The sequence below is a fragment of the Pan troglodytes genome, chromosome 10, assembly GCF_028858775.2.
Source record: "Pan troglodytes isolate AG18354 chromosome 10, NHGRI_mPanTro3-v2.0_pri, whole genome shotgun sequence".
NCBI lineage: Eukaryota > Metazoa > Chordata > Mammalia > Primates > Hominidae > Pan > Pan troglodytes.
The window spans coordinates 135597511-135668725 of NC_072408.2; the positions used below are offsets into that span (position 1 = coordinate 135597511).

At 47.4% G+C, this 71215-nt stretch overlaps 3 protein-coding genes and 1 long non-coding RNA gene across 11 annotated transcripts in view; 1 reads left to right on the forward strand and 3 right to left on the reverse strand.

Moving 5' to 3' along the window:
• Positions 1 to 3718: 3718 nt before the first annotated feature.
• Positions 3719 to 34502, reverse strand: SLC15A4 (solute carrier family 15 member 4). Of its 2 annotated transcripts, XR_010148182.1 has the most exons (9): positions 33886 to 34502; positions 25234 to 25529; positions 20445 to 20613; positions 19907 to 19984; positions 19299 to 19467; positions 11380 to 11535; positions 9785 to 9943; positions 9341 to 9560; positions 3719 to 4887 (listed from the first exon to the last, which is right to left on the reverse strand). XR_010148182.1 is itself a non-coding variant. In XM_016924620.4 (8 exons), exons 1-8 carry the CDS (start codon positions 34432 to 34434, stop codon positions 4727 to 4729), a joined length of 1737 nt encoding a protein of 578 aa, XP_016780109.4. In that variant the 5' UTR covers positions 34435 to 34498; the 3' UTR covers positions 3719 to 4726. The 2 variants fall into 2 exon arrangements, 1 of the variants encoding a protein (XP_016780109.4); XM_016924620.4 differs by lacking the exon at positions 9341 to 9560 and having other exon boundaries at positions 33886 to 34498.
• Positions 34503 to 54381: 19879 nt separating this feature from the next.
• LOC112205022 (uncharacterized) lies at positions 54382 to 58446 on the reverse strand. Its single transcript, XM_024348147.3, is given in 3 exon segments — positions 54382 to 54612; positions 54615 to 56099; positions 58348 to 58446. Coding segments are annotated over 3 exon segments (1803 nt in total). The 3' UTR covers positions 54382 to 54393.
• Positions 58447 to 58481: 35 nt separating this feature from the next.
• On the reverse strand, positions 58482 to 62558 carry LOC129136696 (uncharacterized). Its single transcript, XR_008538605.2, has 3 exons — positions 62395 to 62558; positions 61484 to 61643; positions 58482 to 58752 (listed from the first exon to the last, which is right to left on the reverse strand). It is a non-coding gene; the product is annotated as an uncharacterized LOC129136696 (long non-coding RNA).
• Positions 62559 to 62752: 194 nt separating this feature from the next.
• Positions 62753 to 71215, forward strand: part of GLT1D1 (glycosyltransferase 1 domain containing 1) — a 131088-nt gene continuing 122625 nt past the window's right edge. For 4 of the 7 annotated variants that reach the window (XM_016924622.4, XM_016924623.4, XM_054664712.2 and 1 more), the window contains exon 1: positions 62753 to 62925. In XM_016924622.4, the coding sequence (XP_016780111.1) occupies positions 62858 to 62925 (68 nt within the window). In that variant the 5' untranslated portion in view covers positions 62753 to 62857. The remainder of the gene's footprint in view (positions 62926 to 71215) is intronic. The other 3 variants (XM_054664715.2, XR_008538604.2, XM_016924624.4) reach the window with 3 other exon arrangements.

Below are 71215 nucleotides of genomic sequence, written 5' to 3' on the forward strand. Positions count from 1 at the left end.
GGCAACCTCCCTTGCCCTGCATTCCTCTTTTCTGTGAGTCCCTTGAGGGCGTCTCCTCTCTCCTCCAGCTGTCTGCAACCTGTCAGGACCCCACACAGAGCTCAGCTTGCCGGCAGGAGGCTGTGACACGTGGACCACCCCATCCTCTGGAAACACTCCCTTCACTTGGCTTCCAAGACACCTCCTTAGCCTGGGAACCTCAGGTCCCGACTCCATCAACATCCAGGCCCTCACCGAGCACCCGCAGGTGACTCCAAATGCATCCTTCCCAACCCCAATCACTGCAATCAGACGTGCAGAGCCGCTTTTGGACAGCTGTCTGGAGAAGCCCTTTAGGCTTGAAAGAAGGGATTCGTGATTGACTTGAGAGTTCCAGAAAAGGATTAATATACCAATACAGTTATTTATTTATTTATTTATTTATTTTGAGGCGGAGTCTCCCTCTGTCACCTAGGTTGGAGTGCAGTGGCGCGATCTGGGTTCACTGCAATCTCCGCCTCGCAGGTTCAAGCAATTTTCCTGCCTCAGCCTCCTGAGTAGCTGGGGTTACAGGCATGCACCACCACGCCCGGCTAATTTTTTGTATTTTTAATAGAGACAGGGTTTCACCATGTTGGCCAGGCTGGTCCCAAACTCCTGACCTCAAGCAATCTGCCCTGACAGCAGCTCTGATTAAGCAACAGGGAGATGCTAGGGACGGGTAAGGGGAGTTATGCAATGGACCTGCCCAACTTCAACTCCCACCATCAAAGCCCTAGAGGTTTCAAGGGGCTCATCCTGCGTTTCTGGGAAATGCCGTGCTACCTGTCGGCCTCCTCAACTCCCTACGCGTTCTGTGGCTGAATTTTGATGTCACTAGAGACACAGCCCGGCACAGAGACCAGAACACAGGTTTCTGTGCCGTCCTCACCACTGGGAGGCTGTGACCAGGCCTAGTCCCTGAACGTCTGGGGGTGTCTGCTCATCTCGTCTCGAGACACGTCTCTCACGATGCATTGGTTTGGGATTCAGTCAAACAGAGAAAAAACAAGGTCCCTGGCACTGGGCTGGCTTCCTCTCCAAGCAGCCCTATGACAACCTGAGCATGCTTAGCTCATTTGGAAACCAGCAAATGCTGAGTTTTCTTGTTACTATCCAGCTTTCCATCATTCGGCTGCTTTTTCTTTCACCCTTTACATTCTGTACTTTTCATTTGCTTAATAGATTCTAGTCCAACAAATCACTTTGTAGGCATTATCTCCTTTAAAAGGCCCTATATCCAAAAGAACAACATGTGAGAATGAACATTTAAAAATAGTTACTCAAGTGACTTGTTTGAGAATCCCCATTAACATATGTGGCCCGTGTTAATAACCGTGTGTATCACTCTGTGGCACACAGCAGTTTCACATTATTGCAGCATTCCGCTCCTGCTTAATGTGCTTTTTTTTCCAGGTGATGGGATTTTGCACCAAGTGAAATATTTGGTAATATTGAGGATCGTCCATTTTTTATTACCTAGAATTCAGAAGTGATCAGGACGGGCCTGGTGTGACTCTGAGATGCTGGGCTGTTGGGAAGTGTGATGTGATGTGGTATTGTGCGCTCTCCAATCCTCCGGGAAGCAGCATCTCGGCCCCTGGGGGTGGGGGGCACGAGGCCGGCCCCAGGGACCCTGTACTTATACAGCCCGTCCGCAAATTCAGGCAGGACATGCGGTCGCAGTCTCACCCTGGGATCACTGAGCACAGGCCCAGTGGGTCCCTGTCAGTCTTAAGAACTTTTTCTCCCCATCTGCCCATGACACTGTGGAGAAATGAAAAGCTCTGTCCTGCCCAGCTTCCCCGAAAAGAAAGTCTGGCTGAGCATCTTCACATGGAGTGAGAAGACATTTGCTTCATGAGGCCAAGAAAAGCCAGTTACACACACACCGACGTCTTCAGGGCAGGCACATGTTTCATGCTTATTTATTCAATCACCGCTTCATGCTGTAGGGTGAACCTGATCAACTATCTAAATTCAGAAGAAAATGTAAAAAGTTGTCTGATAAAAAAACAGTCTTTACTCTCACAGAACACTTCTGATGCAGGATGGGAAAGCGGCTCTCCTTCCCCACGTCACACGATGCTCCAGCAGACACTGAGCATCCTATAATATCCTGGCATATGCCCTGCCACCACCCACCTGGAGGCAGCATCAGGATCCCAGGGCTGAGGGCTCAGGCCCACGAGGCTGCCCGCCCCGGCAGATGCCAGGCGCAAGTAGTGGGCTGTCACCTAAGCTTCTGACCAACTACAAAGCAGGAACTCCCTCTCCAGGTTCAGCTGATTTGCCAGAGCGGCTCTGAGCTCGGGAAACGCTTTACTCACACGTGCCCGTTTATTATCAAGGCTGTGACAAGGGCACAGAGGAACAGCAGATGGAGGTGTGCAGGGTGAGGTGTGTGGGAAGGGGACCGGGAAGCTCCCATGCCCGCCGGGTGTGCCACCCTCGGGGAACCCCCATGAGTTCAGCAACCAGGAAGTTCTCAGAACCCCAGGCCTCTGGGGTTTTATGGAGGCTTCATTACGTAGTCATGACTGATGACACACCACTGGCCACTGGTGATCGACTCCACTGGTGATCGACTCCACCTTCTACCCCCACCCCCCCCAACTTCCTGGAGGTGGGGGAGGGGGAGGGCTGAAAGTCCCCCCACTCCAATCACCAGGCTGGCTCCCCGAGCAAGCACCCCCTCTCCTGAGGCTGTCCAGGAGCCACCACAGATGGCCTCATTAGAACAAAAGATGCTCCCATCACCCAGGAAATTACAAAGACCTTAGCAGCTCTAGGCCAGGAGCTGGGGTCAAGGGGTCAAAGAGCAAATATGAAAATGTGGGCTTCTCCTAGTGCCCTATCTACAGGGGTTGCAGGAGTTCTGTCCCAGGGATTTAGGGCCCAGACCAAATCTGTTTCTTATCTCATCACAATATCACAGGCTGGTACCCTGATGACTCTGTCAACCCTCCAACTGACTTTCTGGAGAGAATTTCCCTCGTAACATCGAGGGTGCACCTAGCTAGGAGCAGGGGCTGGCGGGACAGACGGAGCGGACAGATGTGGTTACTCACTCGCCGTTCACACAGCCCGGGGCATCAAGGGCACAACGCACAGGAGGAAGGATCCGAGAGCTCTCCCGATGCCACCTGCCTTTCCCCTTTTGTGCAAAGGCCTTATGAAGAAAATCTGTTTGACACCATGGGTTATTTTTACATGTGATATATCCTGAAGACATGAGTTCTGTCTCCGGAAAGCGGTATCCTTCGTAGCACAAGGCTTTTCGAAACCTGCCCCATGTTTTTTTTAACCTGGGCTCACACCTCCGGCCCCTCTGAGATCCAGTGATACCATGAGTGTCATCTGTATTCACTCTATCCTACTTCCACTGGTTGAAATTTCTTGTATTTTTCTATAGTTTTTCTATACTTTCTATTACACAATGAACAACAACGAACAACAACGTGAGGGTTTTTTGGTTTGTTTTTTGTCTTTCTCCAAATGCTGAAACTACCCTTCCACGCAGAGGAGGCTGCAGAATCAGGAGACGCGCCAGAGCATCCCAGGGCTGTGCAGGAACGCACTTCCCCACCCTCCCCTCAGTTCCCGACTCGGGAAGCTCTGCGCCTTCTACACGACAGGGGAGGAATCCACACGCCACACCAGCAGCGACTGAGGACAAACCACGCAAAGAACCGGCTCATGGATTTCGCATTTGAGATGCTTTTTATAATAAAGTTATGCCAAAAATACAGCAACAAATACAGAAAAAGTATTAACAAACGGAGAAGCCCCAGACACATGTACAGTAACAATACAAAAATGTGACTGGTCAAACAGCTCAAGTTCACATTTAACACTTTCAATTATTTTTAATTACACTATTTCTGTTCAAAAGAATGTTTTCCTTACATACAACCATGATCAGTCTTTAGTCTCAATCGTACCAAAATAAAGCTATATATAAGCACTCTGACTAGGTAAGGTGTGAAGTACCCCGTGAGTTGCTCTGTACTTGAGCAACTTGAGATGGGACACGTGGTCTCAAATGACTCCTATGCATGCCTTGCCTTAAGAAAGAAAAGTAATGTTGATGGTGTAAAAAGTAAGTACTTTTTGAAGCAGCAGATGAAATGTGTTTACTACCAGCCTAAATCAAAGAACATCGCAAGAGCAAGATTGTTCTCAGGAAGGAAACCATAAATACGGCATTTATGTAAAATCCTTGCAGCATCTGACCATGCTTTTATCTTTTAAAAAAAAAAATCCTCACTTTCCTAAATATAAGTAACAGTTTATTAATTTTTTTTTACAATGAGATATGGCTATGGGAAGCAGGTGATACTATTTGTTCAAGAAACTGGGATGCCAACTAACACGTGGAGTTCCCCAAGACTTTGCAATCTCCATTTGTGAGTTTCTGTAAAAAAGGGAACCCAGCTAGAGGATTCACAGAGACCTTGAATGACAAGCAACATACTCGAAATCTGCAGCTCTCCTCCCGGAGGGCCCAGCGTGCCAGGAGACACGCTGCAGTAAGGCACTTACCAAGCTCCTTTGGATAGAGGGAAAGAAGAAATCAATCCAGGCAACATGCAAGTTTCAGTGAAGTCAGACATTTTATGGGAGTTTAAAGTCTTGCCTGTTCTCAGTGCACCCCAGTCAGTTACTGACATGTCAGCCTCAGAAACCGCACATGGCCTCAGGAAGGTCAGGCCCTCCCGCTGGTGGGCACGCCATTGGCTCTTGATCGCTGATGGTCTCGATGATGGTCATATTTCACAGAAATAATGAGGAAAAGCAGGAGGGTAGCTCCTTGAATAGCAGCCAGAAGAAAAAAGTAATAGTTCAAATAGCAGCCGTTAATATTACCTGGAGAAAACAAAAGGAAAGCCGCAGGTAAGCTGCGCTGCTACAGGTATTTTTTCAAGACTTTACTATTTAATCTGGTTCCCACTAAGGTTTAACTGGAGTCATAAAAAAAGTAACAAATGTTGTCTCTGTAGTCCAAAATGCACAAGCATCTTGCTTTCAAAACCACTGGAGAAGCTCCCTGAAGTCAGATACGTCGCCACCGGGGGCTCTGGAGGTGGGCTGTCTGCAGCCCCCCACCTGCCCCTAGCAGCCCATCCCTCTCTTCTGTAAGGTAAAAGGAGGAGGTTCCCTGAGGAAACTAGAAAAGGTAGCTCCCCAGTACTCAGGAAAATCCCTGCGTGGCCTGCAGACACACATGCGGTGGTGAAGGGGACAGTGTCGACGGAGAGTGTGCCTAAGGCCACACGACAAGGCTGCAAATCAGGAGCAAGGGGAAACCTGCCAACCCAGCCTCCTGGGACTGCTAATCCCCCCACACCAGAACAGCTGGGCAAAGTAAAAAATTACCTTCCTGTGTTCTTGCCACCAGAAACGAGTGTTAGCCGGTCTGGTGTTATTTCCTTCCTGCCTTTTCTGAGGCAGTGTTCCTCTCCTCAACTACTTCAGGGGAATTCCTCCATTTATAGTTATGATTGGCCTGGAACTGTATTGTGGAGGAAGGCAGACGCAAAGATAACAGAAGAGCGCCTGACTATCTCTTTATCGAATCCTGAGGTGAGCGTCTTTGTAACTTGGCTATGGAACCTGTGCACTTTTCAGCATCACAGATTGCACTATGACACAGCCTGAACATCGTGAATTCTGGATTCACTGCATGGGTCACTGACGGGAAACAACACACCCAACACACCAGGGCCGACAGCTGGGCAATGTATCAAAGGAAGCGATGAGCTGGTTTCTGAATGTGTCTTAAACATGTTCAGGTTTTAGCATCCTCAAACCGACACAAGCAGATACCTCTGCATACTTTAATACAAAGAGTTAGCATACACTGAATACCCAACCGAGTCCCGGGCACTATGGAGGCACTTTACATGCAACGTCTGCATCCCAAGCAGGCTGGACAGCGCAGAGGCTAAGGTCATGGGCCATGCAGCTCAAGCTATAAGGCTTGAATCCGGCCTCTGAGACCTCTGTGCTCAGTTTCCTCATCTGTAAAATGGGGAAAGCGCCGAGGAGCAGCATTTCAGAAAGGCACTCAAGAGGGAGCCTGGACGCGGTGAGGGTGTTAGCACCACGTGCCACGGTCATGATCCCCCTTTCACAGAGGTCTGGAACTGTCCACTCTGCAAACTGGCAGTCTCTCCGCCAGAGAACAGAGTTCAGCCAGCACCGGCTAACATCACCACTCAATGTGCAGACGTGGGAACGACGTGTGAGCAGAAAACGGCAGGACTTTTAGCTCGTCATGACTGGTCATCCAGGCCAAGCCGAGTGTCGCCCTGTGCTCTCCACCACGGCTGCTCCTGCCACCATGGCGTCCCTCTGTCTCCGTACCATGTACATCACCTGCCACCAGCTGGAAAGCACTGCTGCACGTTTCTGCACGAGCTCGCAGGTGCGTGTGGCCGGCAACATCACGAGGGCAGCGAGTGCTCTGGAATCAAGTTGCTCCATTTTCTGCTCCTCTTCAAAAACACTTTCTCATTTGTTTATTTTAAAAAGTGAGACTTCCTTTCTTCTGAAGACCTTTTTAAAGCTGGGTTATTCTGGCACTTCCTTTTTCTATCTGAACATATATTGCATGTTCAACAGTGCATTTATCAAATAAATATAATACACGTCTGGGCCAGGCACAGTGGCTTATGACTATAATCCCAGCACTTTGGGAGGCCAAGGTGGGTGGATCAACTGAGGTCAGGAATTCAAAACCAGCCTGGCCAACATGATGAAACCCTGTCTCTACTAAAAATACAAAAAATTAGCCAGGCGTGGTGGCTGGCGCCTGTAATCTCAGCTGCTCGGGAGGCTGAGGCCAGAGAATTGTCGCTTGAACCCGGGAGGTGAAAGGCTGCAGTGAGCCAAGATGGTACCACTGCACTCCAGCCCGGGCAACAAACGTGAAACTCCATCTCAAAAAAAAAAAAAAAAAAAAAACCCACACATCTGTATGGTGAGATCTCACACATTTTTAAAGAGTGCTCATTCACACCAATTAAAGGAGATCATTTCCTGTGTCTACTGATTTAGAAAGACAGCTGCTAATACCCTGAATTCTACCAGACTAAAGCTTTATTTTTTCAACAGATGTTTTACACTATTCGTTCAACCCTTACGACCTACCAGGCTCTGTCCTGGGCACTCAGTGGAAATGCAAACCCCAGCTTCCTAGAGCCTGGCACTAGCTGTCACTGCTGTCCCAACACTGGCATTTGACGCTACTGAGACGAGGTTGTCATCAAAATATAAACGACATCATTTTATGTGCCTATTTTGAAATACGAGTCTCCCCAAATGTACCAGTCACTGAAAACTTCCCGAGCTAAAGCTGGCAGGCCACGTGAACTGAAGGCTGAGGCCACATGAACTGAAGGCTGCGTGGCCCTGCGGGAGTGGAGGTGCGGTCCAAGCCCGCAGGCAGACACACCACGCCTCGTCAGGGTCTGTCTCAGGGTGGCATTACACAGGGTATTCGGAAACGACTAAGTCGCCTGGGAGAAAACTCCCGTGCATTCCTGGGCCTCTTCACAGACAGAAGGATAATTACACAGGAAGATGGCAAGCACTAGGGTTTTGACATTTGACAAGACAGACTCTTGGGTCCCCGAGGAATGAGCGCACCCGCCCCCCAGGCTCACAGGCAGGGCAGGTATTCACAACAGCCCCACACTGCCAACATCCGGGCACCCACCGACAACAGCATGGATAAATGCCTCGTGACGGCTCGTACGAAGGAGCAGTACTCAGAAGTACAGGGGAGATGCTCACAGACAGAAGTGCTAAGTGAAAGGAGACAGCCACAGCCCAGCACAGGACAGGCGAGGGTAACCTGTGGGGGCCAACGCTGGAATAGCACAGGTTTACCTTCTGAGGGGGGCAGTAAACTAAGGAGAGAGGCAAGGAGGGCTTCCCAAAGTTCCTCCACTGAGATCCAGACTCTGCAAACACAGCAAGCTGCGCTCAAGATCAGAGACCTTTATTATGGTACGCACGTTCTCCCCAGCTTAAATAACACTAATAAAAGGAGCCTGCTGGGAGGTCGGTAAGAAAAACACAATGTGACAAAACTCTGGGGACTCTCCCTTCACAGTGCTGTGACTTTACAGAAAGCTATTTCCTGTGTGGGTCACGAGATGGTGAGGTAGGGCCGGGGATAAGGGTGGCACAGACACCCCTGGAACCTGGCCTGAGAGCTGCTGCTCCTTCCAAGGCCACACAAATTCAGGGAGAACTCTCTCTGAGGAGCGGGCTTCCTGTGGATTTCCCATGTCACAGCCTTTATTTCTCTACCCAGGACGCCAAGGGCTGCTCGACAGATGAGCTCCAACTCTCCTTACTGGTGTGAACCAAGGAGGCTGCCATGCAGCCAGCGGGCATAGCCTGGGGGCTGCTGGCAAACACGCCTCCTTCATGAAACATTTCCCATTCTTGAAAACAACAGACAGATCCTGGCCCATCCCCAGCACACACGCCCTGAGAGCACCGATGCAGGGGAGGTCCACAAACAACCTGTCAGACAGAAATGATGAATGAAAGGTCAACTCTGAGATGTGAAATTAAATTAAGAATGAGGATTAAATGACTAGAAAGCAACGAGAATGACCAGCCAATCCTTTATGACACATTTAAAGATAAAACAAAAACCAAGAACCAGAATCTTCGTCTTCAGAACTATGGACTTTGGTCTTTCTTTGAAGGAAGTCTGTCCCATGTACCATAAGAGGATCTTATTCCTCGGGCTGTTCATCTTCAGGAGAAGGTGGGAATGAAACACCAGCCCCAAATCCACATGTCCTCCTCAGAGCAAGCAGCCCTGAGCTGGCCATGGAGGTGGCACCCACAGCCAGAAAACATCAGTGACAAGTGTCCATGGGACATTGGTGGCTTGGAGTTCTGGGCTTTACATTAGGACTCCACAGGCCTATACTCATGAAAGGGCTCTGGGAATTCTGCAATTTCTGCAGAAAAGTCCCTAAACGTTCACCAGATTCTCAAGGGGATTTGTAACCTAAAAGTGGCTAAGTACTACTGGACCAGAGCAAATGCCACATGATTATACAAGAAAAAGTAACAAGGTTGTTTCTGTAGATAAAATATTTTTACAAAGGAAAAGAAAGAAGAAACCTTCGCTTGCTGGGTCCATTTAAAAGCCTCGTAAACCTGGAGAAAGCAAAACTCAGCTTTTATGAGTGGTTCTGTTCAACACCCAAGATGCCACCTACTGGTATTAATTGTAAAAACCCATTATGATTGATCATAAGTAATATGTTTATTTTTAAAAGTAACTTACTATCTTGTCTTTTTCGTATCAGAAAAGGTGCTGTTAGGAAAAGAAAACGAAAGTACACCACCAAGTTAAAGAAAGGGAAGCTTGGGGTACAGATTCAGCTGCCTCACGAAGACTGAGCTGGACGGGCGTGGAGAAGGTGCTTGTCTGTCAAGGACGTCCCCATAAGGAGCGGTGGCTGCAGCAGCTGCTCACTGGGCTGTGGCTAGGGCAGGCTTGGCCCCTGGGATGAGAAGAGAGACCTGCTTGTCTCCTGAAAACCGTTCATGATGTAAGGAAACAAAGTGATGCAAGCAGCACAGAGCAGTGCTGTGGAAGGAGCGGTGGACAGGCAGCTCGGGACAGGCCATCCACGTGAAAACACCTCCGCTCACTCAGCCATCTCCTGAGTGCCCGCGCCTCCCCCTCACTGGCTATTTTCAAAAGGGACAGGATGCTGGCTCTTACCAAAGTCTGTGTGACTGCTCATCCATCCGATGGCTTTGATAGACACCAGTGCCAGCAGTCCAGAACCCACGAACGACCCGACGCCAGAGAAGAAAAAGAACAAGCCCATTATGGCACTCTGCATGGACTTGGGGGCAGCTGAGTATGCAAATTCCAGGCCTGAGGAAAGAAAAGGGAGGGTCGTTTTTGTGAAAGGGGCACTTTAACACATGGGATCAAAGCTTTCACCTAATATAGCAGAGGAAGCGTGGGGTCTCCTAGGGACTGAGTCCTGCAGACAGACACAACCTCTTTTCTACTAGGAGGACAATGCTTACTAGCGATCAAGAATCAATGGCTATGGGCCAACTGTTCATTCTCCTAGCCATTAGGATAATTCCTAATAAATTCAATGAGCAGAAAGTTAAACTCCTTGCTCTCAAGCTTAAAGGTAATGTGATTTGTTGGCTCTTAGACTTTTGTGTTCCTTAAAGAGATTAGAGAAAAAATTTTCCTATATTGTCAAGGAATGGGAGTTTGAAAACAAAGTACACACACTAAACTGGGAAATCTACATAAGGATTCTATTTCAGAGGCAATATACTTTATCTTTTTTTTGTTGAGATGGAGTTTTGCTCTTGTTGCCCAGGCTGGAGTGCAATGGCAGGATCTTGGCTCACCGCAACTTCCGCCTCCCTGGTTCAAGCGATTCTCCTGCCTCAGCCTCCCGAGTAGCTGGGATTACAGGTGCATGCCACCATGCCTGGCTAATTTTTTGTATTTTTAGTAGAGACAGGGATTCACCATGTTGGCCAGGCTGGTCTCGAACTCCTGACCTCAGGTGATCCACCCGCCTCGGATTCCTAAAGTGCTGGGGTTACAGGTATGAGCCACCGTGACAAGGGCAATAGACTTCAAAACTATTTTGGCAGACCCATCTATAAATTTAGATTTTTATAACTAGACACGGAGATTTGTAGTGTATTCTAAATAGAAGTCCATTCCGTTGTGATTTATTCCCTTTACAAATTCATTAGCCAATTCTGGATGAGTTTTCTACAGTGAAAACCACCAGTGACTACTACCCACACATCCATCCACCTCTGCATATCACTCATTTTCTCTTCTCTCTCACTCTCAGCAGCCGGACAGATCTGCCCAGAATACACTTGTTCAACCACTGCAGGATCTCACTAATAGGAAAAGGGAGGCCTGTGAGAACACGTTTCTAAAAATTAGATCTGCTTCTTTACGTACATCTAAACGAAGCGCACTGAGAGCTGTGAGCTCAGCCCAGCCACCACGGCAGCATGGCCGAGGGCTCCGCTGGGAACTATCCAACCACGATTGCTTTCTTCTTCTCTGTCCTGTGGCACTTACAAGGTAGTTAACAAACTTTCATGAAAATATTTTGCGATACTGTTTTTACACAAAGAATGGAGAACCTCAGCACTGGTGTGTTTACCTAGCGATTCATATTCTAAACCACACACTGCCAAAAACTACAGAAGTGCTGTGCTATCCTTGTCTCAACATATTCCAACAGCACAGTCAGAATGCCCGAGCGCTCATGCTTGTGCCTGGACTCAGACACCTCCGGCACTAAAGGTCCTCACCTGCGATACTTGCAAAGATCTCGCTGATCCCAATCAGCAAGTACTGCGGCACCTGCCACCACAGCGACAGATCGGCAGCATGGTAGACAACGTTGCCGATGGTCTGATTAATGGTTTTCTCTTTAACAAGGTTCAGCCTTTTACTCTCCAAAATTCCTAGAATTCAAAAGTAGGTTAGTGTAATATTCATTTATTAACATTTACAGTTAATCTAAAAATCTGATGTTTGCTACGAGACTTCGTAGCAAACGTGATTCTGATGCGTGAAAGGACCATGTCTAATCACAGCTTCCCCCAGGACTAATAGGCCCCCAGCCTTCAGCCTCCTAAGCAGGCTGAGTGGAGGTCATGGCATAGCACACCTATTTCACTTCGGCTTTTTACAGCATCTTATATAAAATCAGATGTTCAACATGTTTCATTTAATCCTCAAATATCTGGATTGCTCACCCATACCTCGTTTGTCTCTTACAAAGGGGAGTAGGAGAAAGTTAAAAAGTCCTACTGTAGAATTAACAGTAGTGCTATTTTACCCAACAGCAGGTAATACTGAGATGTTCTTCCAATCATAGTGATGGATCGAAGGTGATCTACTGATTTATTATTATAACAACAAATGATGATGATGATGATGTTGGTTTCCCTGCATAGGGTAGGCTTAATCTTTGCAACAAAGTAAGCTGACTTCACAAATCAACCTGTGCTCTCAGCAGCACTGAGATCTCACTGCAGGTGCAGGCTAAGTTACTGGTCACCTATCAAGTGTAACAGAAAGACATGAGAAAAACAAGCAAGGGCAGCAGCTCCTACTCTATAAACAAAAATCAGCCACTGGAAATAAAGTGTAAAAGCATCTATTCGCAGGTCCAAGTCCTTAGGTTAAAGATACCACCAAGTTTTATTTTATAAAGAATTCTTATTGCAAATTAGGTCACAGGCCCTAATATTTAAAGCGTATGTAAAATATGTTTATTTTAAAACATGAGTATGAAGAAAGGTCTGGTCAGAGGGCAATGGAATGAAAATATTAAAAATGTTCCTTCTAAAACCTGAGCATGAGAAAGGACCAGGATATGATTCATAGGGCGATGAGAACACAAACTCTGGAATTTCCACCTCAAATCTCAACTGAAATGCCAAGCAAAGTGAAAACATTCTCCAGGATCAAAGTAGAGAGAGACCTTCGAGCCAACCCACAGCTTACTTCCATCAGAAAACCTGCAGCCCCACCCTGGAAGAGTGTCAAGGGAAACCCAATCCTTCCACTCCGCCCTCCACGGGAGAAACATAAACGCAGACCCAGGCAAGGACAGCAAACTATTTAGAGCCCTTAGTTGTTCTGGAAAGGGCATCTGAGGGCATCTTAATCTGGCAAGGCTTGTAGTGACAATAGGGACTGTCCCCAAATGACAGCCTTCCTCCCGACAGGGCAGCTGACAGCAACCATAGCACCGCACCCCTAGCCCTGGCATCAGTGCCTTCAAAAACGAAGAATGAACTGTGTGACAATGGCTTCCCCTAGACACCCAAGGTCCTCAGCTCCCACCTGCTCCCCTGGGACCATAGCTGACTACACTGGTCCCCACTCCTTGAATGGGAACAGAACCTATGCAACTCAAGCAGAAATTCAGGTCTATTTTGGAAATAAACACGAAAGCTGAATACCACTTTTCTCCTTCACAAGAGAGGAGGAGAGCCTTAGGATGACACCAAAGTGTCTGCAGGGGGCGGGACAAGGGAAGGTTACTCATGCGGAGGACAATAAGTAGATTTTATAACCTGAATGGGAAAGATACTACTATTGCTACTGGCATAGTTCTACCAGAGAACTTGTCTTATTATTCAAGAAAACACAGACTCTGAAGACTAAGGATGAAAAAGGTAACAAAGAAATTAAGGGGACGTTGGCTTAAGAGAGACACAAATGATGAGATCAAGAATTAGGAGAAGAGAAAATGAGAAAACAAATAGGCCTGATTATTGGTCAGGCTGTTAGCAGAGAGATGAGCAGCGGCAAAGGCGCACACACAGCCAACACTGCGGAAACCAGGATCGGGACGGGTGTCCCCAGTCACGAGCGAGGCGGAGAGGCAAAGCCAATGGGGAAAATGACCCTGCCTGTGAACAACTGAGAGCCCTGGAGGCTGGGACAGGCTGAAAAGCAGCAGGGTTCAGGCTGAGTGACAGTGACATGGCAAGCGGGCACCCAGTAAAAACAAGCATGGGATGCGACGCTGGATAATCAACACAGCAGTCAGGATAAATGAGCCAAATCCTTCAGATAAAAGTCATCCACTTGTATCAGTTCAAAAAATAAACAAAACTGAGTATTATGGTTAATACACAGAACTAAAGCATAATATAACCCAAAGATTGTAAATAAAGGAGAGGACAGGCCAGGATGTATCAGACAAACAATCATAAAGGGAAGAAGTGACAACAAAAATACCAAGAAGAGAGAAAAAGAATCAAAAACCAAAATAACCAATAGGTGCCATGTATGAATTGTTCCTTGTGTGATGAGCCGCTTTTGTTGATGGATTCACAGACAGCACCTCATTTATTACTCACAGTAAGCCGGGGGGAGAAATAACCCAAGCTCATTTGAAGATGAGGAAAATGAGACTTGGAGACAACTGGCAGAGCTGAGGCCAGGCTTCACACCCGGCTCTCAACGATGCCACATGCGCTACCTTCCAACCCAACGGCTGTTTCACTATGGATGACACATAGTATCCAGACACAACACAAATCATGAACTTTACTGTGAATTAAAATACCATCCGGCTGCTAGAATCTCACAGGAATACACTTCTTTTTGTCCTTGTCAGAACAAGTAGACGAAAAAAAAAATACAGCTTTATTTGGCATAAAGTTTACAAACTACAGACACAAATAGAAAGCGAGGCCCCAGACCGACTTCATGACAACAAATAATTCCTGAGGCCTACAACATGTCCGGGACGACACGATGAATCGGACAGACACAAAGATCCGGCTCCTCGTGGAGCTCCCTTCTGACAGGCTTATGTTTTAAGCCCACACGGTGTTTTAGAAAGTGTTCGGGCAGGACCTGTCTGTGCCTTCCCATTCACCACAGACCCACTGTGTTATTCTTGGACCACACACTCATCCCCATGGCCTCAGGCCCACTGCCAGCACTGGAGTTTAAGACTCCTGCTGTAAAAGACCTAATTAATACCGTTGGTAGTATTACAATACATGAATCATGCTACTCACCTACAACATTTTGAGAGAGTGATATTTGGCCATAAAGGAAGCCTTGAAATCCCCAATGCAGGAATTATAAAAGCCATAATCTCTCCTGACTCAACAAAATTTGCCATCATTAACAAAAGTATAAACAAAAACATCAATATTGTAAAACTTAAAAATTCTCTGAAATTAGTCTTAGATCAAAAAGAAAACCAAAACCAGTTTCAATATTCACAGAAAACAAGAAAGAGAACATTAAAACAAATCAAAGCACACAAGAACTGACCAAAGTAGTAATAACAAGCAAATTCATAGCATTAAATTATCTTTTCATTATTAAATAGAATAGAATAAGTAAAAGTGAATGAAAGCCAGGCCCAGTGGCTCACGCCTGTAATCCCAGCACTTTGGGAGGCCAAGGTGGGCAGATCACAAGGTCAGGAGTTTGAGACCAGCTTGGCCAATATGGTGAAACCCCGTCTCTACTAAAAATACAAAAATTAGCCGGGCATGGTGGCAGGCGCCTGTAATCCCAGCTACTGTGGAGGCTGAGGCAGGAGAATCGCTTGAACTAGGGAGGCAGAGGTTGTAGTGAGCTGAGATCACGCCACTGCACTCCAGCCTGGGTGATGGGAGGGAGACCCTGTCTTGAAAATGAAAAAGTTATCAAATTTCCTCTCAGAGAGGTAATGGACTCCAGATGACTTCAAGCTAGGCAAATGCTTGGAACTCCTTGAGAACAGAAAGATAATTATTGTCCCCTTAAAATATTTTCCTGCCTACAGAGAAAAAGAGAGTATACCAACTCTTTTTAAGAAGCTATATCACCCCACTGAAACCTGCCAAAAACAACCACAGACGAAGGCCAATTCTAGATACCGATGCACACGTGCTCAATGATACAGCAGCAGAGTCAGGTCAGATGATCAACATCAGCCTCTTTTAACAAACAGGGTTTGTTTTCTAAAACGCAGGAATAGTTAAATACCAGGAAGCTAATACAATAATATAAATAAAATACATGAGAAGCCAAAGGCAGCCGGGGGGAGATGCAATTATCCTTGGATACCCCCCCCAAAAAAATCCAACATTCATGCTGGCTAGATGTTTAATGTCATCACAAATACCTACTTTAACAAGCAATGATAAACTTTCAACTTAACTGTGAGCTACTAGTGGCAGTCCCATTAAAATCAAGGATGAGACTAACGTTGAATCAAAGAAAAAGAGAAAAAGAGATATAATTATTACAAAGAAAAAGAAACTATATTATTTGAAGACAAAGAATGACCATTTGAAAATAGTTCACTGAAACTCACAGAATTTTATAAAATCCCATATATGAGGAACTGAAAATACATAAAGTAGTTACGAATAAACCTAACATAAAAGGTAGAGAACCTAAAGAAATGTATAAAACTTTCCAAGATTCCATAAATAAAATTATAGGAAATTTTTTTTCTTTTTGAGACAGAGTCTCACTCTGTTGCCCAGGCTGGAGTGCAATGGCATGATCTCAGCTCACTGCAACCTCCACCTCCTGAGTTCAAGTGATTCTCATATCTCAGCCTCCGAGTAGCTGGGATTAAAGGCATGCGCCACCACGCATGGCTAATTTTAGTATTTTTAGTAGAGATGGGGTTTCACCATGTTGGCCAGGCTGGTCTCAAACTCCCAACCTCAGGTGATCTACTCGCCTTGGTCTCCCAAGGGAAAATCTTTTAAATGGGAAAAAATCCATAAGCTAAGAGATAAAAATTTGAAATCCTTAAATAATCATGATCTATTATGTAACAACACAAAAAAAGAAAAACCTGGCCGGGTGTGGTGGCTCATGCTTATAATCCCAGCACTTTGGGAGGCTGAGGTGGGCAGATCACGAGGTCAGGAGATCGAGACCACGATGAAACCCTGTCTCTACTAAAAATACAAAAAATTAGCCGGGCATGGTGGCGGGCACCTGTAGTCCCAGCTACTCGGAGAGGCCGAGGCAGGAGAATGGCGTGAACCCGGTAGGCAGAGCTTGCAGTGAGCTGAGATTGCGCCACTGCACTCCAGCCTGGGCGACAGAGACTCTGTCTCAAAAAAAAAAAAAAAAAAACCTATTACAAAAATGGGTACAACACAAACTGTACACAGAATATAACCATGTACAGTTATATTCTATGGGGATCCAGGTAAACCATGACCCACCTAAGATGACGGAGTTTGATAAATTTTGGGAAAGAATCTTAAACGTCACTAATAACATGTGTTAAAACAATAATATACCATTTTTCAACCCTTCAGCTAAGAAAAGATTAACAGAAAAAAAATCATTTATTATGGGTGTAGATTTATTATGGGTGTAGGTGGTAAGCTATAGGCAAAATCAAGTTTCTTTCCCATTAAAATTTTGGTTTGCTATGATGGTTTCAAATCTCTACTCAAAGACCATTAACGTCTCTAAATAATACTCACTAGAGCTAGGAATGAAACCTCATCAAACATGGGCAGGTGTTTTATTAAATTTAATAGATTGTACTCATGTCAAGTTATAAGATATATGTAACTCTTCCCAACTACTGGCGAGTAAAGCTTCTTCCCAACACTGGGTCACTTGGGAAAGAACGCCTGTTTCAGGACGCACACATGCTGTGAACTTTCCACTTCCATGTCACCAATTCAGAGGCTCTGGAGCTGCTGCCGTCACACTAGGTCAGAGCGCATGCCTCCCCATAGGCGCCAACACTCAGTAAGAAGGCAAGCACTGTGCAGAGGCTGCCTGACTCCAGTCAGTACATACCGGACTTGATGTGCTGTGGATTTTGCTAGCGCTTTTTTTTTTTTTTTTTTTTTGAGACGGTATCTTGCTCTGTCACCAGGCTGGAGTGCAGTGGCGCGATCTTGGCTCACTGCAACCTCCACCTCCCGGTTCAAGCGACTCTCCTGCCTCAGCCTCCCGAGTAGCTGGGATTACAGGCGCCCGCCACCATGGCCAGCTAATTTTTGTATTTTTAGTAAAGACAGGGTTTCACCACATTGGCCAGGCTGGTCTCAAACTCCTGACCTTGTGATCCACCTGCCTTGGCCTCCCAAAGTACTGGGATGACAGGTGTGAGCCACCGCGCCCGGCCTGCTAGCGCTTTTTAAAGACAGAATTGACGGAGTGCAATGGGGAAATCTCAACAGTGACTGGTCTGGCACTTGTATCCTGCACAAACACATATCGAAACCACCAGAATGGACTGCATGGCTCTCAAGGCAGCCCACAGAAGTGATTCAGCCATTTATGAAACTGAAAGAGAGGATGTTAGGAAAGGAGCCCAAACCAAGTATCTACTGGAAAAGCCTCCGGAAACCAAGGACGTCTCCTTTCCCACAGGGAGGGAACGAGGACTCCCTTCCTTGGCATCAACCAGTGTGGTGACGGGGCACAGAGAAGGCACTCCAGCCCCGGGGGGAGAGAGAGGTCTGAGGCCAAAGCTGAGCCTGCGCTTTGGGGAGGTAGGACAGACAGGCAGACACAGCCTCCAGTGCAAAGACTTCCTGCAGACAGCCCTTCTGCAGGCGCACTCTGCTGAACTGCAGCCTGCAGCTAGAGCCCTGCGGTGATTCAGTTCTTCTCTGCCCATGCTTATTTCCCCATGTGCCACAGCTCTGGAAGAGAAGCTGAATTATAAAGAAGGCACAGCAAAAACTTCATTCAGACACGACCTCACTTTAATTATCTATTTGAACAAAAGAAAATGCAATAGTCTTCTAAAATGTCCCAGTCTCTAGAACAGAGATTTCTTAAGCCCAGGGACTAATTTCTTTAAATCTATTAAGTACTATATCAATACATTCAGTCTGGCAAAAGTAGATGAAAGCTGCTATGAAGGCAGCATTGTTTGAGAATATTAAATTCCATTTCAGCAATGCTTAACACTGAATTCCTCATGACAGCAGATAATACATAGTTGGTTCAAGAATATCAACTTTTCTTATTATGTAACTAAGCTGTTTCATCAGTCAATAATTTTCAAATATTAATGAAGGGAGAACTCCAAAATAATTGAGAAAGTCAGCAATACCCAGCTTTATCAGCAAAAGATAAACAACTCATTTCAGCACATAAAAATTATGAAAACAGAATGGAAATCCTCAAAAGGATAACTCTCCTCATCAGAGTTTAGAGACTTAGGCATTCGTTCTTATCAGGTTTATCTGTAGGGGGAGGAGATGCTGCCCATGAGCCTGTAACAATCTAGAAACATTTTTGTCACCAGAAAAATGCACACAGAATTTTACATAAAAAATTCAAAGGACTCACAGGCACCCTGACACTTGTTAATAAACCTAAGGTTAGTAATCTGAAGGTGGAATTCTCATCCTTGAGAATGATATAGTACCTTTAATTTACAAAAATTCATCTATTCAGCATTCAATAGCCTAATTCTAAATCAGTAGGTAGAGAAAAACCTCCCTTTAACTCAGTCCAAATGTCACTTTTCAGAGCAACCCAATGGTTTTAGTACCAGCAGAAAAATGACGTATCCTTAGGAAAATAATCTTAAACTTTAAAATAAAGGATTAGTGCTGTAAAATAACTGATACACATCCTCTTTTACAGACATGCACTTCCTGAACAACCTGGGGCATGACTGCGTGTGAACACTATATTCTGAATCCACAACTGCTGCAGTCGGGCCTGAGGAGGAACGGAGCAGAATGCCTCTTACCTGCAGCAAAGGCCGAGCACATGACAAAGAACATGCCCACGGCGATCCTCTTCAGGGAGGATGGGAGCAGGCCATGTCTTCTCAAAATGGGATCGACCAGTTTGTCCTTCAGAGGGATGAGCAGGAGGATGAGCACAGCATCAAACATGGTCAGCCAGGCTGCAGGGAGCTGGGGTGAAACACAGAAGGAGGCATTTACTCCCCGCAAAACAGGCCATCACCTGTCTACAGAACCAACGTCTCAATAGGAGAAATGCATGTAAAGAACAGTTCATCTCCACAAGGTACAACCTCTTCAGTTTAGAGACAACGGAACTGGGAAAAGATTTCTTTCCAAATGAATCTGCATTTGCTTTTCTGTGTTTTGAGGGGAAAATAATCAGGTGAAAAATACTAAGTAATGTTGAATTGATGTTAGTTAACCTAATCTAGCAAATGATACAACCATTGAAAAAATATTCTCTAAAATAAGTAAAAACTCTATTTCAATAACAATGCTTTTGTGTTGGTGCTGTTAACATTTATAAAAGATTTACAGTTGGTAGAAGGAATCCATTTATTACATAAGCCCAAAATAACAATGTTCAGATCATTACAATTGTTCTTACCGTGTGAGGAGTGGTTGTAATATTTGAAATTTCTGGAATCCTCAAATGAAGACTCTGTAAAACATATGTTGTCTGCATCTAGGTATAAAAAACAGTATCATTATATGTGGACCAACTGTGCTCTCAAACACTCTAAGCATCCTGCCCCTCCCCTAAGCTAGACTCAGATGCGACACACAGTGACTCCCAGAAACAGACAATGGCTCAAGTTTGAAAACAGACAGGTCAATGATTTGGTCATCGTAAAGTCCTCTGGAGATCAATTTTGAAAAAGAATGGCCAGTTATCCAAAGGAGAAATTACATTAACAAGAGGGGCCTGAAGCGTACCTGTTCTCAGCTTCTTTTTCAGAGAGGCTTTAAACATAGTTAAAGCAGCCAAAATGACTCCATAACTAAAACCAAAAATTCCAAGATTCTGTAGACTCATGGGAAAAAAAATCACCTAGTCCTAACTACTTTAGAAATGGCCAAAACAAGTGCTAGGGTAAGACTTCATAGGAAGATAAAGGAAATTAAACCTGTTTGTCACCACTCACTTGGAAATACACTGTCCAGTAAGGTATCAAAGCCAAGAAAACAGGGACAATCTTGACCAGAGCTTTCACATCTTCCACTTTCTCTTCTGTAAATGGCCCACCATGAGACATCTTACATGAATCAAACAGACTTTGTTTAGAAGATTGCTGAAAGACTCCAATGCCTTCACTTTGGGAAATAAAATGAAGGAATTAGTTTTCTTCCCCTCCCAGCAATCAATTATTTGGTCACAAATTAAGTTTGGAGGTAAGAAACCAGCTCACTGTATTGAATCTGCTTCAACTCATTCCATCACTTACTAATTGTACACACCCACACAGCCACCTAAATTATTTCTAAATGTCACAGAATGTACTGAAACAGCTGACAAAGGGACTTTCTAGTCAAAGTGCAACTGGGCTACTGTAATTTTGGCGTGGCTGGAAGATCTGTGATGACAGTGTGAACCACAGCTGAGCTGAGCCCCAGCGCAGCTGCCAGCTCGGCAATCTCCGCGTGGGGAGAGTCTGCAGCTCTACGTGACACTGGGAGGGACACCAGCTACGCCACTGGATAGCATATGAAAAAATGCACTGGATTGTGTGAATTTTTAATCAGCTAATTTATCAAACATCAAGACCTGACAGCCAATACCAATGCTGTTAATAAAACCCTGCTGGTTTAAACTGAGTCACTGGCAGGACTGAGGCAGGCTTCTATTCTCGGAGGAAAGCTGTCAGCTCTTGGATTAAGGAGGAGCTGTTGGGGGAGGGCGGTGCTGGTGGCGATGAGAGGAGGATGCCCCTGGCTCTGTCCCCTGACAGTAGGAAACAGGGAGTGCCCAGTGCACCGCGTCCCATGTGCTCCCTCATTAACCATGTGGTGTTAAAACTCTTCAGGGCCCTATTGCACAGAGGAAGATGCCTGGGCACAGAGAGTGAGAAGGGTGCCTGAGGTATGGCCAGGACTTGGACCCAGGCAGTCTCGGCTTTACAGCCTGAGGCCCTGACCCCTGCAGGACACCACTGCTCCTCCACTCCCTGCCACTGCCCTCACATCTGCCGGTCACAGCAGGAACATGGACCTGGCATTCCCAGCTCTTGTACTAACGAGTTTCACTTCCTCGCTCTGGGCCTGCTTCATTATTTAGAAAATGAACAGACCCCACTAGACAGCTCCGCACTCTCTCCCAGCTCCAGAACACTCTAATGGGGAACGGGCTCCAAGGATCTCAGGGGTAAAATGGGAAAACAAAGTGCACACTATTCTCTAAAGCCAGAAGTACCAGGAGAGAGTTAATTCCCAATAAGATTGTGTTTAACTGTGGGAAGCCAACAGAAATGGCACCTGCCAGCCTTTTAGTTTATTAACTCATGTCCCATTTTACTATGGTGCCCGTATTTTAAATTCTTTATCTTATAAAGTCAACATTTTAAGTCTGGACATTCAGAGTGGGGAAAAATAGAAGCGCTGAAAACTATAACTGAATATTTTAGCCAAATTTTGGACAAGAAAACTAAGTTCGATTCAACAAATACTGATCGAGTACCTGCTGTAGGCCCTGCATTGCTCTACCTGGGGCTGAAGGGGAGGGCTCCTGTCCTTACGGACTTAGTCTAGTGGGGGAAAATAATCAAAAACAAAAACACCCCAAAGTGAAAATAAATTCCAAAGACATTATAAATACTTTCACTCGAAAACATTAACTTCTTCAAGTACTACTTTTTTTCAAAAAGGAAATTAAAGTCCTTTTGTACCTAATGCAGATACTATCAGTGGTTTACCACATCATATTAAATACCTTTCACTAAAAACATTTAAATAACAAATAAGCCCATTTTCACACAAAGAATCATTCACACAGGTTACTGGTTATATTGCTTTCGCTTTACATAATTAAAATATTTAAAAGCTGTGAAATCAACATGCATCTGAAGCTTTACTGGGTTACACATATTGTTAGGTGCACTATTTTGCAACATACAAGGGTCCAACATGAAGCCACGGTCACAAGTGACACCCGAACACCCACAAGAGCCCTCTGCTCCTCCCACACAAGTTGACGAGCTCCAGTTTCAGGACGCCTGTGCCTGAGTCTCTGTGAAGGCTGCATGTACGTGTGTGTATTCTCCAGGAAAAGAGTCCACTGGTTCTCACGGATTCCCAAAGAAGTATGTATCTCAAAAAGCTGTAGAACCATTTCTACTCTGGTCTGATGAGTTGAACAAATTCGCCTTCATTTCTCATTTAATATCAAGCACTATATTATCTTCAAAACACAGATCAACCTGGATTGAAACTGAGATTGGGCCAGATGAAATTAAGTGTCACGACTGTAAAAATGCTGGGTATGTCATGCTTCCTCAGGCTTTGGAGGCCCAACTTTTCTATTTTATTTTATTTTTTCGTTTTTGAGACGGAATCTCGCTACCTCCCAGGCTGGAGCGCAGTGGTGTGATCGCGGCTCACTGCAAGCTCCGCCTCCCGGGCTCACGCCATTCTCCTGCCTCAGCCCCCCATGTAACTGGGACTACAGGCGCCCGCCACCACGCCCGGCTAATTTTTTGTATTTTTAGTAGACGGGGTTTCACGTATTCGCCGGGATGGTCTCGATCTCCTGACCTCGTGATCCGCCCGCCTCGGCCTCCCAAAGTGCTGGGATTACGGGCGTGAGCCACCGCACCCGGCCTGGAGGCCCACCTTTTTTAAGGCACCCTCGTCACAGTGGTCACCACTGACAGGGCCCTTATCATGTACCTGGCATCCTGCTGAGGGCCTTGCACACATCACTGTGCTCAGGCCCCACCGTGAGCCCATGAGATGAATCCATCTCCGCTGTACAAAAAGGAAAGCTGGGCTTCGCAAGATCAGTAACCTGCCCAAGGTTACAGAGCCAGTTCATACAAACAGCAGAATCTGAGAATTCCTCAGACCATCAACTTTTCTGCAAGCTAGCCCCTGCTTTTTTTCCCTTATTTTTGCCCAAGAAGACTTTCAAAGACTATCCTAAGAGGAAATCAGCTTCCTAAGTAAAAGTAACTCCAAACCCTCTCCACACTGCCATTTGTGCTTTAAAACCCAAATATGTCCACAGAACAATGCTGTTCTCTTGCAGAAATGTCTATGGGCTACCACCCACATGGATACTAAAACTTTAAGGGTTGTTCCTGAAAAAGACTTCTAGGATCCGAAACACTGCTTTTGTCTGATCAAATAAGGCCCTGGCAAAAGACTAGTGTCAGCTAAGATGGGGCTATATATTTTTTTTTTTTTTTGAGACAGGGTCTCACTTTGTCACCCAGGCTACAGTGTAGTGGTGCAACCATGGCTCACTGCAGCCTTGACCTGACCTCCTGGGCTGAAGTGATCCTCCCACCTCAGCCTCCTGTACTTTAATTACTAAAAATTCTTTAGTGTGGTCCCACCATTTGCAGTTTTGAATTATGTGTCTGAATGCCACAATGACCCACTGGCATTTCCAATAGGTCATGTAGACTGGTGAGATCTGCCAGAACTCCACACAGGGACAGCTGGAGAAATCAGAGATGTTCAGGAGCAAAGAAGTAGGCGCACAGGGCTATTTTGGTGAAGTTTCAATCTACCACGTGGAAGAAATATTAGACACATTCGCTACGGCTCCAAGAGCATGAGTAAGACAAACACAGACAAGCCGCAGGCAGGCAGATGTGTGAGTGGGCCCGCAGAAGAATGTCCAGCAACCAGTGCCATGCCACAATGGGGTGCACGGCTCAGAGACACAGGACGCTCTGATGGCTGAGTGATCAGCCTCCCACCCAGCAGCCTCCAGGCATTTCTATGTTGATCAAAACATTCCATGAGGGGACTGACTACAAAAGGTCCCAGAGACTTCTCTGGAATGATGGAAATAATCTATGCCTTGACTGCACTGGCGGTTACACAACCTGAGTAAGTTTGTCATAATTCACAAAACTGTACAGATATAAGGGGTAAATTTTACTATCTGTAAATTATTCCTCAATAAAGAGTAACACAAACACTTCTGAGCTCTCTTCTTGGGCTTAAGTTTTGGACTTTATTAACTGGCATCTAACGTCACCAAACATGAGTCATAGTTGGCCAGTGACTTGGAGGGGTTCTGAGGACACAGGCCTTTCTGTTTTAACACCTCAGTTCATGGGACTTTGGTGCTAACACTGGGTAAGTCCCATGAGATCATCTGGTTACCCTCAGTGCATCTCGCCATTCTGCTACTGCACCTTCCTGTCAAGAGTTACAGACCTGACCGCCGTATGATGGACCTGACCGCTGTATGATGGACCTGACCGCTGTATGACGGACCTGACCGCTGTATGATGGAGCCCATGCTGACCTTTAGGTAAGAGGCAGTGGCTTACTTTTTAAAGAGCAGAGACAGGTACTGACAGCATAAGCAACTGCTTAGTTTTTCATTCAAATGTATTTCAAAGCTTTTTAAAATAAAAAGAAACATGTATAAAGCATGTCTTCTGTCTCCTCGATGTCCTCCACAAATTTCTACCTTTATAATCGGGCACCAAAGGAGCTTCCGTCTACACTAGCAGTGAGAGAAAGTGCAATGTGGGGTTAAAGCATGAGCTCTGGAATCAGGCCACTGGCCTGTCTTTAAGATGGGATAATAAGACCGCACCCGCCTCCTTGGGGAAATGCAGTGTTAAAGGAGAGAAGACATGTAAACCACTCAGCCCAGGCCCAGCACACAATAAGCACACAACAAACCGAAGCTAGGATGTTAATAAAGAGATCGATAAAGTCCTTTCAAACAGCCCAAGATGAGAACTAAGTGCTTACCCATTACTCTGGCGCTCTCCACTTCGCTTCTGGGAACAGCAGGAATACGTCAGTATCTTGAACATGTCGGTGAAGGCACTGCCATCAGGAGGCTTGGTGATGAAAACGCTCTGGCCACAGAGGAAGACCACAAAAGCAAGGCCGACGCAGACAGTGGGGATCGCATAACCAGTGACAAAGCTGACGTTCTGCTGAATATAGGCAATGCCACCTAACGACAGGATCGCTCCCAGGTTAATGCTCCAATAAAACCAATTAAAAAATCTCCTAGTGGCTTCCGGACCTCGATCTTTAACCTAAAATAACAGGGAGGAAAGACACTTGAAAATATATGACAGTCTTCAAGGATGAAAACCGTATACGGTCAAGTGGTTAAAATTACCATTGTCATCACAACCTTTAAGAAGCGCAACACAATCAAAATGGTGTTTACAGAAACAATCACGGATCTCAACAAAAAGCACACCCCACGCTTTTAATTACTACAGGTGCTAGGCAGGTTTCACTTAACTACACTAAATTCCAACAAATGCTAGAGAGTTTTTCCAAGTATATTCTGCTGTAGAATTTTCTAAGTACCTGAACCACTTGCCTTGGAATTACCTGGAATGCTCTTTAAAAACAGAGTCGGCTGGGCATGGTGGCTCACGCCTATAATCCCAGCACTTTGGGAGGCTGAGGCGGGTGGATCACTTGAGGTATGGAGTTCGAGACCAGCCTGGCCAACATGGTGAAACACCGTCTCTACTAAAAATACAAAAATTAGCCAGGCGTGGTGGTGGGCACCTGTAATCCCAGCTACTTGGGAGGCTGAGGCAGGAGAATCGCGTGAATCCAGGACATGGAGGTTGCAGTGAACCGAGACTGTGCCACTGTACCTGGGTGACAGGAGTGAAACTCCATCTCAAACAAACAAACAAACAAACAAAAAACAAACACAGTCACAGGACCCACGCTCCAGACCTACTGAATCACCGCCTCTGGGGCCCAGGCCCAGGAATCTGCATTTCAAGCAACTTCCCAGGTGACTTCTACTCACAGGTAAGTTTTAGAACCAATGTTATAAAGCTCCATGCCTTACTGAGCTACATGCAAGTACCATGAGGCACCCCACAAATATGCTTAGGCCCCAAAGAGAGACATTTGTTCAGTGAGGCCAAGTCACCACCCACACCAATTGTATCTGGTCTCCTGAGAATCAGAGATCTCAGTAAACTTGAAGCAAAGAGGAAATTATAGACTAAAGATAAAACCACATGCTATTTTTAGATTAGACAGGCTATCAATGGAATCGGAGAAATTCTGATAAGGGTGGGATTTCCAAAAGGCTCAAAAATCACTGACTTCCTGGACTCAAACAAAAGCACTGAGGTAATAAGGCAACATCTAGGCTTACGGAGTTCACGAGGCTACTTCAATGGAGCCCAAGCGGTGGGAACAGGTCATTTGGGGGCAGACACACCAGAAGCCTTCTCTGCCCACCTGGATTTTTACCTCTAAATAAGATACTGTGCAAATGAACCCTGTACTAGACAGAGACATTTCTAGTGAGTTTCATTTCATAAATTTATTTTTAACAAACTTATGAGAGGCTGATACTGGATCTCATAAAAAGACTCTCTTGCTGTCTTAAAAACTTCTACTGTCTCATTCTTAAGTCACAGGTTATGAAAGAGTTAGAAAATTCTTATTCTAATAATAGATCTAGTTTCTGGATCCACAGAACAATCTGCTCTACTGAATAACACATTCTCAATGGGGCCAAAAGAACCAATTACGGTTGGGCATGGTGGCTCAGGTCTGGAATCCCAGCACTTTGGGAAGCCAGGGCAGGCAGACCGCTTGGGTCTAGGAGTTTGAGAGCAGCCTGGGAACACAGACAGACCCCCATCTCTACAAAAAATTACAAACATCAGCCAGGTGCGGTGGTGTGCGCCTACAGTCCCAGCTACCTGCGAGACTGAGGTGGGAGGATCCCTTGAACTGGGGAGGAGGTGGCAGTGAGCTGTGGTGGCACCACTGCACTCCTGCCTAAGCGACAGAGGCCCTGTCTCAAAAGAAAAGAAAAGATATGGTATGTAATAAGCACATGCATCTTTTTAGCAATCATATATTTGATATGGTATTTTAAACTCTATTTTTTAAAGATTAAATCAGAGGAGTAAAATTTATAGTTAAAATTGTGTGTTCCTCTCTAAAGGAAATAGAGCAAAAGAAAAAAAATTGTGTGCTCCTCAAAAAGAGATTTGTTTGAAGTCCAAATGATTAAGCATGGCTACTATGGTGGCAGGTAATTAATTATATATAGTAACACCACTTCAAACGAAAAATCTAAATTTAAAAGAAAATCACTTATTCTCAAGAGTTTAAACTCTTCTCTCATCTATTACAATACTGAACAGAGGTCCTAAACCAAATGCAGACATCTCTACTGAATAAAGAGTTTGAGGTGAGAACTTCACAGACATCTAAGACACTTCTTCACTAGGACACAATGCATTTAAATATTGCTCAACAGTGGACACCAATTCTCATGCTATACTAGACATGGACCAGGAAGAAAAATGAAAAATGTGAGCAGAGAAATGGTTACTGAGAAAACAAAACTAGAAGTGCGAAAAAATAACAAACAAAAAGTAATTTTTTTGACAAGCATAAAAGAGGCCAGTAAACATAGTATATAAACTTAATAGAGGCACAAATGATTTCCTAACTGAAATGTACTCGGACCTTCCCATTACCCACAGTGACACTGCACACACCTTCCCACGGTCTCACTCGGGCCTTCCCGTTACCCACAGTGACACTGCACATATCTTCCCACAGTCTCAGACTTATGTCCTCTTCAGATGAAGCACGAAAATATCAGCATTTGATTACTCTGGGAAAATCCTAACCTTAAAATGCCATTCAACCTCATTTCCTGTGTAATTGTGGTGGTCAATTTATTCCAACTCCAAGAGTAATCCATCAAAATTACTTTATAAGCCAAAATCACTAAGCCCTAAATAACCACACAGCAGGCATTTCTGTACCAAGGGAACCTGGCTGCTGTGAAGGGACATCACATGCTTCCCAGCCCCTGGCGAACAGGCCACAGCCTCCTGCCCATGGTTTGCATGACATCACCGTGTGAGCTGCAGCTACGTGCCCTACCAAGGGTAAACAAGGTTTTCACATGACTGGCCAAAAGATACCACCAAAATCAATTTGGAGAAGAAAAGCTAAAAGAAGAGAATTGTGTACAGCATACCAAACAGTTGGCTGACAGAAGAATTCCTTAAAATGGAGTGTCAGTTTTTCCTCTAGAAAAAAAAAAAATGCATCATTTGCTCTTTTCATCTGTAACATAAGATGTTCGTCTTTCAGGTCACTATTTCAAATAATCCATCCACCAAGAGCGATTGTGACCTTTGAAAAAGGTGAAACACTGGGGGGAGATACGGCCTGACATGATTTACACGAACATACGCCTCCCTTGGACTCACAGCTCACACATCCTCTTTCAGAAGCCAACTAGGCCTCCTTCTCAAAGCTATGCAGCCTCACCCCATTGTCTCTCCTATCAGAATGTTTCCCAGAGGCTCTACCTGGGAGATGAAGAGGTAAGTGACAAAGAACCATACAAAGCACCTTAAAAATACAAACAGGTTTCCTCTAAATGAAAAGGACCAAACCAGGACAAATTAACCCTCGCCTGGGGCACAACAGAGTGTACTTCAGGCCTGCACACCTCAGGGTCCCCAGCCAGGCCTCCTGCCATGAAGCAGCCGCACCTGGAGGGGGACCTGCCACCTGGTCATGGGCAAGCACCCTGGCATGAGGGTACTTTTCCCTTCAAATGTTTTTTCACTATGATTCACATACCATAAAATTCACCCTTCAAAAGTGTACAATTCAGTAGTGTCTAGTATATTCAGAGATGTACAGCCATCACTGCCATCCAAGTCCACATTCTCATCACACCAACAGGAACTCCTGTTCCCTTTAAGTCACTCCCACACCCCTCTCCTGGCCCCTGGCAACCCTTAATCTACTTCCAGTCTCTGTGGACTCGCCTCTTCCGGGCATTCCACATCAATGGAATCACACAACTGGGGCCTTATGTGTCTGGCTTCCTTCATGCAGCCGAATGTTTTCAAGGCTCATCAGTACTTCATTTCTTTTTTAATGGCTGAAAAATACGCCATTGTATGGATATACTATATTTAGTTTATACATTCATCAGTGAACATTTTCTTATCTTTCATTTAAAAAAATTCCAAATGTATAGAAAAGCTGAATTGCAAAATGCACACTTCTCTACCCTTCACTTGGAGCCTCAGCACTCTTTTTTCTATACATAAAAAATACTGGCCGAGCGCGGTGGCTCACGCCTGTAATCCCAGAACTTTGGGAGGCCGAGACAGGTGGATCACCTGAGGTCAGGAGTTCGAGACCAACCTGGCCAACATGGTGAAACCCCGTCTCTATTAAAAATACAAAAATTAGCCAGGCGTGGTGGCTCACACCTGTAGTCCCAGCTACTCTGGAGGCTGAGGCAGGAAAATAGCTTGAACCAGGAGGCAGAGGTTGCAGTGAGCTGAGATCATACCGCTGCACCCCAGCCTGGACAAGAGAATAAGACTTGGTCTTAAAAAAAAATACTTCTGGGTGATCTATATACAAATAAGCTCCAGCAACCAATTTCACCCCCAAAATTTCATCATGAATCTCCTGGAAATAAGGACATTCTTTTAACGGCAGTGAAATTACCACACCTAAGAAAGGCAACATTGGTCCATTATTAGCTAATAGGTGGTCTACAAACTATCCCAAGCATCCAAGAAGAACGGCCATGAAAGCAGCTGGGATCCAATCACTCAGCACGCGCTGCAGGGGGCGGCCAGGTCTCCCGAGTAGCCTTTCATCCACAAGGTCCTCTTTTCCCATGACAGCGTTACGTCGGAAGAGATCAGGCCAGCTATCTTTCGGAAGAAGGCACATCTCCTTTCAACATCCACATTTAATTACGGATGAAAGAGCGCATATTCTGTCAGATTCATCTGAGATAACCGAGCACCATTTCCTCCTCATTTTAAGAAGTATCAATTACTCGCCTGTTATCTCCTGGAGAGCACCAGCTTTTAAGTCAGGCTGCCAGGGCCCCAAACCAGCTCCCCTAGGCACCTGCTGTGCAGCCTTGGGAGCTAACCCTCTAGGCCTCTGTTCCCTGGACAACAGGCTTAACTGCAGCACACACACCAGCAACTGTGGCGAGGCTTAAATAAGATCACGTGGGAAAGGCACAAGTAAGAGGCATAATAGAAGCTTTCCAGTACACCTGTGTGGCGTGGCCAAGTCTTTAAAAGAGAGAGGCTGACTGTGCTACCAGCCCCGTTCCTTCACGAGCCAATGGCACCCCAAGGCCAAGAGCCTGGGCCTTGAGATCCAGCCCTGCAGAACCATTACGGAACGCACGCACACTGGGCCCATCTTAGTGCGGTAGCTAAAAAAGAACCAGAGCTGGAATGGAAGTCCAGCTTGACCACTCACTACCTACAGGCAGTAAGAAAGTGATCTGTTTTTGTGCCTGTTTCCTCATCAGTAAAATGGATCTAAGACTCCTGTGAGGTTCAGATTTCGTCACATATGTAAAGCATATGCCACTGTACAAAAAACCCAGTTCCAATTCAGTACATTAGAAAACTATCATTTCTAACGTCATTCTAAGGTGTCTCCTGACTGTAATGGATAGCCTTACACAGGCAGAGTGAAAGCTCACATTCAAAGGACAGGCTTTTGAATCCTGGCTCAGTCACATACAAGCTGTGTAACTTTGGGCCAATGATTAAACCTCTCAAGCCTCAGTTTCCTCATCAGTAAAATGGGCACCGTACGTGTCATGTAGACTAACCAAGTAGTCATGTAGACATGTAGACATGTAGCATACGTGTCATGTGGACTAACCAGATACTGTACTTAGGTACTTAGCAAGCACTGTGCCTGGTGCACAGTAAGCTCTCAAAAAATGTTCCTAAAAAACAGGCACTCACAGATACTTAGGCAAAAGCCTAAGAGTCGCCTTCCCTACTGCTCACATGCCATGGTTTCAATGTCTGACCCTCCAAATCTCATGAAGAAACGTGATCCCCAGTGCTTCTCGTGGGGCCTAGTGTTTGGGTCATGGGGACGGATCCCTGAAGAAAGGCTTGGGGCTGTCACAGAGTGAACTCTCCTATGAGAGAGGTCGTTTACAAGCCTGGCACCTCCCTCCCCTCTCTCACTTCCTCTAGTGCATGTGATCTCTACACAGCTGGCTCCCGTCCACAAGGCCCTCAGCAGTGCAGAAGCTGGCGCCCTGCTTCTTGTACAGCCTGCAGAACCCTCAACCAAAGAAACATCTTTCCATTATAGATGACTGGGCCTCAGGTATTCCTATATAGCAACACAAACAGGGACTAGACAACCTGCCAGTACTTCCTGCCCATTCTACTTCCATAGCTGAACTCCATCCATCCACTTCACCCACCTCCACTGCCTCCACTCTAGTTAGGAGAGACTCCCACCTCATGTCCCTAATGTCACCACTTCCTACACAACCCATTCTCTACAAGCATCCGCACACTTCTGTGAAGGGGCAGGCAGTTCACATTTTGAGTTCTATGAGACATCTCGTCTCCATCACAGTTACTCAATTCTGCCACTGCTTAGTGAAAGCAGCCCCAGTGTAGTGGCTGTGTTGCAGAAACAGGTGGGGCTATGTTCCAATAACGCTTTATTTATGGAGACTGAAATTTGATTTTCATAAAATTTTCACTGGTCACAAATGATCCTGTTTCCAACCACTTAAAAATGTAAGAACTAGCTGGGCGCCGTGGCTGACGCCTGTAACCCCAGCACTTTGGGAGGCCGAGGCAGGCAGATCACAAGGTCAAGAGATCAAGACCATCCTGGCCAACACGGTGAAACCCCGTCTCTACTAGAAATACAAAAATTAGCTGGGCACGGTGGCGTGCACGTGTAGTCTCAACTACTCAGGAGGCCAAGGCAGGAGAATCGCTTGAACCCGGGAGGTGAAGGTTGCAGTGAGCTGAGATCGCGCCACTGCACTCCAACCTGGCAACAGAGTGAGACTCCGCCTCAAAAAAAAAAAAAAAAGAAAGAAAGAAAATATTAAGAACCATTCTTAGCTTGTGAATCCTCAGAAAATAAGAAGTAGACCTGACCTGCTACCCCAACTGTAGTGCCTGCTCTGCACAAATCACTCCCTGCTGGAACCCAGTAAAGCTCTCGACTGTATCCCCAACGCTTTAACACTCCTCACATGATCCGGCCCCAGCCTTCCACCTCACTTCCCACTTTTTTTATATTTTCTGAAACGATCTGACTTTGCTATTGCTCTTAAAGGCGGCCTATTCTGCATATAATACTTGGTGGCCACATCCTTTCCCCTCCTGAAAAGCTGCAGTGGTTCCTCCCTCACTTCTTGGCAGTTACAGTTGCAGGGGGGCAGCTTGATGCTAACTTGATTCAAACTCATTTTCATCTGAGCTTTCCTACCCAACCTAGCCCATAACTCCTTTAAAGCCACGAAGACGCAATATGAGTGTTTTCCCACTTCTTTGTAAAGGAAGCTAAGGCAACAACGGCGGCTTCCCCTTCCCTCAGCTTCCTGGCCCAGGGCCCTGCACCTGCGAATCCCCATGTCTGGAAAGCTCCTCAAACAACTGCTCTTTCCTAGCCTTCTGGTCTGAACTTACAGGGCCTGAACATAGAGAGGGTCCCGTTCATTTATTTTTTATTTATTTATTTACTTTTATTTGGAGACAGAGTCTCGCTCTGTCGCTCAGGCTGGAGGAGTGGAGTGGCGCGATCTCGGCTCATCGCACCTCTGCCTCCCGGGTGCAAGCGATTCTCCTGCCTCAGCCTCCCGACTAGCTGAGATAACAGGTGCCCGCCACCACGCTCGGCTAATTTTTGTATTTTTAGCCAGGCTGGTCAGGCTGGTCTCGAACTCCTGTTGGCCAGGCTGGTCTCGAACTCCTGACCTTAGGTGATCCACCCACCTCGGCCTCCCAAAGTGTTGGGATTACAGGCGTGAGCCACTGCGCTCAGCGTATTTTTTTAATTTTATTTATTTATTTTTTGAGGTGGGGTCTCACTCTGTTACCCAAGCTAGAGTGCACTGGTGTGACCCTAGCTCACTGCAGCCTCCGAAACTCGTAGGCTCAAGGAATCCTCCTTTCTCTGCTAGGACTACAGGTGTGCGCCTCCACGGAGGGCAAATTTTTAAATTTTGGTAGAGATGAGGTCTCACTGTGTTGCCCAACCTGGTCTCAAAGTCCTGGGCTCAAGAGATCCTCCCGCCTCGGCCTCCCAAAGTGCGGGAATTACAGGCGTGAGCCACCGCGCCCGGCCTCTCTTTTCTTTAAAGCCACTGTGGCCATCACTGTGTGTGTAGACCTCACCCCGCCCCAGGCAAACCCCTTCCAGCACCGATCACACCGGTCCCTCCGGTCTTGGCCCACCTGCTGGCGGGATTCCTCTGCACTAGACAGAAACCCCCCGGGGCAAGGGGCTCCCTCCGCGGTCAGAGGCAGGGACTGGGGCAGGGGAAGAGGCTGGGGCTGGGCAGGGGCTGGACAGGGACAGCGCGGGGACGCGGCTCACCTGGTCGGCCCCGAAGGGCGTGATGTTGGCCTTGACGGTGGCCACGCCCAGGCCCACCAGCACCAGCCCCGCGAAGGTGGCCGGTGCGCAGCAGCGGGCGGCGGCGTCGGGACCAGGCGCCGTGCAGTTGAGCAGGCGCGCGGAACCGCAGAGCGCGGCTCGCGTGGCGGGCGCGGCCAGGAGCGGGAAGGCCAGCATGCCCAGCAGGTAGAGTGCCAGGCTCAGCAGGATGGCGCGCGCCCGGCCCAGCCGCGCGTCGGCCAGCCAGCCTCCGAACGGCGAGCCCAGGTAGGTGAGGCCCATGAAGAGCAGCAGCGCCTCGCTGGCCTGCGCGCCCTCCCAGCAGAACGGCGCCCCGTTCAGGAATAGCACCAGGTTGGACGTGATGCCGTAGAAAGCGGCGCGCTCCAGCAGCTCCGTCAGCAGCACGGCCCCGCACGCCGCGCGCCGGCCCGCGAACGCCCCAGCCGCCGCCGCGGCCGCCGCCGCCGCCCGCCGCGCGCCTAGCAGCGGCGCCCGCTCGCCCGCACCGCCCCCAGAGCCCTCCATGCGACGCCGCCAGCTGCCTCGCCCCGTCGCCGGGTCACCTGTCCCAGAACCCAGGGCCGCCGCCCTTCTCGCGAGACTGCCGGGCCCGAGATGTCCCTATTGGGCGGGCTCGCCGCTGCTCAACGCCCCACTCGCCGGAACTTCCGGCCCCGCCCCGGGCACTAGGCGAGGAGGTGGCCGGTACTCTGGATCACTGCGTGTCTTGGGGAGCTTGGGATTCCGCAGCTTGGCGGCCGAGAGCCTTTGTTTGCCTTTTTGAGACAGGGTTTCCCTCTCTCGCCCAGGCTGGAGCGCAGTCATGCGGTTACGCCTCACTGCAGCCTTAGCTTCCCAGGATCAAGCGGCCCTCCCACCTCAGCCTCCCGGGTAGCTGGGACCGCAGGCGCTCGCCACTGCCTGTGGCTAATTTTTAAACAGTTTTTTGAAATGGGGGTCTCGCTTTGTTGCTCAGGTTGGTCTCGAACTCCTGGCATCAAGCGTTCCTCACGTCTCAGCCTCCCAAAGTGTTGGAATTACGTGCATGAGCCACTGCAGGCGGTCGGACTGAGGGAGTTTAAACAAAGAAGCCGGAGCCTGGCCCTCTTCGGGCTTCAGTGGGGCCCAGTAGGCAGCCAAGACTCACACTGAGACGGCGGCTGCTCTCCAGGCGGGTTTGCTCAGGCTGCCCCCGTGCTCCCTGCCCTGGGCTTCAGTCCTGGAGAGGACCCGGTTTCTCAACCCGTGCATCGTTGGCACTTTGAGCGACGGGACTGTCCTGTGCGTTGCACGATGTTCGGCAGCAGCTTTGGCCTCTGCTGTCCACTAGGGGCCAGTTCCACCCCCTAGCACCTCAGGTTAACAACCGAAAATGTCTTCTAGACTTTGCCGAAGGACCCCTAGGGGCAAATACGCCCCCATTGAGACTCACTGGCTTAGAACAAGGCAAGCTCCAGCCTGTTTCAGGCTTTCCGAGAGACTGCCCCTACACCATCTATGGTTGCATGGCTGGCTTCTTATCCTTCAACCTTCCACCAAGTGTTGACTTCAGAGAAACCTTTTTTTCACCAGCCCGTCCAAGGCCCGTGTATCCCATTCCATCATGTTACTCTTTTCTCCTTATTACCTGTTACATTTTTTAATTTATTCGTTTATCTCCCCAACCTGCATGTGTTAACAGGTGTAAGCTTCCTGATGGCAGGATTCTCTTGTGTTTTGTTCCTCACTATGCCCCCTGCCTCTGGGACAGCGCCTGGCACATAGTGGAGGGAAAGAGTGCCGCCCAAAAATGGCCCTCAGCATGGCTTCAGAAATTGAGACCCCGGCCTGGGATGGTGGCTCACGTCTACAATCCCAGCACTTTGGGAGGCCGAGGCGGACGGATCACGAGGTCAAGAGATCGATACCATCCTGGCCAACATGGTGAAACCCCGTCTCTACTAAAAATACAAAAATTAGCTGGGCGTGGTGGCAGGTGCCTGTAGTCCCAGCTACTCAGGAGGCTGAGGCAGGAGAATCGCTTGGACCAGGGAGGCAGAGGTTGCAGTGAGCCGAGATTGTGCCACTGCACTCCGGCCTGGTGACAGAGTGAGACTTCGTCTCAAAAAAAAAAAAAAAAAAAAAGACAAAAAAAAAAAAAGAAATTGAGACCCCGGCCTGGGATGATGGCTCACGCCTATAATCTCAGCACTTTGGGAGGCTGAGGCAAGAGGATTGCTTGAGCCCGGGAGGTAGAGGCTGCATTCAGCAGTGAGGGCATCACTGCACTCCAGCCTGGGTGACATAGTGAGACCCTGTCTCAAAAAAAAAAAAAGAAAGGCATCGGGATCCACAGCTGCTGCAATGATTCAATTAGTGTAAGACCACCTCGTCTTCCTTCATCATTCCCTCCAGCTAAGATGAGGGTGGAGCCAGTAGCTGGGAAGTTGGCTTGCCAGTAGGTCATCTGGAGAAGTAATCCTGCCAGTAAGTCTTGAAGTTGCATGCATTCTCTTTTTAAAAAACTTTTTTAAATGTCCGACAGATAGACTGATGGTCAGCACAGTGCTGCCACACAGCAGGCAATATATATTTAATGAATGTCTAATGGGAGAATAATTGAATGCCCGAATTGGACCTTTGCCACCTGTCTGTTGATGCTTGTCATTTCCAGCTGTCAGCTCAAATATCAGTTTCCTAACCCTGCCACACTAGGTTAGCTCCCCGTTTTTATGGCCTTGGAACTCCCTATACTTTTTTCCCACAGCACCGGTTATAATTTATACTTATTTTGTGCAACTATTGAATGCCTGTCTTCAAAGCTGGGATGGCCGGGATCTTTGTTTTAACCACGATTGTAGTTCTAGAGGCTGGCACAGCACTTGCCAATGATAAATAGGTGTAGATTGAACTGGATGAGTGAATGACTGACCATTTGTTGAATGTAAATGATGCAAGTTACCTTATGTTCTCATATATGTGTGTGTATACACATATGTATATCTGTGTGTATATATGTAGATGTGTGTATATAAGTGTGTGTATATGTGTGCATGTATACATGTGTATATATATGTGTGTCTATACATGTTCAAGGGTATATATTAGTATTTTAACTTATTATTGGATACTAATATATGTCCTTGAACATGTACATATAGACACACACACACACATATGTGCCAATTTTTTTTTTTCTTTTTGAGATGGAGTTTTGCTCTTGTAACCCAGGCTGGAGTGCAGTGGCACAGTGGCTCATGCCTGTAATCTCAGCACTTTGGGAGGCCAAGGCAGGCAGATCAGTTGAAGTCAGGAGTTAAAGACCAGCCAGGCCAACATGGTGAAACCCCATCTCTACTAAAATTACAAAAATTAGCCAGGCGGTAGTGTTGCGCACCTGTAATCCCAGCTACTCAAGAGGCTCAGGCAGGAGAATCGCTTGAGCCTGGGAGGTGGAGTTGCAGTGAGCCGAGATCACGCCACTGCACTCCAGCCTGGGTGATAGAGCGAAACTGTCTCAAAACAAAAAAATAGAAAGCAATAGAACTCAGACTTCAGTGAAAGGCTTATATCTAATTATGAGTCCAGTGCTGCTTCCACTTTGCAATTGGTAGAGGAGACAGAATCTTTGAGTATTTGTTCTAAGACTGATAGGTTTGACGCTCAGGCAAAGTCTAGAGTAAAATTAACATTAAACATGGAATGAAAGCAAAGCAAATGATTTGAATCATGTGATAACCCAGTGTCCAAACAGTGCTCAATACACTCTGCCATTTTTGAATGATAGTAAACTAATCCGATTGCATTGCCTCATTTGAGAAAACTAAAGCTAAGTTTAAAAAAACAAAAAAGTGAGCCAAGACCACATCTGGCAAGATCACATTTGTATGCAATGGCCAGAATAGGCAATAGGCAAATCCATACAGACAATGCAGATTAGTACAGTTTCCTGGTACTGGGGGAGGGGAGGGGAAGATTGGTGCACATCTCTGTGAATGTACTAAAAAACCACTGAATTCTACAGTTTATATAAGTGAATTATATGGTATGCGAATATGTCTCCATAAAGCTGGTACCAAAAGAAAGTGAACTAATAGTTACAATTTGAAAGGTTTCACATATAAATTTGGATGCCTTGCTATTTGGGGAAAATAAATGTGAGCTCTGGCAATGCTGGACTTGTGATTACCTGTTACATTAGTATGATCCCATCACTTTGAACCATGCCCCATAGTATTCAAGCCTTTATGTATTCCTCAGAGATCACGCCACAGGGCCTGTCCTGTGACCTGTTTTGACCAAGAGAATACATCAAAAGTGTCTCTGGGCCTGGTCTGGGCACAGGCTTAAAGTCTGACACCTTCCACTTTCATGACTGGGGTGTCCGGAGCCATCATATTAGACGTCCACCTGCCTTCCATCATATGTTGAGGAGGAGTCTGCCACTATGTGGAGAGGGGATTCTCAGCATTCCAGATGACCTGCCTACTGAATGCAGCCACGTGAAGACCAGCAGAAGAACCACACAGCTGAGCCTCAGTCCAGATAGCAGAATTGTAAACAAATAACATGGTTGTTCTTTTAAGCCACTAAATTCTGGGGCAGTTTATTATGTAGCAACAGGTAATGGAAACACATTTGCTTCCCCCTGTAGCCACAATCTGCTGACACTCAGCAGCAGCCACTGTCTTTAGATGGCAGACACTTTCTAGCTTTCCTAAACCCTCCCCACTCACTATTGTCTTCTTTTTGTTATCATAGAGAAAATTCTCCATATCTGCATAGTCCAGCGCAGGAGCCACTGGCTATGTGTGGCTATTGAAACTAGTTAAAATTAAATAAAATGAAAAATTCTGTTCCTCACTTACACTAGCCATATTGCAAGTGGTTTGTGACTAGTGGCTACCATATTGGACAGCATAGTCTATTTCACACCATCATTGCAGTAACTTCTATCAGCAACCCCATTCTTTTTTTTTTTTTTTTTTTTTTTGAGATGGAGTCTTGCTCTGTTGCCCAGGCTAAAGTGCGATAGTGCCATCTCGGCTCACCATTACCTCCACTTCCCAGGTTCAAGTGCTTCTCCCGCCTCAGCCCCCCGAGTAGCTGGGATTACAGGCATCTGCCATCATACCCAGCTAATTTTTATATTTTTTATAGAGATGGGGTTTTACCATGTTGGCCAGGCTGGTGTTGAACTCCTGAAGTCAGGTGATCTGCCTGCCTTGGCTTCCCAAAGTGCTGGGATTACAGGCTAGAGCCACCACGCCCGGCCAGCAACACCATTCCATACTAAAATGTAATGGATATGATTGACTAATTAGCCAACATCCATACTCTTTCTTTTTCCAAACAATCCTGATTCTCTTCACATATTTGTCTTCCTCAACCCACCCCTGTCCCCACCAGCTTCCCATGTAGCTCAGGAGAACCTGACTTCATCCTTGTTCCCAGATAGAACTAGCCCACACCAGTACTAGTCTCATGCCTCTTCATGGTGACCAGTTCAGGAACGCAGACTCTAACCTTTCAGGACACGAAATTTCCCTGGTGCCTGTGGTTACTGACCCAGCAGTGGACAAATGAGGTAAGTTGACCCAGTCAGACTAGAGGCAAGGCCACTTATTGGCTGACTGTGGGCGAGGCACATGCTCCCAAACTGGATGTGAGTTAGGAAACCTGCAGCTCTAATAGCTCCTGATGGCTATTGACAACCATGAGATGAACCAGCTTAGGATGAGACTGACTTGGGGGATGGCACAGGAGACTCAGGGAGAAGTGAGATAATAAGTCTTAACATTGTTTAAGCCACTGTGTTGGGTTTTCTGTTATTTGTATTACTTGTGGCCCCAAGCCACCTATCATAATTCTATCAAAAATGGAAAAAATAAAAGAACTGGGAGGCTAGGGCAGGAGAATTGCTTGAACCCAGGAGGCAGAGGTTGCAGTGAGCCGAGATCGCACCACTGCATTCAGCATGGGCGACAGGGTGAGACTCCGTCTCAAAAAATAAAAAATAAAAAAATTAAGGAACAAGAGAGGCCAGCCTGATTTTTTTCTCATGCCTGACCCATGAGTTTTCTGCTGGGCTTCTGTAATGATTGGGTTTGCAGCCCCTGTACTGAGCCCCCAGTGATGGTATAGCTAAAGAATTGATGTAAGGTGATTCCTCCCACTTTATTGGATATGCTCGCAATATACTTCTGCCCCAAAAAGTGATCCTATGAGTCTCTCCTTTGCAGCTAAAATTAATAAATGACCTAACCCATACAGTAGGCATCTAAGGGATAGGTAACCGTGTCTTCCAAAATAACATTTTTGTCTATTGGCTCTTCACCTCAAGGGCCCTCTAGAAAAGGGGCAAGGACACTCTTTGCAAAGGTGCCTGTGGTGTGGACTAGACTTGGAAACACAGGGTTCTCCCTTCTCTGGTACCACTTTGTCTCCTGAGCCTCACCCAGTGCAGAGCTCGAGTGGGTGTGATTTAAGGCAGTGAACTGAGAAACCGTCACAGACAGGACATTCAGAGGACTGCCTGACTCCTCTGGCTGTTTCATGACATTTCTGCCGTAGTTTCACATCTCTGTTAAGTTGCTCACTCCTCACCGCCAGACAGTTGCCTCTCCTTACTGACAGTTTCAGCTTCCTCAAAACTTCGGGTTAGAAGCAGCCGTCATAGCCTTTCTGTGCCATCTGTACATCACTAATTCACTCAACAAACAACTGTTGAACACCTGCCCCCTGAGTCATGACAGCTCAGCCTCAGCTCAGCTCAGCCTCAGCACTCACGGCCAGTGCTTCAGCTTCTCCAATTTCCCAGATCCCTAGGGAGGGACTTGGATAGGCCCCCCCCTCATCTTTGTGCATCAGGCCATAGCATAAGTCATTAGCCATAGTACAGCCACAGGCCATGCCATACATCTTTTGAATCTCCTTGAGTACAGAGAGTTGCCATAAATTCTGTTTACTTCAAGGAGTCACTGTTGCAACCACTCTTTCTGGCTACAAATACTCTTGATAGAAGCAGAAGGTATAAAAAGTGAAATCAATAAAAACACAGGCAACCAACGGAATAGAATCAGGTGTTAAATCCTTGGTCCTAAACCAAAGCCACACTAATCTACTTTTAGTATGAACTAATTCAGCTCCCAGAATGACTTGCGTTTATTTTAACAGAGGATGTGAGAGTGTACGGTCAGGAAGCTGGTTTTGATTTGACTTGTTTCAGGCACTCATTTTATTTGACCCTTGCGAGTAGCAACATCTGTTTCTTGCGTACTTTTCCACCTGTGTTTAAAAAACCCCCAAGACATGTGCGAAAGTTGGGCTTCGCCAATAGAAGCAGGGAGGTGAAGAGAGAGAGAGAGAGTAAGTGAAAGAAAATGAACTTCTGCTTCCTTCTATTGCAAGAAGCGCAAGATGGTGTGACCACACCTAAGATCCTATTTTAACCACCACTTTCACAATTCCTTGTAAGCAACCTTAGCCTAAACTGTAATCATATAATAGTTTGTTGGTAATTATAAGTGTATTTGTTTTCTAGATTAGGCCTTACAGGAAAGATCAAGGAAGATGAATACAAAGAACAAGAACAGAAGCACTAATACAAAATAACTGATTGTATGAAGTGAAATCAGCCAGGCACAGAGAGATACATACCATGTGCTCTCACTCATATATAGAAGCTAAAAAAGTTGATCTCATAGAAGTACATGTTTCAAAATCCTACCTTATGCCCCATAATTATGAACAATTATTATGTCAATTAAAAATAATGAGGCCAGGCGTGGTGGCTCACGTCTGTAATCCCAGCACTTTGGGAGGCCAAGGCCAGTAGATCACCTGAGGTCAGGAGTTCACGACCAGCCTGGACAACGTGGTGAAACCCTGTCTCTACTAAAAATATAAAAAATTAGCCAGGCGTGGTGGCGGGTGCCTGTAATCCCAGCTACTCCGGAGGCTGAGGCAGGAGAATCTCTTGAACCCGGGAGGCCAAGGTTGCAGTAAGCCGTGATTGCACTATTGCACCCCAGTCTGGGCAACAAGAGTGCAACTCAGTCTCAAAAATAATAATAATAATAATGAAAGGCTGCCTGGTACGGTGGCTCATGCCTATAATCCCAGCACTTTGGAAGGCCAAGCTTGGCAGATCACTTGAGGTCAGGAGTTCCAGACCAGCCTGACCAAAGTGGTGAAAGCCTGCCTCTACGAAAAATACAAAACTCAGCCGGGCATGGTGGCAGGTGCTTGTAATCCCAGCTACTGAGTAGGCTGAGGCCGGAGAAATGCTTGAACCTGTGGAGGTTGCAGTGAGCTGAGATTGTGCCACTGCACTACAGCCTGGGCAAGAGAGCAAGACTCCATCTCAAATAAATAAATAATAATAATAAAAGCAAAAAAGAAAAATCTCAGTGTATGATAATAAAGGGATCTGGTCGGGTGCAGTGGCTCATGCTTGTAATCCCAACACTTTGGGAGGCCGAGGCAGGCAGATCACCTGAGGTCAGGAATTTGAGACCAGCTTGGCCAACATGGTGAAACCCAACCTCTGCTAAAAATACAAAAATTAGCCTGGCATGGTAACGCAAGCCTGTAATCCCAGCTACTATTCAGGAGGCTGAGGTGAGAGAATCATTTGAACTCGGGAGGCAGAGGTTGCAGTGAGCCAAGATCACGCCACTGCACTCTAGCCTGGGCAACAGAGCAAGACTCCATTTCCAAAAAAAAAAAAAAGGTGGGGCCGGGCACTGTGGCTCACGCCTGTAATCCCAGCACTTTGGGAGGCCGAGACGGGCAGATCACGAGGCCAGGAGATCGAGGCCATCCTGGCTAACACGGTGAAACCCCGTATCTACTAAAAATACTAAAAATTAGCCGGGTGTGGTGGTGGGCGCCTGTAGTGCCAGCTACTGGGGAGGCTGAGGCAGGAGAATGGCATGAACCCGGGAGGCCGAACTTGCAGTGAGCCAAAATTGTGCCACTGTACCCCAGCCTGGGCGACAGAGCAAGATTCCATCTCAAAAAAAAAAAAAAAAGAATCAGTAATTCATCAATTCATGGGGAAAGGATGGATTGTTAAACAAATTATGTTGGAATGAGTGTTGAAACATAGGGGAAAACAGTCTTCATATTTTGTACCAACATAAATTTCAGATGGATTAAATATTAAAATTAAGAAACCAAAACTATAAAAGCACTAGGAGAAAATATTGGCAAATAGATAATCGAGAGAAAATGCCTTCTTAAGCCTAACACTAAAGGCAGAAGGCATGCAGTAAAAAATTAGTTTGACGACATGAAGATTTAAAACTTATGTGTATAAAAAATAATAATTGCTGTTGAGAGCACACAAACTAAGAAAAAAATTGAAGTACATAAGACAATGTTCTTTTTTTTTTTTTGAGACAGAGTCTTGCCACCCATTCTATAAACTCTGTTTTCAGCAGAACTTTTTATATCTCCATATTCCTGAGTCCTATTTATCCTATTATAAGTATGTACAGAATGACAATCTTTCTATAATATGCCTTTATTTTATTTTATTTATTTAATTTTATTTTTGAGATGGAGTCTTGCTCTGCCACCCAGGCTGGAGTGCAGTGGCACAATCTCGGCTCGCTGCAACCTCTACCTCCCGGGTTCAAGTGATTCTCCTGCCTCAGCCTCCCAAAAGTTAATGTTCTTATTTTATAAAGAGTTATAAAAAATATTATGGGCCGGGCGCGGTGGCTCACACCTTTGGGAGGCTGAGGCGGGCGGATCATGAGGTCAGGAGATCGAGACCATCCTGACTAACATGGTGAAACCCCGCCTCTACTAAAAATACAAAAAATTAGCCGGGCATGGTGGCGGGTGCCTGTAGTCCCAACAACTCGGGAGGCTGAGGCAGGAGAATGGCGTGAACCCGGGAGGTGGAGCTTGCCGTGAGCTGAGATTGTGCCACTGCACTCCAGCCTGGGTGACAGAGCAAGACTCCTTCTCAAAATAAATAAATAAATAAAGAATATTATCAAAGGATAAACACCCAACACATAAAATTGGCACAGTGAGTGGCCAGGCTCTTTAGAGGATAGCTATTGTTGGGTCCTATTCGGCATCCATTCTCCCTTCTGGTGACTGCACCTTGATTTTCCTTAACTAATCAATGCTCGCTGTGGTTTAGGTCTGGCGGCTGTGATTTAGGTCTGGTGGCTTGACCCTCCAGTCCAAGGGTGGGCAGTTGACCTACGCCTATCCAATCAGCAGTATCCCATCTATTGAGCTAAAGTACTTGGTTCAGGCCGGGCACGGTGGCTCACGCTTGTAATCCCAGCACTTTCGGAGGCCGAGGCAGGAAGATCACCTGAGGTCGGGAGTTCGAGACCAGCATGGCCAACATGGTAAAACCCCGTCTCTACTAAAAATATAAAAATTAGCCGGCCACGGTGGCACGCGCCTGTAATCCCAGCTACCTGAGACTGAGGCAGGAGAATCGCTTGAACGCTGGAGGTGGAGGTTGCAGTGAGCCGAGTTCATGCCACCGCACTCCAGCCTGGGCAACAGAGTGAGATTCTGTCTCAAAAAATAAATGAATAAACAAAAATAAAGTATTGATTCACAGATGGACATGTGATCCTAGTTGGTCAAAGCTAATCCCAGAATTTACTCTTGAATGAGCAGGAAGAAGTGATTCTCTTTTCTGTTGAGTTTGAGATCATGGAAATATAAGCTTGGAGTTGCCAGAGGCCATCTTGTGAAACCAGAGAACTAAGCATCCCAGAAGGAGATAGAGATGAGAGAGACACTTGTTTTTAAAAGACAGTTTAAATCCCAGAATTTTGGAGGCTGAGGCAGGTGGATCACCTGAGGTCAGGAATTCAAGACCAACCTAGCCAACATGGTGAAACCCCGTGTCTACTAAAATACAAAAATTAGCCAGGCTAATTGTGGGGTCTGCCTGTAGTCTCAACCACTTGAGAGGCTGAAGCAGGAGAATCTCTTCAACCTGGGAGGTAAAGGTTGCAGTGAGCTGAGATGGTGCCAGTGCGCTCCAACCTGGACAACAGAGCAAAAGGAAAAAAAAAAAAAAAGAAAAAAGGACTGTTTATAGATCTTGGTTCTGATCATAGCTAAAAGTAGCTTTTTCTTTAAAATTAGACATTTTAATTGTGAGTCCATAAATTCTCGTTTTGGTTAAGCAAATGTGACATTCTGTCAATTGCAATAGAAAAAGTCCCAACCAGCTTTGTACAAAAATCGAATCAAAATGGATTAAAGACTTAAATCTAAGACCTAAAACTCTGAAGCTACGACACGAAAACACTGGGGAGGGCCAGGCGCGGTGGCTTACGCCTGTAATCCCAGCACATTGGGAGGCTGAGGCGGCACATCACCTAAGTTCAGGAGTTCAAGACCAGCCTGACCAACATGGAGTAACCTCGTCTCTACTAAAAATACAAAATTAGCCGGGCGTGGTGGCGCATGCCTGTAATCCCAGCTGCTTGGGAGGCTGAGGCAAGAGAATCGCTTGGACCCGGGAGGCAGAGGTTGCGGTGAACCGAGATCACACCATTGCACTCCAGCCTGGGCAACAAGAGCGAAACTCCATCTCAAAAAAAAAGAAAAGAAAAGACAGGAGAGGCCAGGTGTGGTGGCTCATGCCTATAATCCCAGCACTTTGGGAGGCTGAGGCGGGCGAATCACTTGAGGTCAGAAGTTCGAGACCAGCCTGGCCAACATGGTGAAACCCCGTCTCTACTAATAATACAAAAATTAGCTGGCCATGGTGGCGGGTGCCTGTAATCCCAGCTACTCTGGAGGTTTAGGCAGGAGAATCTCTTGAACCCTGGAGGCAGAGACTGCAGTGAACCAAGATCGCACCACTGCACTCCAATCTAGGGGACAGAGGGAGACTCTGTCTCAAAAACAAAACAGAACAAATACCAAAAGTGGGGGGACGCTCCAGGACATTGGTCAGGGCAACGATTTCGTGAGTAAAACTCCACCACAGGCAAAGGCAACCGAAGCAAAGATAGACACATGGGGTGACATCAAATTAAAAGCCTTCTTCCCAGAAAAGGAAACAATCGACAAAGTGAAGAGACAACCCACAGAATGGGAGAAAATATTTACAAACCACCCATCTGACAAGAGATTAATAACCAGAATATATAAACAACGCAAATGACTCAATAGGAAAAATTCTAATAATCTCATTTTTAAAATGGGCAAAAGATCTGAATAGACACTTCTCAAGAGAAGACACACAAATGGTGAACAGGTTACAAAAAGGTGCCCAACATCATCGATCATCAGAGAACTGCAAATCAAAACTACAATGAGGCCAGGTGTGGTAGCTCCTGCCTGTAATCCTGGCACCTTGGGAGGCGGATGCAGCCAGATCACTTGAGGTCAGGAGTTTGAGACCAGCCTGGCCAACATGGCAAAACCCCGTCTCTACTAAAAATACAAAAATTAGCTGGCCATGGTGGCAGGCGCCTGTAATTTTAGCTACTCGGGTGGCTGAGGTGGGAGGATCGATTGAACCTAGGAGACAGAGGTTGTAGTGAGTTGAGATCGTGCCACTGCACTCCAGCCTGGGCAACACAGTGAGACCCTGTCTCAAACAAAACAAAACTACAATGAGATATCATCTCACCCTAGTTAAAATGGCTTTCATCTTGGCCAGCGCAGTGGCTCACACCTGTAATCACAGCACTTTGGGAGGCCGAGGTGGGTAGATCACGAGGTCAGGAGTTCGAGAGCAGCCTGGCCAGTTGTTGGGAAGAAGCCCCCCAAAATCTGGCCATAAACCGGCCCCAAAACTGGCCATAAACAAAATCTCTGCAGCACTGTAACATGTTCACAATGGCCCTAACGCCCACGCTGGAAGGTTGTGGGTTTATGGGAGTGAAGGCAAGGAACACCTGGCCCGCCCAGGGCAGAAAACCGCTTAAAGGCATTCTTAAGCCACAAACAATAGCATGAGCGATCTGTGCCTTAAGAACGTGCTCCTGCTGCAGTCAACTAGCCTAACCTATTCCTTTAATTCGGCCCATCCCTTCGTTTCCCATAAGGGATACTTTTAGTGAATTTAATATCTATAGAAACAATGCTAATGACTGGCTTGCTGTTAATAAATACGAGGGTAAATCTCTGTTCGAGGCTCTCAGCTCTGAAGCCTGTGAGACCCCTGATTTCCCACTTACACCTCTACATGTCTGTGTGTGTGTCTTTAATTCCTCTAGTGCCGCTGGGTTAGGGTCTCCCCAACCAAGCTGGTCTCGGCAGCCAATAAGGTGAAACTCCGTCTCTACTAAAAAAAAAAAAAAAATTAGCTGGGTGTGGTGGAGCACACCTGTAGTCCCAGCTACTCAGGAGGCTGAGGCAGGAGAATCGCTTGAACCTGGGAGGTGGAGGTTGCAGTGAGCTGAGATCATGCCACTGTATTCCAGCCTGGGTGACAGAGTGAGACTCCTTCTTGAAAAAAAAAAAATTTCTTTTATCCAAAAGTCAGGCAATAACAAATGCTGGTGAGAATGTGGAGGAAAAGAAACCCTTGTACGTCATTGGTGGGAATGTAGATTAGTACAGCCAGTGTGGAGAACAGTTTGGAGGTTCCTCCAAAAACTAAAAATAGAGCTATCATATAATCCAGCAATCCCACTGCTAGATATATAGCCAAATGAAAGACAATCAGTATATCGAAGAGATATTTGCACTCCTATATCTATTGCAGCACTGCTCACAATAGCCAAGATTTGGAATCAACCTAAGTGTCCATCAACAAATGAATGTATAAAGATAAAGTGGTACATATACACACTGGAGTACTGTTCAGCCATAAAAAGAATGATATCTTGTCATTTGCAACAACATGGATAGAACTGGAGGACATTATATTAAGTGAAATAAGACAGACACAGAAAGATAAACTTTGCATGTTCTCACTCATTCGTGGGGGCTAAAAATTAAAACAATTGAACTCATGGAGATAGACAGTAGAAAGATGGTTACCAAAGGCTGGGAAGGGTAGTAGGGGGAAAGGAAGGAATGGAGATGGTTAATGGGTACAAAAATATAGTTAGATAGAATGAATATGATCTAGTATTTGATTGCACAGCAGGGTGGCAGGCATCTGTAGTCCCAGCTACTTAGGAGGCTGAGGCAGGAGAATTGCTTGAGCCTGGGAGATAGAGGTAGTAGTGAGCCAAGATTGTGCCACTGTACTCCAGTCTGGGAAACAGAGTGAGACTCCATCTCACAAGAAAAATAATAATTAATTAAAAAATAAAGAAATAGGCCGGGTGCGGTGGCTCACGCCTGTAATCCCAGCACTTTGGGAGGCCGAGGCGGGTGGATCACGAGGTCAGGAGATGAGACTATCCCGGCTAACACGGTGAAACCCCCGTCTCTACTAAAAATACAAAAAAAAATTAGCTGGGCGTGGTGGCGGGCACCTGTAGTCCCAGCTACTGGAGAGGCTGAGGCAGGAGAATGGCTTGAACTCAAGAAGTGGAGCTGGCAGTGAGCCGAGATCATGCCACTGCACTCTAGCCTGGGTGACAGAGCGAGACTCAGTCTCAAAAAAAAAATAAAATAAGGAAAAATAAAAGCAAAAAAGAAGAATCTCAGTGTATGATAATAAAGGAATCTGGCTGGGCACGATGGCTCACACCTGTAATCCCAGCACTGTGGGAGGCCGAGGCAGGTGGGTCACCTGAGGTCAGGAGTTTGAGACCAGCCTGGCCAACATGGTGAAACCCCGTCTCTACTAAAAATAGAAAAATTATCTGGGCATGGTGGCAGGGGCCTGCAATCCCGGCTACTCAGGAGGCTGTGGCAGGAGAATCACTTAAACCCAGGAGGCAGAAGTTGCAGTGAGCCGAGATCGAGCCACTATACTCCAGTCTGGGAGACAGAGTGAGACTCCGTCTCAAAAAAGAAAAGAAATGAAAAGAAAAGAAAATAACTCATGAACAAATCTAGTATTTGATAGCACAGCAATAAACAACAATTTATTTTACATTTTAAAATAATTAAAAGAGTGTAATTGGATTGTTAATAACACAAAGAAATGATAAATGCCTAAGGTGATGGAGACCCCATTTACCCTCATGTAATTACTACACATTGCTTGCCTGTATCAAAATATTTCACGTGCCCCTTAAATATGTATACCTACTATGTACCATACAAGTTAAAAATAAAAAATTTAAAAATTTTAGAAACAGTTTGAACCAATACAAGCATACACACTCACAGAAAAAAATACAGATGCCTTTCATGAAAAAAAAAAAAGGCAAATTACACCAATAATTTTAAAATGCAAAAAGAGGAGACATGGTTTGTCACTTGACCTGAAAAATAGCCCGTGTTGGCTATGTTCTGGGAAATAAGTATGCTCATAAATCACCAACGGAAAGTAAATCGGCGCAGCTCTTCTGGAGGGCAATTAGTCACTTGTATCAAAAACTTACTGGCTTACACTTTGAATGTGCAATTCCACTTCTAGAAATTAAAGAATGTGTGCCCAGACTTACCAATAAAATGTTCATTACAGTGTTGCATAAAAATCACAAAATGATTGGAAATGGCAAAGACGTACAACAACAAGGCAGAGATCAAATCAGTTCTAGTGTATGCATATACTGGAATGCTACGTCGTTGTTCAAATGATACTGCAGAGGTAGGATTATGAGTTGGAAAAGTGTTCATGACATATTATTGTATTCATTTTCTATTGCTGCGTAGCAAATAACCACTACTTTAGCAGCTTAAAACAACGCCCACTGATGAGTTCACAGGCTTCAGGAGGCTGGAAATCTAGGCGTTGGTGTGGCTGGCCTCTCTGTCCAGGGTCTCACAAAGCTGCAATCAAAGTGTTGGCCAGGCTGAGATCTCATCGGGAGGTCAGGGCTCTCTTTCGTGCTCATGTGGTTGTGGCAGAAGGTAGTTCCTCGAGGAGATGGGTTGAAGGGCCATTTCCTTGCTGCCTGACAGCTGGGGGCCGCTCTCAGTTCCTGGAGTTGGCCTGCCTCCCTCATCACGCTGTCCTCTTCATCTTTGGAGGAGCAGTAGAGAATCTCCCTGACATCAAGTCACCCTTTGAATCTTTCTGACCTGAGGAAATGCTCAGTCCTTTCAAGGAGACAATTATTAAGTGAGGCTCATCCTGCATAACCTTCCTATTTTAAGGTCAACCCATTTGGGGATTCAAGTCTCATCTGCAAGTTCTCTCCCTGCCGGCCCCTGGACTGACGTGTGATGGATTCGGGAGGAGGTGTGTGTGTACACCATTGTTGGGAACTGTAGCGGGCTCTGTTAGAATTTTGCCTACCACAATTATTAAGTAATAAAGAGCATAATACCAAAATGTACAGGGTGTTTCTATTTCTTGTAGCAAAAATGAAAAACACAAACAAAACAGAACAAGAGCTGACAAGAATACTGTGTCCATACAGCAGAGCCAAGGAAACACCGTAGCGTTTCCACTGCCTGTATTACCTGCTGTGTCCATACAGCACCGCTGAAGAAGCACTGTAGCGTTTCCACTGCTTGTATTACCTCTGGGAGGCATCGCACCCTCCTGTGTCTCCAGCTCTTCGACTGTGAAATGGTGAGAACAGTCCCCACAGTTTAGGATTCGGGAGGATTCATTGAAGGACACTGAACAGTGCTTAGAAAAATGTGAGGCTCCTGGTGCACACCCAGTAAAGTGGACTATTACGGTGATTGTATGTCAAGTCAGGAAAAACTTGATGCCAAAATATTCATAGTAGTTATCTCAGGGAAACGAAATTTTGTGAGTTTTTTTTTTTTTAATGGAGTTTTGCTCTTGTCGCCCAGGCTAGAGTGCAGTGCAATGGCATGATCTCGGCTCACTGCAGCCTCCGCCTCCTGGGTTCAAATGATTCTCCTGCCTCAGCTTCCCAAGTAGCTGGGATTACAGGCATGCACCACCACATCCAGGTAATTTTGTATTTTTAGTAGACATGGGGTTTCCCCATGTTGTTCAGGCTGGTCTTAAACTCCTAACCTCAGGTGATCCGCCCACCTCAGCCTCCCAAATTGCTGGGAATACAGGCATCAGCCACTGCACCCAACCGTGTGATTTTTACAATTGTTTTTTGCTTATCTGAATTTCTTAAACATATCTTATTATTTAATAAAAATAAGTTAAAATGTTAAAAGAATAAATATGACTCTCTGCCCACAACAGGTTGCTACTGAAAGCTGTTCAAATGCAGCCCATCATCCCTTGAGTAAACCTCTGATCCTTACGGCTGTGCCATGCACTGTTAAGCTCACTGTCTCCTTTGCAGGGACGACCATCTTTGGGATGAGCGGCTTTGTGCTGCAAAGTTAAGAACTGGGTCTGCACTGTCATCAGAACAGCAGTGGGAATTGAAACCCCGACTTCTTGCCAAAAGCTCAAAGGGAAGAAATCACTTATTCTGCTTGGTTGACTTCGTCATGTTCATTAAACAACCCTCGCAGGAACTAGATACTTCCAGAATAACAGAATTTTTTTTTTTTTTTTTTTTTTTTTGCAGTTGGTCACTTTCAAGTGCTATTAATAAAAGTCAGGAAAAGGAAACATAACTAGGGCAAAGAAACCACAATTCCACATGCACCTGCTTTATTCAAATGCGGATTTCTCTTTCCTCCCTCTCTTTTTCCTCTTCTCTCTCTCTATCTCTATCTCTCTCTCCATCTCTCACCCTCCCTCTCTTTCCCCCTCTCTGTCTCTCTGTCATTGTCTGTCTCCTGTATCTCTCTCTCCCTCTCTCTCTCTCTCCCTCTCTTCTTACCCCTCTGTCTCTTGTCCCTGTCTCTGTCTCTCTGTCTCTCTCTCTCTCTCTCTCTCACACACACACACACACACACACACACACACACACAGCATTCATAAGTTTGCTGTACCATGGGGAGAAATGATGGTACAAAAACTAGAAACTCTGATAGAAACAAAGAAACAGAGTGCCTTTCCTGTTAATGCTCTAAAGGAAAAAAGGAGGGAAGTCGTGTTGATTTTTGTCACAGAGCCACTTCTAAAGTCAGTATGCCCACCATGCTTTCTCTTGAAAATGCTATCATTTTTGTACAGGCTAGATAATAAAGTTTTATTTTCCCTGGTGCTAGGAACTGGAAAAATAGTCTGAGCAAACACTATGATCAAAGAAAAAAACAGGTTTTGCTTTACATTTATTGTAAGACCCTTATGTTAGAAGCATCTGGAGAAATCTTATGAGAGATGTCTACAACTTTTTCTGTTCTACTGCTCTCCTCCTCGGTAATTATTTCTACATTATCCCATAATAACACATTGCGTTTGTACCCTTTTATGTTACCTACTTGAGAGAATCATAAAAGACTCCATCAAAAGAACTAATTAACTATGATATTGTTTATCGTTTTTTCTTGCTTTACAAATGGGTAAACTGAAGCCATGAATGTGTAAAGTAATGGGTCCCAAAGGAGATGTGAGAATATCTTACCTTGTGGAACAGGTGTATTTCAGAACAATCAAATATAAGTGAATTTCAGTTCAGCAAATCCCCTTGTAACACTGACTCCCATTAAAAAGTCAGAAATGGGCCAGGCGCAGTGGCTCACACCTGTAATCCCAGCACTTTGAGAGGCTGAGGCAGGTGGATCACTTGAGGTCAGGACTTTGAGACCAGCCTGGCCAACATGGTAACACCTCATCTCCACTAAAAATACAAAAAATTAGCTGTGCACGGTGGCATGTGCCTGTAATCCCAACTACTTGGGAGGCTGAGGCAGGAGAATCGCTTGAACCTGGGAGGGGGAGGTTGCAGAGAGCCGAGATCGAGCCATTGCACTGCAGCCTGGGTGAGAGAGTGAGACGCCATCTCAAAAAAGTCAGAAATACATTCTTATAGGAATAAAATCTTGTAACAGTGCACATTTAAAGATTTGATGAAACTCAACAAACATTGATTGACTGCCTTTACCCAGGCATGTCACTGTCCCAGGCAAGCCGAGGTTATAGGCACAAATGACTTGGCTGTCGAGGAGGTCACTATCCAGTTGAGGGGAAGGGGCTGACTGCTCCATGGCTAAATGCAGAACGGGATCAGGACAGCAGACAGGGCCAAAGAGCCTCAGAGTTAGGGAAGGTGAAGAATAGTCCCAGATGAGGCGATTGGGGGCCTTCATCAATGCAGTCATGTGGCTGGGCGTGGCGATTCATCCCTGTAATCCCAGCACCTTGGGAGGCCAAGGAAGGTGGGTGGATCACTTGAGGCCAGGAGTTCGAGACTAGCCTGGCCAATATAGCGACACCTCATCTCTACTAAAAATACAAAAATTAGCTGGGTCTGGTGGTGCGCACCTGTAGTCCCAGCTACCTGGGGGGCTGAGGCAGGAGAATTGCTTGAAACTAGGAGGCACAGGTTGCAGTGAGCCAAGATTGCACCACTGCACTCCAGCCTGGGTGACTGAGCGAGATGTCATCTCAAAAAACAAACAAACAAACAAAACAACAACAACAACAACAAAATGCAGTCATCTTTGAAGAGGGCTTTTGTGGTGGTCTGAAGGGTGACCCCAAGAAAGAAATGTACATACTGTAATCCCCAGAACCTGTAAATCGGATGTGCTCAGTCCATGTGTGCTGCTGTAACAAAATACCGTAGACTGGGTGATTTTCAAACAATGGGAATTTATTTCTCACAGTTCTAGAGGCTGGGAAGTTCAAGATCAAGGCGGCAGCAGACCTGGGGGCAGGTGAGGCTGCTCTCTGCTTCCACAATGTTGCCTTGTTGCAGCATCTTCCAGAGGGGAGGAACTGTGTCCTCCATAGCAGAGGAGGTAAAAGGAATGAACTTACCCCCGAAGACCTTTGAGGGGATGAACGCTGCGTCCTCCATAGCAGAGGAGGTAGAAGGAATGAACTCACCCCCAAAGACGTTTGATAAGACACTAACCATATCCATGAGGGCAGAGCTCTAATAGCCTAATCACCTCCTAAAGGCCCCACCTCTTAATGCTGTTGCATTGAGGATTCAGTTTCAGCATCAGTTTTAGAGAGGACACCATCATTCAAACCACAACAGTGACATTATGAGAAAAAGTGATTTTTGTTGTAACTAAAATAGGGATCTTAAGATGAGGAAATCATCCTAGATTGCCCAGCATGCCCAAAATCACATGATGAGTGCCTTTAAAATAAACTTACAGGAGGCTGGGCGTGGTGGCCCACGCCTGTAATCCCAGCATTTTGAGAGGCTGAAGCAAGCAGATCACCTAAGGTTAGGAGTTTGAGACCAGCCTGGCCAACATGGTGAAACCTCATCTCTACTAAAAATACAAAAATTAGCCAGGTGTAGTGGTGCTCACTGGTAGTCCCAGCTACTTGGGGGGCTGAGGCACGAGAATTGCTTGAACCCTGGAGGTGGAGGTTGCAGTGAGCCAAGATCCCACCACAGCATTCCAGCCTGGGTGACAGAGCGAGGCTCCATCTCAAAAACAAAACAAAAAAAAAAAAAAGAAAGAAAATTACGGGAGGGGATGCTCCAGCAGAGGAGGAGGCCATGTGACCCCGAAGGCAGAGACTGCAGTGATGGGGCCACAAGTCAGGAAACACCAACAGGCTGGGCCCCATGACTCACGCTTGTAACCACAGCACTTTGTGAGGACAGAGCAGGAGGACTGCTTGAGGCCAGGAGTTTGAGACCAGCCTGGGCTACACAGGCAGACCCTGTCTCTAATTAAATTTAAAAAAAAAAAAAGATGAAAAAAGAAAAAAGAAACACCAGCCACCAGAAGCCGAAAGATGCAACGAACAGGTTCCCCACTAGAGGCTCCAGAGGAAGGGCCCCTCTACTGACACCGTGATCCCAGACGTCTGTCCTCCAGAGCCAGAGGAAGGGCCACTCTGCTGACACCGTGATCCCAGATGTCTGTCTTCCAGAGCAGGAGGAAGGGCCACTCTGTGACACCGCGATCCCAGACGTCTGTCCTCCAGAGCCGGAGAAGGGCCACTCTGCTGACACCGTGATCCCGGACGTCTGTCCTCCAGAGCAGGAGGAAGGGCCACTCTGCTGACACCGTGATCCCAGACGTCTGTCCTCCAGAGCAGGAGGAAGGGCCACTCTGCTGACACCGTGATCCCAGACGTCTGTCCTCCAGAGCCGGAGGAAGGGCCACTCTGCTGACACCGTGATCCCAGACGTCTGTCCTCCAGAGCCGGAGGAAGGGTCACTCTGCTGACACTGTGATCCCGGACGTCTGTCTTCCAGAGCGGGAGGAAGGGCCACTCTGCTGACACCGTGATCCCAGACATCTGTCCTCCAGAGCCGGAGGAAGGGCCACTCTGCTGACACCGTGATCCCGGACATCTGTCCTCCAGAGCCGGAGGAAGGGCCACTCTGCTGACACCGTGATCCCGGACATCTGTCCTCCAGAGCCGGAGGAAGGGCCACTCTGCTGACACCGTGATCCCGGACGTCTGTCCTCCAGAGCCGGAGGAAGGGCCACTCTGCTGACACCGTGATCCCGGACGTCTGTCCTCCAGAGCCAGAGGAAGGGCCACTCTGCTGACACCGTGATCCCGGACATCTGTCCTCCAGAGCCGGAGGAAGGGCCACTCTGTGACACCGCGAGCCCGGACGTCTGTCCTCCGGAGCCGGAGGAAGGGCCGCTCTGCTGACACCGTGATCCCAGACATCTGTCCTCCAGAGCCGGAGGAAGGGCCACTCTGCTGACACCGTGATCCCAGACATCTGTCCTCCGGAGCCGGAGGAAGGGCCACACTGTGACACCGCGAGCCCGGACGTCTGTCCTCGGAGGAAGGGCCACTCTGTGACACCGCGAGCCCGGACGTCTGTCCTCCGGAGCCGGAGGAAGGGCCACTCTGTGACACCGCGAGCCCGGACGTCTGTCCTCCGGAGCCGGAGGAAGGGCCACACTGTGACACCGCGAGCCCGGACGTCTGTCCTCCGGAGCCGGAGGAAGGGCCACTCTGTGACACCGCGAGCCCGGACGTCTGTCCTCCGGAGCCGGAGGAAGGGCCACTCTGCTGACACCGCGAGCCCGGACGTCTGTCCTCCGGAGCCGGAGGAAGGGCCACTCCGTGACACCGTGAGCCCGGACGTCTGTCCTCCGGAGCCGGAGGAAGGGCCACTCCGTGACACCGCGAGCCCGGACGTCTGTCCTCCGGAGCCGGAGGAAGGGCCACTCCGTGACACCGCGAGCCCGGACGTCTGTCCTCAAGAGCCGGAGGAAGGGCCACTCTGTGACACCGTGAGCCCGGACGTCTGTCCTCCAGAGCCGGAGGAAGGGCCACACTGTGACACCGTGAGCCCGGACGTCTGTCCTCCGGAGCCGGAGGAAGGGCCACTCTGTGACACTGTGAGCCCAGACATCTGTCCTCCAGAGCTTCCGTGGCTTAGGCCACGGAGAAGTTCGTGGTTCTTTGCTTTGCAGCCCCAGGAAGCCTTGAGCAAGGGAAAGGTCAGTGTGGAGAAGAAGGAGGCCATGCCCAGCGGTGGAGAACTACTTCCATTTTAGAAAACAAAAAAGTGGCCAGACACAGTGGCTCACGCCTGTAATCCAAGCACTCTGGAAGGCCGAGGTGGATGGATCACGAGGTCAGGAGATTGAGACATCCTGGCTAACATGGTGAAACCCCGTCTGTACTGAAAATATTTAAAAAATAGCCAGACGTGGTGGCGGGTGCCTGTAGTCCCAGCACTTTGGGAGGCTGAGATGGGCGGATCACGAGGTCAGGAGATCGAGAGCATCCTGGCTAACACGGCGAAACCCCGTCTCTACTAAAAATACAAAAAATGAGCCGGGCGTGGTGGCGGGCGCCTGTAGTCCCAGCTGCTCCGGAGGCTGAGGCAGGAGAATGGTGTGAACCTGGGAGGCAGAGCTTGCAGTGAGCCGAGATCGCGCCACTGCAGTCCAGCCTGGGTGACAGAGCAAGACTCCGTCTCAAAAAAAAAAAAAAAAAAAAAAAATCCCGTCTCTACTAAAAATACTAAATTAGCTGGGTGTGGTGGTGCATGCCTGTAATCCCAGCTACTTGGGAGGCTGAGGCAGGAGAATCACTTGTACCTGGGAGGCGGAGGCTGCAGTGAGCCGAGATCACACCACTGCATTCCAGACTGTGTGACAAAACGAGACCTCGTCTCAAAAACAAACAAACAAACAAACAAAAAAACCAGAAATACCTGAAAGCCGTGTGCCGTGGCTCACGCCTGTAATCTCAGCACTTTGGGAGGCTGAGGCGGGCAGATCACCTGAGGTCAGGGGTTCGAGACCAGCCTGGCCAACACAGTGAACTGTGATCTCTACTAAAAATACAAAAATTAGCAGGGCCTGGTGGCACAACTACTCAGGACGCTGAGGCAGGAGAATCGCTTGAACCCAGCAGGTGGAGGTTGCAGTGAGGTGAGATTGTACCACTGCATTCCAGCCTGGGCATCTGAGTGAGATCTTGTCTCAAAAGGGAAAAAAAAATAGAAAAGAAAAAAAATACCTAAGACTGGGTAGTTTTTAAAGAAAAGAGGTTGAATTGGCTTGCGATTCTGCAGGCTTTACAGGAAGCACTGCAGCTTCTGCTTCTGGGGAGGCCTCAGGAAGCTTCCAATCATGGCAGAAGGAAGACGGGCAGTGAGGCGTCTCACATGGTGGGAGCAGGAGCAAGCGAGTGCGGCGAGTTCACACTTGTAAACTACCAGAGCTGGTGAGAACTTGCTTACTCTCATGAAGACAGAACGAAGGGGATGGCACTAAACCATTCATGAGAAATCCACCCCCATGGTCCAGCCACCTCCCACCAGGCCCCACCTCCAACACTGGGGGCTACGATTTCACATGAGATTTGGGTGAGGACACAGATCCAAACCCATATCAGGGGCCCACATTGGACGTAGTTTCAAGGTGGACCTGGGCAGGTGTTTCCAGATGAGATTTGCGTCCGTGAACTGAGTTGAGCAAGTGCCCTCCCGGGTGTGGCTGGGCTTCATCCAATCCGTTGAAGGTCTAAGTAGAGCGAAAAAGGTGGAGGCTGGGCGCGGTGGCTCACGCCTGTAATCCCAGCACTTGGGAGGCGAGGAGGGCCTGCGGATCACTTGAGGTCAGGAGTTCGAGACTGCCCTGGCCAAAATGGCGAAGCCCCGTGTCTACTAAAAATGCAAAAATTATCTGGGTATAGTGGTGTGTGCCTGTTATCCCAGCTACTCAGGAGGCTGAGGCAAGAGAATTGCTTGAACCCAGGAGGCGGAGTTTGCAGTGAGCCGAGATCCCACCACTGCACTCCAACCTGGGGGACAGAGTAAGACCCTGTCTCAAAAAAAAAAGGAGGAGGAAAGAGGAATTTGCCCCCCCCTTCCCCACCCCCCCTCCATTTTCCCCACTGCCTCACTGCTTGAGCTGGCACATTTCATGTCATCTTCTCAGCAACCACCCCCACCATTCCCTCTCCTCCCTCAAACTGGGATTTACACCATTGCTCAGGCCTTCAGACTGGAACTGAATTACACCACCAGCTTTCCTGGTTCTCCGTATGGCAGACAGCAGATCAGGGTACTTCTCAGCCTTCATGATTACATGAGCTGATGCCTCATAATAAATCTCCATTTACGAATATGAATTTCCCTTTAGTTCTGTTTCCTTGGAGAACCCTGACTAATACAGGTATCTACTGGCATTTGGGGAAAAGCATTTTTTCTTTAGGCAGGGATGTCCCATACGTTGCAAGGTGTTAAAACTTCTGGGCCTAGTTGTGAAATATTGATGACATTCCTTAATCATTCTGACAACAAATTTCCTTCTCCATCCCCAAATTTCCAAAAGTCCTCTGGAGAGCAGTTCTGAATCTGGTTCAACCACTCATAAGCTGTAGAGAGACTAGAAAAGAGATAATCACAGAGTCAGGCAATTTTTACCTGCAAGATTTTAAAAAACAGAGTTTTTAAAGTTCTTCATAGTTTCTTATATTACTGAATTCCTTCCTTCCTTCCTTCCTTCATCCCTGCCTCCCTCCCAGTCCCTCCTTCCTTCCCTTGTTCCTTTCTTTCTTCTTACTTTTATTACTTCTTTTGTATCATCAAGAATGAGTGTTGAATCCTACTGAATGTTCTTATTCCACCCATTGAGAGGGTCATATGTATTTCTGTTACCGGAAAGGGGTTCTATTGCAGACCCCAAGAGAAGGTTCTTGGATCTTACACAAGAAAGAATTCAGGGCGAGTCCATAGAGTAAAGGGAAAGCAAGTTTATTAAGAAAGTAAAGGAATAAAGAATGGCTATTCCATACACAGAGCAGCCCGAGGGCTGCTGGTTGCCCATTTTTATGGTGATTTCTTGATGATATGCTAAACAAGGGGTGGATTATTCATGCCTCCCCTGTTTAGACCATATAGGGTAACTTCCTGACGTTGCCATGGCATTCCTAAACTGTCATGGCGCTAGTGAGAGTGTAGCAGTTGAGGACAACCAGAGGTCACTTTCATTGCCATCTTGGTTTTGGTGGGTTTTGGCCCGCTTCTTTACTGCAAACTGTTTTATCAGCAAGGTCTTTGTGGCCTGTATCTTGTACCGACCTCCTATCTCATCCTGTCACTTAGAATGCCTTAACCTCCTGGGAGGCAGCCCAGTGGGTCTCAGCCTCATTTTACCCAGCCCCTATTCAAGAGGGAGTTGCTCTGATTCAAATGCCTCTGCCATTTCCTCTTTTAATCTATTAATTTAGATTGCTATGGCAGAGGTGACTTACTGCAAACCTATTCTGCCACTTTTCTTTAGTAACATGATTGTATTTAGGTGGCAGTGTACCCAGTTAATAGACTGCATGTCTTAGCCTCCTTGGATGCAAGAAATGGCCACACGGCCAACACAATAAAGGCATAGGGCTGTTTGCATTTTTAGGAAGACACTTAAAAAAAAAAATACACCATCTGGAGTGCACCACTTTTGCCTTTCCTTCCTTCCTGCTGCCTGGAATGTTGATGTGATGGGTGGAGCTGTAGCAGTCCTACTTCCTTATCAATTCCTTGATAAGGTGATCTTGAGACTAGAAGCTAAACACTAGCATGATGGAGTAGACAGAGGAAAGTCTGGGTTCCTGGTGATGGTACAGCCACTATATTAGGCTTGGGCCACCTTCTTCTGAACTTAATTTACGTAAAAATAAACTTCAAATTTTTTCTAAACACAAGAATACAGATCGAGGTTGTCAAGGAATTGAAGTGAGCCTTCAAGCACTGTGTGAAATGGCACATTCAGATTTCATCTAAAGCAGGCAGCCACTTCCCAGCTTCAGTCAGCCACAGGATGGTGGCTTCATTTAATCAGAGCTCTCATTTTTCAACAGATATCAGAAATTCCAACTTCTATATGAAAGCTCCCAATTAAAAAATGGTGGCTTGGCCAGGTATAGTGGCTCACGCCTGTAATTCCAGTACTCTGGGAGGCCAAGGTGAGTTGACTGCTTGAGCCCACGAGCTCAAGACCAGCCTGGACAACACAGTGAGACCCCACTTCTACAAAAAATTAGCCCAGCATGGTGGTGCACATCTATGGTTCCAGCTACTTTTTTGGGAGGCTGAGATGGGAGGATCACCTGAGCCCAGGAGGCGGAAGCTGCAGTGATCCATAATCACACCATGGCACCCCCAGCCTGGATGACAGAGTGACACTGTCTCAAAACAAACAAAAAATAATAGCTCAGCTTTTATGAAAAACACAGTGTAGCCTAAATACATCTAAGGATGATATTGAGCCCACAGGGCTGCCAGTTCAACTCTCCTTAGGGAGGTTCCTTTCTGGGCTCATGCTGAAGTCGCCTTTGTAAAATCAGAAATGTATCTGTTCACATTTAGCTTTTAATATCCCATGGGCAAGGTGAAATAGGGGAAGATCATGGGCAAGTGCCCCCCTCTACTTCTGTACACCACACCAGACACTGCGTTTTATTGCCTCTTCTTGGTGTGTAGCAAATATATCAGGAGTCCACTCAAAACTTATTTATTTATTTAACACTGAGTCTTGCTTTACTGCCTAGGCTGGAGCGCAGTGGCATGATCGTGGCTCACTGCAACCTCCGCCTCCTGGGTTCAAATGATTCTCATGCCTCAGCCTCCCAAGTACCTAGGACTACAGGCTTGTACCACCATGCCCATCTATTTTTCTATTTTTGGTAGAGACGGGGTTTTGCCATGTTGGCCAGACTGGTCTTGAACTCCTGGCCTCAAGTGATCCACCCACCTCGGCCTCCCAAAGTGCTGGAATTATAGGAGTCAGCCGCCGTGCCCGGGGTCAAAACCCTTTTTCTAAAATGTCATTAGAAGGGGGTTGTGACAGCTCTGTGCAACTTGTCCCCTTTCCTGTTTCCTTGTGTAATTCTGTTGGAAAGTATTAAGTTGTTTAGCAGAATGATAATATTTTCAGATCACTTTGGTCCTTTAAAAAGGATGTGGCCTGCCTGCCTGGTGCCTGGGAAGCTGAAATACCAGGAAGAAGAGCAAAATCCTGGGTGTTTTTTTGAGAGTGAGAGGAGGACAGGATTTTGATTGTTCTACAATAATATAAAACTCTTCCCTACTCCATGCCACACTGAGAGACAGAGTGGTGGGTCTACCTGGGAGAAGCCTGCGGAGCCGAATGTGCCCTCCAGGATGGACTTTTATATCTTGATAAGCCTGGGGGTCACCATGCTGCATAGGGAGGCCGGAGACCTGCCACTGACGGTGGTTATCCCATGTCATGGCTTTCTTCATTCCCACTTTCCCTTTTTGAGGCTGGAAGGTATTTAGGGGATGACAGAAAATCCAGTTTGAAGGTAAATGAAAATATTGGGCACCCACTAGAATGTTGCACATCTGTAAATACATGTGCATCTTTGTAAACACTTAACAGCTGTTTTGGGGGGTGCTTGTTTAAATCCACAGATGGCATTTTGCCAGAGGCCTCCTTCAGTTCCCTATTTCTCTCACTCAAGGTATCCTATTTTGGAGATCCAGACCAGGTGCAGCCCATGCACCCTGATGAAGCCCAGGTTCCCCTCTCCAACATCTTTCTCAGCCGACAGGTGCGGCCCTGAAATGGGTTTCTACTGTCTCCTCACACAGTCCCCATGTTCCCCTCCTCGGGTTAGTTTTAGGGTAGTCTAGCCTGGGAAGGAATTTGGGACTGATCATGCCACGTTCCCTGGAATGGGACTAGAAAGGAATCCTGGGCTTCGTGCGGACCAAGGCCCCACTCAGGTTGTCATGGAAAATGAGGCTGAGAGCCCCTCTCTGCAGCACCCTGTGGGACGGAACCCGAGGTCTCTGCTGGTCCCGGTGGGCACAGACCTGCAGCCAACCCGGTGCTCCGTGAAGCCCTGATTTCCCAGTGAAGCCCATGGAAGCCATCACTGGTTTCCATGGGAGCGGACCATGGCCACCCCTGCTCCTGTTCCCTGTGGGAAAGGACCAAGGCCGCCCCTGGTCCTGGTCACTGTGGGAAGGGACTGTGGTCACCGCTGGTCCTGGTCCCCGTGGGAGGTACCGTGGTCACCGCTGGTCCTGGTCCCCGTGAGAATGGTCTGTGGTCACCGCTGCCTGTTCCCTGTGGAAGGGAACGTGGTCACTGCTGGTCCTAGTCCTCTTGGGAGGGACTGTGGTCGCCGCTGGTCCTGGTCCCCGTGTGAGGGACTGTGGTCGCCGCTGGTCCTGGTCCAGGTGGGAACGGACCGCGGCTACCCTGGTGATGGACCCCACGGGGCACACCCGCGCCACCCCGCACCCAGGGCTCGCGTCGCCCGAGACCCCCGGTTCCCGTCCCCCTCCCCGCCTGGCGCCGGAACCTGCGAGCTCGGGCGCGGCCTCGGGGAGGGGCGGGCGCGGCCTCCCGGAGGGGCGGGCGGGACAGACCCAGCCGCCCCGGCTCCCCCGCCGTCCGCGTCTGCGCCGGCCCCGGGGCCTGGTCGGCGGCGGCGGGGCCGGTCGATGGCCCGGGCGGCGGCGGCGGCATGCGGCTCCTGTTCCTGGCGGTGCTGCGGCCACACACCGGCAACGCGGTCACGGCCCAGCGCGTTCGGTAGGTGCAGGGCGCCGGGGCCTACGAAGCCGGGGCCGGGGGCCAGGTGCCGGGGGCCGGGGGGCGGGGACGCGGGACTCGGGGACGCAGGGCGCTCAGCCAGGCCCCCTCCAGCCGCGCCGGGGCCGTCCCGAGCCGCGCGCACAAACGGATGGGCCGGTGCCGCCTGCCGGGCGCGCGGGGGTCGGTGCCTTCTGCGTGGCGCGCGTGTCCCCGGGTCTCCGTGCGGCCGGCGCATTGGCCTCGCGCTCTCCGGAGGGGACTGAGCAGGTGAACAGGCCCGGAGCCTCTCGTGGAGGGGCCCGGGAAGGCCTCGCTGCAGAAGCAGGATGGGAGCGGGATCCGCAGGGATGCGCAGCGGGGTCCGCGGAGCTCCCGGCGGGGGCGCGTTTCCAGGCCGGGGACCGCGGTGCCAGCCCTGCCCTCGCGGATCGGGTCTCGGCTGTGTGCCGGCGTCCGGGGTCCTGTCCCCGAAGTCCCTTTCCCACCTCCCCTCTGCCCTCTCTATTCTCGTCTTCCTGGCTGGTTAGCTCCTTCACACTCATCTTTTTCTGCCTTTGTCTTATTTGTTTACTTGTTGGTCTGTGTTCTGGTCGCTGGAACGCAAGCCCGGCGGGGGCCCGGGGAGGGGCTGCCGCGTTAATCCCGCCGCCTCCCAGCCGCACAGCGGGCGCTCGGCCTGTATTAGCCGGATAAACATATTCCTTGAGGCGAAGCCTGGGAAGTGCCAGGATTAGAGCCTGCAGCTTAACAGAAGCCGTGTGTGTGTGTGTGTGTGTGTGTGTGTGTGTGTGTAAAAGCGGACTTGCTTCATGAAATTCCCCAATTTACTTCCCTTCTGTGGGCCTGTTTCCTCATCAATTTATTTTTTTGAAATAGAGTCTCGCTGTGTCACCCAGGCTGGAGTGCAGTGGCGCGATCTGGGCTCACTGCAACCTCCGCCTCCCGGATTCAAGCATTCTCCTGCCTCAGCCTCCCAAGTAGTTGGGATTACAGGTGTGCACCACCACGCCCGGCTGATTTTTGTATTTTTAATAGAGACAGGGTTTCACCATGTTGGCCAGGTTGGTCTCGAACTCCTGCCCTCAGGTGATCCGCCTGCCTCGGCCTCCCACAGTGCTGGGTTTACAGGTATGAGCCACTGTGCCCGGCCTCCTCATCATTAAAATGAGCAATTGAGACTCCACCAACACTTTCATGTCCCTTTCAGCTAATTTCTCCTAAAGATCATAAGCAGAAATGACCCAGAGAGGATCCATCAGTTTTCTGAAATTTGCTGGAAAATTTACACTCAGGTTTCATGGCGCAGGTTTCTATTAAATAGGTCAGTGATGCTCCGCTTGGGTTTAGCAGTGAGGAGCCCTTTGTGTTCCTGGCTCTGTTGGATGAACCAGCATCCCAGTATGGGAGAGGAATGAAGGAGGTGATTTCACATAGGGATTAGTGCTATTAAGAAAGCAAAACTAGGAGGCTGAGGCAGGAGAATCGCTTGAACCTGGGAGGCAGCGGTTGCAGTGAGCCAATTGATCCGGGATCACTCCACTGTACTCTAGCCTGGGCGACAGAGCCAGACTCCATCTAAAAAAAAAAAAACAAAAAAAACAAAACAACAACAACAAAAAAACAAAAAACCTAGGGCAGGCAGTCATGGCGGCTCAAGCCTGTAATCCCAGCACTTTGGGAGGCTGAGATGGGAGGATTGCTTGAGCCCAGGGGTTAAAGACCAGCATGGGCAACATGGTGAAACCCTCATCTCTACAAAAAAATAATTTAAAAATTAGCTGGTGTGGTGTGTGCATGCCTGTGGTCCCAGCTACTCAGGAGGCTGAGGCGGGAGGATCACTTGAGCCCAGGAGGTTGAGGCTGCAGCAAAGTGACATTGCACCACTGAATTCCAGCCTGGGTGGCAGATCAAAACTCTAAAAAATAAAACAAAACTGTTAACGGAAAGAGGTCCTGATCCAGAACCCGATAAAGGGTTCTTGGATCTTGCACAAGAAAGAATTCAGGGCGAGTCCTTAAAGTGAAAGCAAGTTTATTAAGAAAGTAAAAAAATAAAAGAATGGCTACTCCATAGACAGAGCAGCCCCTAGGGCTGCTGGTTGCCTTTTTTTTTTTTTTTTTTTTTTTTTTTGAGACAGAGCTTCATTCTTTCGCCCAGGCTGGAGTGCAATGGCGGGGTCTCAGCTCACTGCAACCTCCGCCCCCCCGGGTTCCAGCGATTCTCCTGCCTTAGCTTCTGGAGTAGCTGGGATTACAGGCGCCTGCCACCACACCCAGCTGATTTTTGTATTTTTAGTAGAGACAGGGTTTCCGCATGTTGGCCAGGCTGGTCTCGAACTCCTGACCTCAGGTGATCCTTTGGTCTTGGCCTCCCAAAGTGCTAGGATTACAGGCATGAGCAACTTCGCCTGGCCTTGGTTGCCCATTTTTATGGTTATTTCTTGATGATATGCTAAACAAGGAGTGGATTATTCACTCCTCCCCTTTCCAGACCATATAGGGTAACTTCCTGGCATTTCCATGCATTTGTAAACTGTCATGGTGCCGATGGGAGTGTAGCAGTGAGGACAGCCAGAGGTCGCTCTCGTTGCCATCTTGGTTTTGGTCGGTCTTGGCTGGCTTCTTTACTGCACCCTGTTTTATCAGCAAGGTCTTTATCACCTTGTATCTTGTGCCGACCTCCTATCTCATTCTGTGACTTAGAATGCCTTAACCATCTGCGATTGCAGCCCAGTAGGTCTTAACCTCATTTACCCAGCCCTTATTCAAGACTGAGTTACTCTGGTTCAAACGCCTCTGACAAAACTACATAAAGTGATTGAGAGGCATGATGATGGCTGAGATGCTTTAGAGAATGTGGTCCGGGAGGCTGTCTCAGGAGATGACACTGAAGCTAAGACCGAAAAGAGGCTGTCACTGAGATCTGGAGGGATGGTCCCAGGAAGGAATAATGGTGAGAACACAGGTCCTGAGCTGTGTGAGAAGCAGAAAGGCAGCCAGGGTCACTGGACTATAGAGAGTTTGGGGCCAGTCCTAGGAAATGAGTCAGAGAGAGAGGCCAAATCTGGCTTGTACATGTGGTGGGGAAAACACTTTGTGCTTAAGAAGTAATTACCACTAAAAAAAACAAGAAAACAAAAAAAGATGGTGAAACCCCATCTCTGCTAAAAATAAAAATATTAGCCAGCTGTGGTGGCACAGACCTGTAATCCCAGCTTCTCGGGAGGCAGAGGCTCAAGAATCGCTTGAACCTGCAAGGCGGAGGTTGCATGAGCCAAGATGGCGCCACTGCACAACAGCCTGGGAGACAGAGCAAGACTCCGTTTCAAAAAAAGAAAAGAAAATCAAAAACAATGTTGAGTGACCGAAGAACCTGAACGGGCACAGAGTTAGAAGCTTCAGGCAAAAAGGAAATACTACCTGTTATTTAATATTTTGCTCCTAACGAGCTGTAAACCCACATCTTCCAAGGGCCCAAACTCACACCCACCCACAAGCTCACGTTACTTTTGTCCCAACTCAGAGGTGAATTAATAGAAAAAGTAACTGTGTTAGCTGCCATCCTGAGATTCACTCCCCCATCATTCTGTTGGTGGTGCACTTTTGAAATTGCCTGTCTTGCTAGGCCTTGGGGCTACAAAGGGGAAGGAGGCAGGCAGGGTTTATACAGAAGGTTGACTTCAGCTAAACTGGAGTGGAGGGCCATTTAGTCACTTTGTTCTTTCTTTTCCCGGCTGTGCAGAAGCAGAATAAAGGCTGCAATTCATGCTTTGATGTTTATTCAGACCAGGCGTTTGTTGTCCTTCACCTCAGGAAGGATTGCTGGGGGAAGAAAAAGAAAAAAGCAGAAGTTGCTTGAAGACATCTTCTGCCTTGTGAAAGCTTAGGCTCCTTGAGGAAATGATGCTGGTGTCCTGGACGGGCGGGGAGGGAGGTTCCCTTGGTGACTGAGAGTCCCTGTGAGCTAATCAGCAGTGAGCAGTGAGGACTGGATGTTCTCCTCCAAAATCTCTGCCAAAGACCCCGGAGACCACCCTCAACTGACCCTGGACACTTGGTGAAGGAGTTCCCCAAATACGTAAATCTGGAGTTCCCATCAGCCTGGCAGAATAGGAGGTCAGAATTAGGTAAGACCGAATTTAAAGAAAAAAAGAAGGGGTTCTATTCTTACACAAGTTGGTCATTGTAAATCAACACCCCATCTATAAGTAATGGTGCTAAATCCTCATGAATGTATTGGCCTGGGAAGCACAGAATCCTCTGGGGACATATAGGTGGGGACCGATCCCAGATCAGAGGTCAGGGAAAGCCTTCTCGTGCCTTCCAAGCCCATTCCCTGCTGAAAAATGGCAGGGTCCAGACCAAGTTTGCTTTGTGGCTCAGTGTTCTTTTTCATAATGAGGATGCCAATATGGGTTGTGAATGGAATTAAAAGAGTTAATACACTTTCAGTGTTTTTAAAGCAGTGTCTGGAACATAGTGAGGACTAAGCTCTGATTTTTTTATCTTGCCCAAATTCCTGTCTAAGGGGTCTGGGAATCATGCCCTACAAACCATAAAATCCCATCAGATGGGTTTTATTTGACACTGTATATCATGACTTACCTTCCAGTCTGACTCTGGCATAACATTATGAGACAAGAAAAAAAACCAAAAATTTAACCCCAAAACATGCTTCTGTGCCATATCTTGAAATGGCCCTGCAGAGCCATCGTTTGTGGGAGGAAAATCTGCATCTGTAAAGAATCTCTGCTGGGCCTGGTGGCTCACGTCTGTAATCACAACACTTTGGGAGGCCAAGGCAGGTGGATCACTTGAGGTCAGGCATTGGAGACCATCCTGGCCAACATGGTGAAACCCCGTCTCTACTAAAAATACAAAAATTAGCTGGATGTGGTGGCACACACCTGTAATCCCAGCTACTTGGGTGGCTGAGGAAGGAGAATTGCTTGAACCCAGGAAGCAGAGGTTGCAGTGAGCTGAGATCACACCATTGCACTCCAGCCTGGGCAACAGAGGGGGACTCAGTCTCAAAAAAAAAAAAAAAAAAAATCTCCATTAACATAGCTGGATCTTTTTCTTCCATGCCCTCCCAATCCTGAAGAGATTAACTAAAAGTCTAGCACCTTTTAAAGATCTGAAGAGGAAAAATTTGTCATTTATTGTTTCTAAGGGCAGCCACCGTAAGACTTCAAAGGAACGTTGGTCTCCACAGTCTTTTATCTTAACTTGAACATTTCCTTTCTATGGATCCCAGGTCTTAAGACAAGCCTCAACCAATTGTCAGCCAGAAAATGTTTAAATTGACCTATAGCTTGGAACCGCCCTTCCTCCCCACAACCCCCATGCTTTGAGTTGTCCTGCCTTTCTGAACCAAACCAATGTATTTCTTAAATGTATTTGATTGATGTCTCATGCCTCCCTAAAATGTGTAAAACCAAGCTGTACCTCGACCTCCTTGGGCATATGTTCTCAGGACCTCCTGAGGGCTGGTCACAGGCCATGGTCACTCATATTTGGCTCAGAATAAATCTCTTAATATTTTACAGAGTTTGACTCTTTTCATCAACAACAGTTGTGAGCTATTAATCAGCATAATGGGCCTTAGTTAGCAAGGTGGGAGAACGGAGGGGGAGGCGTCTTAGGCAGAGCGTCAACCAATGGGATGGGAAGAGACCATCTCTTCCAGAACTGAGAGTCACGCAGCCTTCACAGCACAGAATCCTGTAGATCAGCGACTCTCCCTCCGGAGGAGCATGGGGCACAGAGGATGTGCCGAGGAGGGGGAGCCATTTTGCCCCCAGGGTCGTTGGGCAAGGTCTGGAGACATACTTCGCTGTCACCACTAGTGTTGGGGGCTACTGGCATTGAGTGGGACGCCGCTCCACACCCTGTAGTGCACAGGACAGCCCCTCCCCAAGAGTGACCCCGCCCCACCTGTGAACAGGGCTTTGCTGATGAACCCTTCTCTAGGTGGGATCAGGAGGTGTGGCTGGAGAGGGAGACGGGGCCACGCGACACCTTCAGTTTTGTGCCAAAAACAGGGTGGGGTCAGGAGATGTGGCTGGAGAGGGAGACGGGGCCACGCGACACCTGTGAACAGGGCTTTGCTGATGAACCCTTCTCTAGGTGGGGTCAGGAGATGTGGCTGGAGAGGGAGACGGGGCCACGGGACACCTTCAGTTTTGTGCCAAAAACAGGGTGGGGTCAGGAGATGTGGCTGGAGAGGGAGACGGGGCCACGCGACACCTTCAGTTTTGTGCCAAAAAACAGGATTGCACCATGAAAGGCCATGAGATTTGTGTGTAGTTGAAAATCATGTATGCATTTGGGTTTGGCATATTTAAGAAGTAAAATGAACAGGCCTTGGCAGTTGAGTGTGGGGAATGAAGGAGAGAAAAACCCGTGATTTCCTTCATGATAGAGGGAAAATACTGGGAAAAAAAGACAGGAAAATCTAAAGCTTCTGCTGTCTAGTAGTTTTTTAGAAGATGTAGGTGATAGAATGGAATAATGTGTTTCTTGGGCAAAAAATCTGGGGGATCAATAACTTGAGAATTGATGTTGTATTGTCTGTGTGTCACGTTAAATATTCTTCAGTATAAAGTGTTCAGGGTGTGTAAGTTTCCTTTAAGTATAACCTGTGAGCTGCTAGCGAGTATTCTGAATACCCTAATGTGGCACCTACACTCTAGAGATGTCTCCTAAGCAATGTAACATTAGCAACCCACATCAGAAGATTTGTTCATTAGCATAAAGCATTTCAGAAATTAGGCTGGGCGCGGTGGCTCACGCCTGTAATCCCAACACTTTGGGAGGCCGAGGTGGGCAGATCACCTGAGGTCAGGAGTTCAAGACCAGCCTGGCCAACATGGTAAAACCCCATCTCTACTGAAAATACAAAAATTAGCCAGGCGTGTTGGCTGGCACCTGTAGTCCCAGCTACTCGGGAGGCTGAGGCAGGAGAATCGCTTGAACCCAGGTGGCAGAGGTTGCAGTGAGCCGAGATTGTACCACTGCACTCCAGCCTGGGTGACAGAGTGAGACTCCGTCGCAACAAAAAGAAATTAGTGGTGTCTAAGATATGTGGTTCACTGGGAAGACGACACAGGCTTTTGACCAAGAAGTCAGGGAGCCCTCACCTGCTGGGCAGCCCTTGAGGGGTTGCCAGCTCTATTTGGTCTTGCATCCCTGCCATAACCCTCTGTCATCTGGCTTAACTAGATTGGCTAGTGTGGCTGCCAGTATGGTCCAGTGTGGACTCGATCCTTCGGGCAGGGTGCTTGGAGAACACAGAGAGTTCTGCAGCCCAGCAGAATAGACCGTTTTGTGTGTGCGTGGCTGAATCTGGAGTGAGAGTTCCTCTCATTGTAGGGCACACCCGGTGGTGAGGTTGGAAGGAAGAGGTCAGAAGGGTCCCCACCCCCCTCTGATCCCCTGAGAATGAACATTTGCCAGGAGAGCCAGGCCGTCCTCACGGAACCGGGGAAATTGGTCTAGGTCAGTTTCTAACGGTGAAGTTCAAAATTAAAAGCAGCTCTGGTAAGTGAAAAAATAGAGTCTGACACCTAGAGAACCAAGTTCATGTCACCTGTGGAGGGGGATAAACTGCACAAGGAGTGGATGTAAGAAATATTCACGCCGAGAGTAAGTTGTGGAGTTGTTTCAAAGGGTGCCCCCTGTTATGCTAAAACAGGAGGCTAGTCCTTGGAAACACTGACATCATCTTCTAAAACCAGGGCGACAAACTGCTGCCTGCCCGGGGTGAAACGCAGCCTCCCTGCCAGTTTTGTAAATAAAGTTGTAGTGGCCCCAGCTATACTATTATACGCTTACGTGTTGTTCACATTTCTGCTTTTGCTTCTCAGGGGCAGAATGGAGTAGTTAGAACAGAGGCCCTCTGACCCACAAACCCAAAGGTATTTCCTCTCTGTCTGCTTCCAGGAAAGGCCTTCTGACCCGTGCTCTACATCTTGATATCAGATATCCACTAGATAACTGAGTTGCATGCCTAGGGTATTGTCTGCAGAGCTGCCAAGGGTACTGGGGAAATGCATGAAGATGGTCTTGGAAAGAGAACAAAATAGAGCATTTGATCTTCCTCGGCCCAGAGCAGGGAAGCCCAAGGGGCAGTTCAGCCAGGAGTGTGTTGACATCAGAATGATGGCAAATGTTGTCACACTCATAGCTGGACTTGGTGCAGCGGGGTGGTGACTGTGTGTTTGTTGTGTTTTTCCATCTGGAACGGAGAGTGCAAAGGTGTGTTTGTCGGAATGGGAAGCATTTT

Bases quoted from the DNA above. Each gene is read 5' to 3' on its own strand.
- SLC15A4 (XM_016924620.4), bottom strand. From the start codon at position 34,434: ATGGAGGGCTCTGGGGGCGGTGCGGGCGAGCGGGCGCCGCTGCTAGGC. The intron at 19,468-19,906 runs GTAAGAACAATT...GTTTCACCCCAG, and splicing joins TTACAACCACTCCTCACACG to CTCCCTGCAGCCTGGCTGAC. The intron at 4,888-9,784 runs GTAAGAGCCAGC...TGTTTTCTCCAG, and splicing joins GAGCAGTCACACAGACTTTG to GTAATATTAACGGCTGCTAT.